The sequence below is a fragment of the Sminthopsis crassicaudata genome, chromosome 6 (assembly GCF_048593235.1).
Source record: "Sminthopsis crassicaudata isolate SCR6 chromosome 6, ASM4859323v1, whole genome shotgun sequence".
Classification (NCBI taxonomy): Eukaryota; Metazoa; Chordata; class Mammalia; order Dasyuromorphia; family Dasyuridae; genus Sminthopsis; species Sminthopsis crassicaudata.
Window position 1 is genome coordinate 16,253,605 of NC_133622.1, and position 60,948 is coordinate 16,314,552.

Consider the following 60,948-nt stretch of genomic DNA (forward strand, 5'->3'; position numbering starts at 1 on the left):
CTTCATTAAAGGCTTTTAAATATAACAAGAATGACAATTTTGAATTCCAGGATAAAGATCACCAGCTCCACTCTCAACCCCTTCTGTACTACCAAACAATAAATTCTATCTCTGTGCTGCCAACTGCCAAGGAGCCCAATCAAAACATCAAGATGAGGGAGTCCTATCTGAAAAGGAAATGGAATAGTGAAAATGTCAGACTTGCTGTACTGGTGAGATACAATTGTTTGTCTAACCCACAAAAGAGCTAAGAGAGGCCTGGGGCCATGAGGTAACTTACCAAAAACACTACAAGGCTCTCTATGAACAGAAAACTTCAGAGTAGCAATGATTCGGTGGAAAAACCACAGGAGTAGAGTAATCTAGTAAAACTTGTGCTTTAGGAAAATCATTTTGGTAGCTGGGAGAATAGATTAAAGAATGGAGATGAACCTGGGGAACAATTAAGAGGCCACTGAAATAGTCAGTGTGTGATAATGAAGGACTCTCTTAAGAGGACACCTGTATTATCACCTCAAACTTATCGGATTAGCCAACCTGACAAAAAAGGAAAATGATAAATGCTGGAGGAGACGCTAATGCACTGTTGGGACAGTTGTGAACTGATCCAACTCTTCTGGGAAAATTTGGACCTATGCTAAAAAGGCTATGAAACCATGCCTACTCTTTGACTCATCAATATCAGTACTAAAGCCGTATTCCAAAGAGATCAAAGAAAAAGAGAAAGAATCCAGATGTGCAAAAATGTTTATAACAACTTTGTGGTGGCAAAAAAAAGAAAAAAGAAAAAAGAAAAGAAAAAGAAAATTGAGGGGATGCCCATCATTTGAGCTAAACAAGTTGTGGTATATGATTGTGTTGGAATACTATTGTGCTATAACAAATGACAAGGAAGATGGTTTTTTAAAAAACCTGGGAAGAGTTAGATGAACTGATGGAAAGTGAAATGAGCAGAACGAGGAGAACACTGTACACAGTAATAGCAATATAGCAGCAGTGATCAACGTAACTATTAGATTGAACTATTCTGATCAAGACAATAATCCAAGACAATTCCAAAGAATCTATGATGAAAAATGCCTCCAGAGAGAAAAGTGATGAACTCCTAGTGCAGACCGATAGTCATTTTTTTCTTGCTTTTTTTTTTGACATGGCTAATGGCTAATTTGGAAATTTTTACATGACTTCATATATGTAATAGATATCACATTACTCAATAGGAGGGGAAGAAACTAGAAAAAGAGATTTAGAACTCAAAAATTTTAAACAAAGTTAAAAAAAATACTAGCTACTTAGCTAGAGCCATATTAAGGAGGCATAAATGTTAAGGTTTGATATGTGAATTAGGGTCAGTAGTTGAAGATAATGCTTGGGTTAGAAATTGAGAGATTGTAGGAATGGTGGTCCTCAAGAGAAATTTCAAAAGGCAGTAAAATGATGGGAGATGAAGGTGGGGATGTTATCATACATCAGACATTCTGAGTTTGAAATCTTGTCCAGGATATCCAGCTCCAAAAGTGCAATAAGTTAGGTGAGACTTTAATGAGAAAATCTTTCTTTAAAATCAGGGTTACCCAGAGTCCAGAAGTTGCTGAATCCAGGCATCCAAGTAGGTTCAAGGTTCCAGAAAGTCCAAGAGACTCTTTGCCTTGGGTTAGGAGACAATGATGAAGAATGTTTAAGAAGCAAAAGTCCTGGGGCCAAACCTAATTCCCTAGTACTGGTTTCGGGAAGGAATTTTTTTCTTCTGGGAAACCAACAAATATCATCAAAGACTTTTAGAGAATAAAAATTTAAATATGGATTTGAATTCCATCAAGGTTCTTCATCTCTCTGTGCCCTGGACCCCTTTGGCAGTGCAGTGAACCTCAGGCAACTCTTTTCTGAATAGTTTTTATTTCTAAAACTTCATAATTGAAGAAAATGCTAAATTTCAGTTATAGTTTAGTGACAATAAAAAGGAATTTTTTCCCATTCAAGTTCACTGACTCCTTGAAACCCTTCTACAGGTTTATTATGGACCCCAGATTAAGAATCTCTCAATTAGATGAAATATATCAGAATAAACATTAAGAATATTTCTATTTTTCTTAATTTTCTTATTTAAATGTCAGATGCTTATTTTTTCTTTTCTTTTTCTTTTTTTTAACCAGAGTTATGAGTATCAGTAGCGAGCCCAGAAAAGGAAATAACTCTGCAAAAGGCAGATCAGCATATTCTCCGCAATTTACAGGTGTGGAGATGTTTATAGTAAATGTTATTTTTGATTTTAGTAAAACTGAGTTTAGCTAAATTTAAGGGCTGAATACCTGCTGACTCCCAGGCTGAGACGAGCTTTGCTCTGTGAGGGAAGCATCATTCTATGAGCATGTCAAGTTGCCATTCTACTGATACTTTAAACTGAAAATTAGCTGATGCCTCCCAGATCTTGATTTTCTATAGGATTTTTCACCAAGGGAACCTCAGGTCTTCTAGAAAGTAGGATCTGGGGGGAAACACGGCCTTCTGTGTGTGTTCTGGGAATGGAAACCATACATCCTGGTCCTCTGCCTTTATCAGTCCATCTTAATTATTAAAGTCCTTTAATCTTCATATTTTTTAAAGCAAAAAGTTTTCATCTTTTTTTCTTCTCAGCAGTCCTTTCAGACTATGAACTATGGTCTACTAGGGAAAGAAGGTGGAAAGTCGCAAAAAATCACCCTGGATAATTCAATCAAATAATGTTTTTGCCTCAAATATCCAGATGAGTAGGCCAATTTGTGCATAATAAAGCATGACTTTCCTCTCTGTCTCGAAGAGTGCTTCTCAAAATGTAGTTCAGAGATGTTTATAATATCACTGTCAATTTTATTTCTGGCATGAATTAATAATTTGTTCATGATATTTAATAAAAACCAGACATTGCCTCACTGGTGTCTCATCAAAGATAGTGCTGTTCATCCATTAATTCGAGTGGCGGTTTTATTCATGGTGGAAACTGGGACAAATGATCTGAAAGATTTTTTACCCCATAGTACTCAGACTTGAAAAGTTCAAAACTGCTCTCTAGATGGCACATGGAACATGCCCATTTAGGAACAGAAAACCTTTCTACAAAATCATCTCTACCTCATATATACAGAAAAACTTGAATCTCTGAAAGCCGGAAGAAATCCGTCTGTTCATATATTCACTCAACAGCTCTTTATTAAACCCAAACATATGCTAAGTGCATGATGGGAATAGAAAAGTACTTATTGCCACCTTGTAGAGTCTTGAGTTGACCCTCCATGCATGGACTTTCACCATAAGTGTTCCTCTCCAAGAGTGCTCCCTATATGGATCCACCCTTCTCACCGATGGATTGTATATTTGTGAGAGTGTGTCCCAGATTTATGGAGGAAGAGAATGTTTTATTACTTTTTTTGGTAAAGAATGCTTTTGTTTTGAACTAATTTTATCCTACTCTTTATTAAAGATAAATACATCGATGGGGGTTCCTAATTTTGGAGAGGAAGCAGACCAACAAAGAAGTTCGAACATGGGACACCTTTATCAGAAGAGCCCACTTTGTGAGTTGGGGAAAAGGAGGCTACCCATAAGTATCACATATATGTCCTTGGGTATAACTTGGTTATAACCATAACTCTAGTACAGACTTTGATAAATGCATAAAGGAGTCGTAAAGGTGAACAAAGAAAGATCACTTCTGATTAGTGAAATAGTTTTATGCCAGAGGTGACATTTGAGCTGGTCCTTGAAAGACAAAGGATTTCAAAAAGCAAAAATGGGACAAAAGAAGATCGATAGGAGGCTTTTTGAAAATGTAAGTCAGGTAAGAGAGAGTTTATTTGGGAATAATCTACAGAGAAGTAACAGTTGAAGCTAAAGAATGAATGAAATTATCAATGGAGGGAATTTGGACAGGGGGAAATAGTGGAGGGAAACAAAGAAAAGGGAAAAGAGGAAAAGAGAAAGAAGAGAAGGATAAAGGAAACAGAAAAAGGCTGAATAGAACTTAGCTGCCAGTCAACTACTTCCTTTCCAGACACAATAAAAAATCCTGTCATAGTTGGGTAACAATACTAGCTTTTACCAAAGCAAAGGATTCTGGTTCTTTTCAAATTGTTGTAAATAGAACTGCTAGGGGCAGGTAATACTACTTTGTAATGGCTCTGGGAAGGAAACGATCTTTTTAAATGCCTAAGCCCCCAAATTTTACCCAAGCCTCCTCTATCTCATGGCTACTGAGCATCATTCCTGTTCTGCAAACAGACACCTACTCAGAGCCATTTCTTGGCTTTCACGTGGGAATTGAAGGTATGTAAACACATAGAAGAGTGAGCCCTGTGGCAACCCATTTTAATAAAATCTGCAAGGTATGAAATAAGGGAGGCATATGAGTTTCTAAACAAAACAAACAGGCAACTATTCAGCTATTTAAGGTGTGAATGTAAGGACTTTTTTGCCACGTGGAAGAAATTGGGCAACAATTTCAGTAAGAGTCAGAAATAACACCCACAGTACTGGTCGGATATCTTGGACTAAGATGCAACAGCTCTCAAATTGTTTGGTCTTAGGGGCCCTTTATTCTTTCAGAAATTATTGAGGCTCTCTCACCCCAAGAGCTCCTCTTTACATAGTCTATCTAGTGATATTCATTTATTAGAAATTAAAATGTCTTAGTATTAGAAAAACTTTTGTCCTTGTAGGCAGGCCCCCTGAAAGACTCCCAAGGTCCCTTAGGAGTCCCCAAAATCACCTTCTGAGAATTGTGGGTCCAACGAATAGAAAGTTGGAATATAAGTGAGGAAAATATAGTTTCAGATTTTCTTTTTTGACAGGAGCTACATGACTCTGGACAAGTCATTTAATGTCACTAAAGTTTTAGTTGTCTCATCAATAAAATGGGTACAACAATACCTGTAGAACAATACCTATAGTAGGTACACCTCACAGGATAGTGGTGGAAGTCAAATGGAAATAATACATATAAAGTGCTAAATAAATGCTGCCCCTTGTTCCTGATGATATCTGGTAAAAGGTGTAGCCACCATCAGACATATTTATGTCCAGAAGAACATGGTTGTGTAGATATTTAATAATGAGGATAGATGAATTTTATGGATTTTTTTTAAAGCTTGTTTTAATTTTTGAGTTTTTTATTTCCTCACAATGTAATTTTTTCTGAAGGAGGAGGCAATCAGGATTAAGTGACTTGCTAAGGGTCACATGGTTAGTAAGTGTCAAGTATCTGAGGGCCAAGGACTCCAGGACTAGCGCTCTATCTACTGCAGCCATTAACAGTCCAGAATGTCACTCCTCTTTTCTCCTTCCTTCCTCTTTCTTCCTGACATTTATTGAAACTGCATAACTTACTTAAGATTTACTTCTCAACTCTCTGTACTGACTAATGGCAAGCTTCTGGGATGATTTTTTAAAATAATTATTGTTTTTTTGAAAAATTCATATAATATAGCCATGTGACAGATCACCCTAGTCATCTATTTTGATTCACAATGACTAGATACAAATATAAGACAGAGAAGACATCATCTATATTACTAATCAGGGAAGAAAAAGACTTCTCTAATCAATGTCTTGCAAAACCATTAACCAAAGTCCTAAATTGTAGCACATATAATTGAAAAATGAAAATGATCCATCTACCCATGACAGGGTGATCGCCATTCCATAAAAATTCTTTTAATGCGTGTGTGGGAGGAAAGGACCAACTGTACTCTCATATAATTGGCTCTATAACGGTCTCTCTAAATAGAAGAAAAGAACAATGTGACCAGGGGCAGGGGCCGGATTGACCTATATCACTGATTTAAAATTTAAAAAAAGTCAGGCTACTGTCCATCCTACCCTAATTTTAATACCTTCTTCATTTCTGATGGTTCTTAGAACTGACATGTTTATAGTTTTTCTATTCATTTTATGTTGTTCTACATATGTGAATAACCCCCCCAAATATTCAAAATACCTTAGAAATATTTAAGATGCTTATACCACCCTAAATTGCTCTCAACCGGGAAATCACAATAACCTAATCCATGGAAAGGGTAACCTTTCTTCCTGCAATTTCCCTAAGTTAAGATAGTTGTTCCCTGGGTTCAAAGCCAGGAAAGAACAGTCTAGTAGAGCCAGATGTGAGTACAGCCGGATGCCCGGCACAGAGGGTTAATCAGGAGGCGTCTGGGAGAGAACAAACCGTTGACAGGATAGGAAAAGATGGAAGTCAGCTATGTCACCGTTACATCTCCCTTGAAGATCCAGCACACAAAAGGCTATAAGATCTAGTGGGGATTACTATCTACCATTTCAATATCCTACCCATGGTCGAGATCTATATAACTTTTATTGCAGTACAGATGTTCTTCTTATTGATGGTTGCCATTGACCTCAGAAAGAGCCACCAATGACCCCATCATTAGCTTCAGTTCCATGGTTTACATGCTCTAATATGATTTTACCCATGGCAAATATGAGGACACTGTTAAGGCTGAGAAGGGAAAGTTAATGACCAATGGAAAATCCATTACCTTATTCTAGGAGCAAGATCCACCAATTCTGAATGGAAAAATATAGAGGCAAGTTTGCCACAGAGAGCAAATGTCTTTAATACCGTGGAAAAGGCCGGGATTCGCTTGAGGATGGGGCGAAAGAGGTCATTTTCTCTGCCCCTTCTGGCGATGCCCTGATGTCTGTATGGGAGTAAAGCTTGGGAAATAGAACACTCTTAGGAGTGTTAGTATTGCCTCCTAAACTCCTAACTCACTGCCAGTGCCCTTGGTCTGGGTTATTTGTGGTAACTTTACTTAGTGGAAGGGTCACGATCCCAGTCCACGCCATTACTGCTGCCCAGAAGCTGGCAGATTGGCAAGCTGTATGTAGCACAATGAGCATGGCACTGACCAAATTCTATCCCTGCTTCCCCTGGGGCTGCCAAGGCTACAGGCAAGGCCGGATCTGAGCTGAAGGGGAAACTCATCTGGATAGCTTTACACGTTCGGATTCCCGATGTATCTGCTGTGGATCTGACCTGCCACACAAACTTGCTAAATATGGTGATATCCAGAAAGTGGTGAAGCAAGAATCAGAGGGATCCTGGAAGGCCCCTTGGGCTACAAAGAAGGCCAGGTCGCGGCCTGTGACTTTAACAGCATCACCTACTTTTTTATCTCTGATGCTAGCACTGGAGCTGCCCTCAAGGATCTAATTTCCTAATACATCCATGAATACAGTTATGGCAACTGTGTGGTACATCTCATAGTCTATGTGGCCTTTAAAACTTAGCATGGAAAAAATAAATAAACAATCAAAAAATAAAAAAATAACAAACCTAATAGATATCCAAAGCCAAAGACCTCCATCCCCAGACCAAAAGAGGAACTCCACCACTGGGGAGCCCACATTTCTAATCTAGTTCCCTACACTGGAGAATCTCCTGTCCCATTCACAGTCCTAGCCTAAAGTATCCCTGAAGGTAGAGAACATCAGGTCCTAGGCTGTGTACCATTAATAAAGTCACCATATTCCACGGGAAAAATAAAAAATAAAACAAAATCAAATAAAGAACATTATGCTTAACAGTAGTCCATATATTTTACCAGGCTGCCAAAGAAATCTGTGAAATACACACACACAAAAAAAGGGAGGAGGGTTAGGAATACCTGCTCTAGGATCAAGACTGATCAGCACAATTATTTCAGTACCTGCTATTAACTATTACACTTTGTTCCATCAAATTACTCCAGCTATACTTCCAAGTACAGAGAAATGAGAATTTTTATGCATATTCTGAAGAGGCCTTGTCTTGGGTAATTATAAACAAGAAGATAAGATGAAGGCTATAAGTTTGTCTTTTTGGCAATCTGATATTAACGGAAATGGCTCGAGATAAATGCACTCTCATTATACTTCATAGCCTTAAGGTGTTAAAACAAAGGTCCAACAACTTTCTTTTGTTTTAAAAGAATTTAACAGGCTGCTACAGTCAGATTCAAAGGAGGTCCAGATATCCAATTGGCTCCTGAGCTGATCTAATGTAAGAAAAGCTTAGGGTAATATTACAAAAAAGTAAAATATTGGATGTTGGCAGGAATATGGGAAAATTGGAACACTAATGCATTGTTGGTGGAGCTGTAAACCGATCCAACCATTCTGGAGAATAATTTGGAACTATGCCCAAAGAGCTATCAAACTGTGCACTCTTTGATTCAATAGTACTATTCCTAGGTCTATGTCGCAAAAGATATCTAAAAAGAGGGAAAAGACCTATTTGTACCAAAAATATTTATACAGCTAAGAATTGGAAATCAAAGGCATGCCCAATAATCGGAGAATGACTAAACAAGCTGTGGCATCCAATTGTAATGGAATATTATTCTTAGAGAGTGACAAGCAGGATGATTACAGAAACACTTGGACAGACTCACATGATCTGATGCATGGTGAAGAGAATGTTGTACCCAGTAACAGCAATACTGCTCATTGAAGTACTAGGAATGCTTTGGCTGTTCTCAAGGATACAATGACGAGAGACAATTCCAGGAGATTAATTATGAAGCATATTATCTGCCTCCAGAGAAAGACATGAGATTGTTTGAATACAGACTAAAGCATGTTATTTTTCACTTTTAAAATTTTTTTTCCTTTATTCATCTTCTTGTCCAAAATGACTAATAAGGAAGTGGTTTATGTTAGGATTCTTATAAGGTGCTAAGTCGGTTGTCTCATTTAGCATGGTACTTAACAGTTCTCTAGTTCAGAGTTCACACCTTTCACACCTTTAAAAGAGCATATAAAAGGACAGGCCCACTCATGGACTTCCCAGAGATTCACAAGCCCACAGACACCCACAATCCCACTCTCAGAGGCAGAGTCTGATTCATTCCAGCTTCCACCTTTGTGCTGGCTGGAGACATTCAGAACAGAGGAGAGAGACAGGCCTCTAAGAAAGCTAACGGGGCCCAGGAAAAGAGAGAAGACTTTGAAGGAGAAAGTAAAGGATCTGGACTTTAACTCCTGGCTGCATTTGGCATTATTGAACTGAACCGAAAGGAAGGCTGCTTCCAGAAGCTCCCCAAGAGATCTGCTCTAAGAGAACGATTATAATTTAGAGAAGAAAACATTACAGGTTTACAAAATTGCAACCAAAAAAGCCTAAAAATTCAATTCCTTTTACTATAAAATATTAGGACCAACTGGAATCTGCTGAGGAGTAGGATCAGACTTAGTAAGTGACCATAGCTTTAGATTGGCCTTGAAGATCCTTTTAAAGCCATCAGTGCAATCCTCTCATTTTACACACAAGGAAGTGAGACCGGAGGATTTTAATAATTTACCCATCTCACAAAGATAGAAGTCAAACCAAGATTTGAATCCAAGCCATTTACCTCCAAATCCAGCATCCTTCCTGGGTACCACACTGTTAAATCTAGATTCTCCCTTGTTTTTTGAAGGTTCTTCTCAAGCATTAACTGTGGAGATTGGAATAGACTATGGAGCAAGACTGGAGTTGTGGGCTCACACTGACCACTTGCTGGGGATTAAAGAATTGGGCACTGTCCTCTGAGGAATTTGCCCTATAGAATTCGGTGCTTTGTTGGACACTGCTGCATTTCTAGCTTCCATATTTCTTTTGTGCTTGCTGGATAGTAAACAAGGATCACTATTAATAATAATTTTCTACTGCATGTCCAGGACAATCCATCCAAAGAAAATTGGAACTTCTTCTTTACTGGAGTCCAGTCCCATCAATTTGATGCTCATTTTATACAAAGGCCATTGAGCAGAATTAATGTACCCAAACAAATAGAGTTTGTCCTTGTAACTGATTCAGGGTATGACAGGAAACAAAAGGGCTGCCTTAATGGCCTCCTCTGGGAAATTTATTTTCAGAACATTGAGTTATTTTCTCCTGGCCTACGAGACTAGATTAAAATCTTGAAAAAAATAAACTTAGTTGTCTGTTCCCATAGAAATCACTTTTCAATGTAGCTCCATTTAAATTCTCTTGTAGTTGTTTAAGTCAAATAGTGTTATGATCTCAGGGCTATTCAGCTTGTTTCGATTTCCTTATACCTAGGAACCCCCTCTTAGCATGTGTTCCCTACTCCCTAAAGGAAAATAGAGTTCAAGAGTTGTAAAGTGCCCAAAAATCAAGGGACCCAAAAGCTTTGTGGAATATCACTACTGCCTCGCTTTGTTATATTTCAGACAATTACGTCTGTATTCTCCTTTCCTATAAAAGATAAAATAAAATAGATCTGGAAGATCCTGGCCTTAGTCTCGCTGTCAGTCTGAAGCCTAGCCCTTGTAGTACAATATATTTCTAGAAGTGCAGATTTATCCCACCTATCTGGTATGGACCGATAGCCCATACATCCAAAGTATGGAAATCTGGAATCTTCAGTATATCAGGAATCTTCTCATAAGGCACCCCTTTACTTGTTAACTGTGGAATACAGAGATCTTTCTAAGAAAGTCTTGTAGTTAGCATCCTTTGGGATACACAGGGGTACTAGTACATCAGAATCCTTATTTACGATGTGACAAATGTTTACTGACAAATAAACTGAGGCAATGAGGAAGAAAGAATGGAAACTAGCATTCAGTGTCAGTCACTATGCTAAGAACTTTACAAATATTATCTCATTTTATCCTTACAACAACCCTGGGAGGTAGGTGCTGCTATTATCCCCATTTTACAGATGAAGAAACTGAGGCAGGCAAATGTTAAATGACCACATCATCTAGGTTTTTAACTTAGACATGAGATTATAATGTAGCTATGGTCTCTTTCTTTGATCCTATTTGACCACTGCTTGCTGTCAGCCATCACTGATTTCATAGATAGGGATATTTCCTCCAATAGTACTACTTGTAACCATTCCTAACAATATACCACTGTTGTTCTGGGTCTGTCCAACTGTCATTCCTTATCTCGCTACCTGAGCAGCCCAACGCTCTATCCAATTCTACGTGTCCTGAATGATACCTTTCATGCTGCTTTTTGGGGTTCAGGCTACTCTTGGTAACACGCCACATTCTGTTTTCACCCACCATTGCCTTGATGATCCCCTATGACTGAGAATCTTCAGACACTTAAATGAAATGGGTACCAACACCGCCTCCTGGATTGTCTCCTAGTAATTTTCCATACCATGTCGGGTTGCCTCCAAATCAAATCAACCAGTTTTCTTGGAGAAATTGATCTGTGCAAAGACTCAGCCTGAAAGATCTTCCAGGACCTAGCTGCAGAGGATTGCATAATTTACATAACTGATTGATAAAGCCAAATATATATAATTTTGAGAGAGTTTAAAGAGATCCTGATTCCACAATATCCTTCTTCTAAAGGTTCACTTGTAAATAGTTCACAGACAAAAGAAGGCTGGCTCCAAGGTAGCTAAGGTTTCAGTCATGATTAGAAAGGAATAACAATACATTTCAAGATTTTTTTTAAAAAGGAACAAAATTTTCTCTGTGGTTAAACCGAAAGGTGTGATTGGGGGGGGATGCCACTAAGAAAGAGAATGATTTTAGTCCATTTGATATATTACTTGAATCAGAATATTTAAGAAAAGTTCTGAGCTTTAAATCTATTAACTTTACTGTCACTCAGCTTTGTGGATTTTGGGGTCATGGAATATTCAATATCCACTTCACTATTTGGGAACTCTGGTATCTGATGGAAATTTGCTTTTCTGCCTCAGTATTTTCTTTAGTTTCAGTTTTGTATGTTTTAAATGTGACTACACTAAGGAAAAGGTAATTACTAATGCAGAGCAAGTGCTATAGAAATTACTTTATTGCAGTGCTAGTGTATCTTTTATTAATATTTCTTCAAAGTTTCACGAAAGTCAAAACCAGTAGCATTTCAAATGGAGGAGGGAAGGATGTTCACCTCTTTGGGTCATTTTCTCTATAAAACAAGAGCTGCATTACATGACTTCTAAAGTCCCTTAAATTCTAATATTCTATGGTGTTTTTTTTAAAGGAACACTAAAAATAATTAGCTTCCATTTACATTCTGTAAATTTTCATATTTATTTACTGATTCAAGAAAAATTTTGTTAAGAGCTTGGAACATTGAAAACAGTTCCAAGGGGCAGCTAGGTGGCGCAGTAGATAGAGCATAGCCCTTAAGTCAGGAGGACCGGAGTTCAAATCCAGTCTCAGACACTTAATTACTTCCCAGCTGTGTGACCCTGGGCAAGTCACTTACCCCCAATTGACTCAGCAAAAAAAAAAAAAAAAAAAGGAAGAAGAAGAAATTAGCTCCTGAAATGTGGGCTATTATCATATTGTTATGTTCAGTGTTCTGCACCACATGTATTGCATAGGACATGCAGTGAAGAAGGCCTGGTCATTATCCACAAGGAGTGATGCAACATTTGCACAGAAAAAGGAGGGATAAGGTCATGGAAGGCTGACCGTTGGCATGGACTTTGTCAATGAAGAGCTTCATCTTTACCTCAGTATCTGCATCTGTAAAATGAGGGAGTCGGATTAGATTACATCCAGAGTTCCTCAGAACTTCCACAACAAGCTGTGGTTTCAGTTTCCTTTTTAAGATCTAGGGGCCCAGGGACACTTCAGCACTCGGGAGCCCTTCTGAGGTCTGGCCCAAGGGCTGTGCTTCAGGTGGGGGCGAGTCCAGGGGAGCATGGGAATGCCTTCTAATGAAAAAGGCCTATACACTTTCCTCCTATTGAACTCCTACTTTGCCCCCAGGTGTGAAAACTTTAGGTTTCTGGTTTCTGTTTAGTTCTCAGAGGAAAGAGTAAAAAAAGGTACTTGGCGTCTACTGTGCATGAAACAGAAATCTTATTCCCCACACACACACGTACACACGTGCACATATACAAATGCTAAACATCAAAGACTCAGGACATAGAAGTAACAGCACAGCACACATTGACATACAACTTAAAACAGGATTCAGTAACCTCACAGAATCACAGACTCCGAGTTGTAAAGGACTCCAGTGCTGTCTAGCCCCACCTGGACCTGACAGATGTTTGTCCAGCTTCTGCTTTAAGTCCTCCAAGGAGAGCTGACCAATCCATCACCTCTCAGGGTGGTCCACTCCTAATACTGGGAAGCTTTGCTGGGAAGTTTTTACTGACATCACACCTCAATTTACTTCTTCGCAATTTCTCCCTATGGGGTTTATTCCTCGTTATTCCGTCAGTTGTACGCATAACCAGCTGCCACTCAATTTACAATCTAAATATTTTACATTTAAAAATCAATTTTATGATTTGCTAATTTTACAAGCTGTTCACAGAGGCCGATGCTTGAACCTCATCAAGCATAAAGCGGTGTACACAACTACCGACTGAGCCTTTTATAATTCACCTCAGCTTTACACTGCCTCCTTCAAAGGTCATGTTTTCTGGGTCTCCTCCTCTTGATGCTGGACATCTTTACCAATGAGGAGATTCAGCAGTCAGCTTCCCACACCGGAACTCCAAAGTCTCTTGAATTCACAAGGTTTCCTTTAATGGAAGGCTTGTCTCCTTTGAGGATGATCCAAGAGCAGAAAAGGAAATACAAAACAGAACAGATATCCACAGGCAGGTTTACCTTGTGGAATCCTCCCTCTCCAGGAGCATCGTGGAAGTGGCAGCCATGAGCCAACATGGGGAAGGCCCAGAGGGACATGATGTCACCTGGAGGGGCTTCAGAAGAGAGCCAACCGCAAGCTGTCTCTGCTACTGATACAATGCGCGCTCTCCTAGCTCTGTCATGAAGGGAGGGAAGGCCCAAGAGACCACCCAGAGTTTCTTCTTCATAGCCACATGTTCATTCTTTCAGCTCTCCCAACTGCCTGGAAATACTTAGGAGGTCTGCAGTCCCCTAAAGCACAAGTGCTGAGACACAGAGACGGGGAGAAACAGAGAGATGGAGATAGTGCTCTGGCTCTGGCCAGCTCCATCCGCCCTTTCAGGATCCTAGCTTATTCAAGAATCCTGGGTTCTTTCTCCACTGTCGTCTGCCAGAACCCTACCATCTGTATTCTCTCATTAGGAACCAATCAGTAGTTCTTGAGCTCCATTTAATCACTTAACACCAATTGGCTTTTACAAAGGGATATTCATTTTGAAATGATAGTGTGAACAAATACATGAGCATTTCCCCCTCAACATCACAGAGGCATGATTGTGAACAGTTCAGTCTTTGGGGATGGTTGGGTTAAAGGTTAGCTCCGTTCCTAGGAGGCCTTGGTTCGTCTCCAAATGAGATGATCACTTCCAGATGAGTCCTCATCTAAGCTTCTGCTCACCTGGGGCCAGATGGGCACTCGGGAAGGGCACTCCTTTCTCAGAGCATTAGTATTGGCTGAGCCTCCCATCCTGGATCCCCATGGCTTATTCTCTTGATGACCTCCAAAGAATCTCCTTCACAAAAAACAACAACAACAAACAAAGAACAGAAAAGAACAAAAGCAGAAGCCAAATAAAGAAGTTTTCAAGAGCCCAAGGCCTCAGAGGGGAGAAGGCTCCAAGTTTCTCCCCAGTGCCATTGCCTCTCCCAAGGTGCTGTGAATAAAGGAGTCACCAGGTGCACTTAAAAGACATGAAAATTGACCAAGGCTTTTTCCCCCCACAGCCAATCAAAGAACCTGCTGTTTACCATTTGGCTAGCAAACTGGAACCAGTAGGATTTCTACCCGTGCTCCACAATTTCTTCAAGGTACTTGGCTCTTTAGCTTTTTTTCAACATGGGGAGCATTGTCCCAGGCACTTTGCATACGTGCCAGACACCCATTACAGATAGACAGAGATGGACAGATAGATGGATGGATAGGGAGGTGGGGGTTGATGGATGGCTAGAAAGATAGGGAGGTAGACAGATATCTAGATAGGAGAGAAAAAAATCTATAAATGATAGATAAATAGGAAGATGGGTAGATACATGGAAAGAGAGATGAGTAGAAAGATGGAGAAAGATACATGGATGGAGAGAGATAGATCCATGAATAGATTGAAAGAAAAGTACAGAAATAGAAAGGTAGAGCAAGTTTACCATGTACTGTGGGATGATTCTGCCTTTGGTATACAACCTTTAAAAACTGGATTTCAGCGGGCAGAAGGTGGGGATGGTATAGAAGGTGAGTGTAACGAACTGTGGGCCAAAGTGTAAAGGTGATAAAACATGGCGTGGATTTGTGGTAGTCCACTTAGACTAAAGCATAGTGTGGAAGGAACAGTAGCATTAAATTGGACTCAAAGTTATGATGAGGGCAGATTAGGGAGAGCCCTGATACAGTTAGCCTTCGGAGTTTGAACTTTTTTGTCTCAGAGTAATAATTTCTGTAGTGCTTTAAGATTTGCAGAGTGTTCTACAACTATTACCTCATTTTGTCCTCACAATCATACTAAGAAGCGGGTGCTTTATAGTTGAAGAAATTAAGGCAGGCAGAGGTTAAGTAATTTGCTAAGGGTCACTCAGCTAGAAAATGTCTGAGGCTGGATTTGAACCCAGCTCTGTGACACCTGACCTTGTGTTCTTGGGGGCAGTGGAAGCTTAATGTGGCAGTGATTGGTTGGATGCATCAGAAGTTTCTAGAGTCTTAGGCTAGGACACTAAAAGAAGACCTACATCATTTAAATCTTCCCATGGATTTTCTTCCTCTTTTTATTTTTTTGCTGAGGCCATTGGGGTTAAGTAACTTGTCCAGGGTCACACAGCCAGGAAGTGTTAAGTGTCCTCCTAATTTTAGGGCTGGTCTCCATCCACTGCGCCACCTAGCTACCTCCATACTGACATTTTCTTCACCTGAGGACGAGTTGCCTGAGTCTGTGTGAGCATCTCTTGCCCATATCTAGGAGCCAGGGACTCCTAGCTGCCATATCTCACTCACTTTGCTTGACCCAAAGTGCTGAGGGCCTTCCTTTCTTAATGTCCCTGTCCCTAATCCTTATATGATACTATCCAGGCGGGATGCAGGCTCCACACCAGTTTATCCATTCTTCTTCCCAGACCAGCCATGTCTCTTTGGAGCCTTGATTTTTTTGTGGACACTTTTTACATTGCTTCTTTCTCCTCTGTGATTCCTTGTTTATTATGTGTTGCGGCATGAAACTTACATTTCTGCTTTATCAGAAACAAATAGCAAGAAAGCAAAGATGAAAATCCTCCCAAAATCAGTGGAAGCTTTCTCCGAGGAACCTCACAAGGTCAGGGGAGTTTGGCAGCCCTAGTCCTGTCTGAGCATCTGTGTCAGATGGCATTTCACTGGAAGGACTGAGCCCTAACCCCTCTTTCATTAGCAAAGTGAAACAAGGGCTTCCTTTTCCCCTGCTTTGCTGACCTGAAATTCCTCTTGATTGATGATCCCCTTCCTAGGGAGCAGCAATGGATTCTGCTAATTAGACAAATTGTTAGGCTGTCTGATATCCCTGCATTCACTCTCCTTCAGAAACAGAAAACAAATTCAAATAAACTGAACCTGATCACCAAATCTGATTTTACCCTCTGGTTCCTTGCTCACTCTGGATTATGTGGAGAATTCTAGCCACGGGCCCACAAGCACTTCTTCCTACCCTGTGAACATAGCCATATCCCATGATGACCCTCCAGGGGGGTTACCTAAGGGAAGGCCTTGGAGCTGCCATATCTCACTCACTTTCTTCACATACCCAAAAGGCACACTCACCACCTCATTGTCTCCTAACACAAAGAGCCTGCTTTTGGTCTTTAACTCTAGCAAAATATTGGAAATAAAGCTGGTGAAGTCATAAAATTGTCCATGGTGATAAAACAAGAAGGTTTTGAACATATATTTTGGAATATTTGAGCTTTCTAGTTCTTTGGATTCTCCAGAACAGAGAATTAACTTCACTTGTATAAAAAACCCAAATGTTAGAAAATGTTTTCCAAAGTCTAAGGGTTGCAATGAGTACACACAGATGGCTTATGTTCTGAATGTGTCACAGAGGATGGGAGTAAGCCCTTAAAAAATAAAATCTTCATCAAGGCAGAAGTTGTACTTTCTTTAGCCAGATTTTCAAAATCACCTGCATCAAGAGAATATGATCTGAAATCCTAGGGGGTAATTCCTTCTGTTAGAAACAACCCAGTGCTTCTTATTCTAAAAGACCAAGTGCCAAGATGGGCGTTTCAGTGCTTTTCAGTTTCAGTTTGACTAAAAGAGGTAGTGAAAGATTTACTCCGAGTATGGATGTGGCAAGAGTTATCACTAACAGGTAAATATGGCCCAGAAAAAATGCCTACAGTGAGTGAAGTCTTGTTTGTAGCTTTCTGCCCCAGAGGCCTCTGGGAAAGCCTTGTCCAGAAACAGAGAATGCTTTCTGGACTCTCTTACTTGGACTCGCCCCAGCTGTCAGAAGGACAGCAAGGAGCCTTGGTGTTGTAAGGAGGCCATCGTCTGACTCAAACGACTGTCACTGGTGCAGCCAGATATAGAACGTGGCCCCAGGTGGAGCCTTTAAGTGGCAGTGCTGTGGGCTGAGTCTGGACTCCTGGATGGTAATGGTGCTAAACTGGCTGATAGACATTGACCTTCTACCCTCCAACTCAGAGTTGAATGACTCTTCTTGGCTAATGGGACCTGGTGCTTAAAGAGGTACATTCACATTTGTTACTTATAGAAAGCACTTCATAAAATATCTGTGTTGAATGAATTGTGTCTAATGCCCTTTCTGGGATTTACTAATTGGAGAAGTTTGTTTACATGTTAGCAGGTAGGTAGTACAGTGGGTAGAATTCTGGCTTGGAATTAATAAGATCCGAGTTCAAACCCACCAGCCTCATGGACTAGCTGTATGAGCCTGTATGAGTGAGTCACATAACCTGTCTGACTCCATTTCCTCAACTGGATAATGAGCTGGAGAAAGAAATGGCCAACTACTCCAATATCCTAGAACGAAAAACCCAAATGGGGACACATAGAGAACATGAATGAGAACACACACAAAAAATCAAAATTTATTATGTTAGCTACTCAAACAAAATCAGTGACCCAGCTCTGAGAGCTGGAGGTCACCACGGCAGTCTCTCAAACAACTTGGAAAGTCATCACAACTTCTGCTGCTCTTTTACCCAAAGAACCTTGAAACCCTGACGGTGAAACAAGAGTATAGTTATTTCAGACTTCTCCGATTTCTTTCTGGATACTAAATTGAAACTTTTAATTCCAAGCTTGAGAGGCCACATCCCTCCAACAACTTGGAAAGCTATCACGATTTCTGTTGTTCTTTTACCCAGAGAACCTTGAAACTCTGACGATAAAACAAGAGTATAGTTATTTCAGAATTCTCGGACTTCTTTCTGGATACTAAATTAAGAACTTTGAATTGCAAGCTTGATAGGCCAGGACTGGAAAAGTGATGTTTTAGCTGTTGCTTAGGGAAGACGCTGTGCCAGGTGGGAGCTCTCAGGTTGAAAGACCCATAACAGAAACAAGTAGACTGCACCCAACCACATGCAATCTGTACCTAACTACAGACGGAATGTATAGGGCAAACTGAGGTCATGCTTATCCTGACTTTGTTACTTCCTTGGTATCAAAGTGCTTACTGCCAATGGCAACTTTGTGTTTAGGCTTTCATGGGCATTTGTATTTATAGAGCAATTTCCACCATAAAATAAATTTGGACTTGTTTTTTTCATAAATATATGAATCACTTTGCCAATTATCATCCAACTAATCCAACCAAAGGCTAATTCAGGAGGGAATGAGGTTCATCACACAGAATCTGAGGCAGCACCAGACGCTCTTGTCAGAGTAGGTCATCCCCTCCTAAATTCTGACACTGAGTTTCTAAAATGACACAACATTTACTTCTTACCTCTCATCATTTCTATCTTCTGTATCTTCATTTATTGCCACTAGAGTAATTCAGACACTCGCCATCCTTGGACTAGATTAACTGGGCCTCTTTCCCGTAGCCAGTATTGCCAAATCCAGTCTTTTCTTAGCATCTCTTTCCAGCCGTTTCCTATGCTTGTCCCTTACCTGTGCTACCCCATTCCTCTTAGCTCCATGATGGCTGATGGTTTCTTATTTCTTGTGGCCTAAATCCTTACTCTTGTGTTTTAAAACATTTCCTCGGGATACCCTGCACTCCACTCAGCTTGTACCTTTGCTTCCTTTCTTCATTTGCCCCAAGTTCATTTATCCAGTGTTTCTTTCCTCCACAGACTTCCCATTTTGCTTCCCTTGACAGAGTATATGCCTAGATGACCATCTCTTCCCATTCTACCACACTTTTTCTAGTTTTATTTAAACCATTCACATTTTAATTCTGTGGTGATTTCACAGTTTGATTAGAAATCAGTTGTTTTTCTTGGCTATTCCTCCTGATCTACACACATATCAAATATGGATTTATCCCCGCCTTTCAATCCTAACCTATATTTACTCTTGCCTCATATGTCATGTCAATACCATTCGGTCCATTCATTTGCGCTTTGAGATTTCTGTTGTGTTATTTCCATATTTCCATGTCTATACATTTGCATATATTTAGATCAGCTCTAGAGGAGAAGTATGAGAAGTATATTAAGGCAGCTAGGTGACATAGTAGATAGAGTATTGGACCTGGAGGTCAGGAAGATGCATCTTCCTGAGTTCAACTCTGGCCTCAGATACTTAACCTTATTTACCTCAGTTTCCTCATCTGTAAAATGAGCTGGAGAAAAAAAAGGCAAATACTTCCAGTATCTTTGCCAAGAAAACTCCAAATGGGGATTACTGAGATATGACTGAAAGAGCTCAACAAGAAGAACAAAAATGAGTAGTGTGTTAATGTCCTAGTATTTTGCTACAATATCAAACCTAATTCCAACCTTCATGAAGATTTCAAAGGATGGTGATGATAGTAAGGGATGAGGAAATGAAACAAAAGCGGGGTACTGGATAGGGCCTGAGGTAGAAATAGCCCCAAACTTAAAGGATCTGTAATTTGGTCACTCTAGGTTCTGGCACAGAAGGAACGCCTTCTCTAAGGTAGAAGGTTATGGATGGTTGCTTTTATTATATTCAAAATATTCATGAATTCATCACTCTTCAGCCAGACTGGTAATGAGTTTGACCAAAACTGAGCTGCACCAAGGGTCAGACAAATCCATCACTAAGTGCAAACTCAACAGCTTGTCCAGATTGGTAGATCTTATATTTTGTGAGCATAGCCTTGGAGAAACCAGAGTCATCTCCATGATCCAATGAGGCATCAAAGGACTTCGGTAGCAGAGGCAGGAATATAGCTTCTAGAAAGGAAGGTTTCAAGAGTTGGGAGACCAGAACTCTCCTTGTCCTTTCTATGACCTTTCTCCTTAATGCACTCCTTTAAAATAAAATAGAAAAACCCACACAATTATTTAAGCATTTCTTTTTTATTATTATAAATTTAACCTTCAATAAACACCACAAAGAACAAAAGACTGTAGAAGAAACTATAAACTTCTATTATGTATCATTTGTTTTAAAATATGTATATATTAAATTTGATAAGTTAGCAACATAATTGTCCTCTTCTGAATTGGTTTCCTCTTCTGCATTTTTATGCTATGTTGATGTTCATTTTCTGTCTTTTTCATCTCTATCATTTTTCACCGGCTCATCATTTCCTCCCACCCACCTCCCACCCCTCCATCCTCTGTTGTAACAAATAAGTTTAGCCAAGCCAAACAAATCAACACATTGACTGTGTCTGAAAATACATGTTTCCTCCTCTCCCTTTCATCTGCCACCTCTGGCAAGAGACGGGAGGCCAATTTCATTGTCGCTCTTGAGTCGTGATTGATCAGGGACTCGCTCCTTAATACCTTCTGCTTCCCCGGCTGAAGCGGGGCCCTGTGCATGATGTCCTCCTGCGCCTCTGACTGCTTCTTGATCAGGCAGCTTCACATGGCTAGTTTCTGAGGCCGGTTTCGAACTCGGGGAGACTCATCTTACTGACTTCGGGTCCAACTCTCTACCCGTGTATCCCCCCTGCCCTAACAGACTTCTCAAGCTTCCCTTGTAGAAGCTGATCTAAGAAGATTCAAGTGTACAGACATGGAAATAGCACCATACACCTCCCCACAGAAGCGATGGAGGCTGGAGGCCCGCCATCCAGTGCAGCACACAGCAGCCCTCACTCCCTGCCCTGAGAACTGTCAGGCCTGGGGACTTTTTAGGGAAAAGTGGCCCATGGCCACTTAGCCACAATTTACTGTTCTTTCAGGATCCAAGGAGCGCTGCTAGTATGGAGGAGATGCACTCCTACTATCCAAGTCCCCAGTGGTTAGCTTTTTAGTTAAATGAAATCAGTCACCATGACATTGTGAACATTGAATACATTTGTTTAACCAGGCAAAAGCAACACTAATATTTACTTATTAGAGAGTGAAAGCAGGAATGATCATGATATCACGTGATAACCTAGAATTCCTCAAAGTACAGAGTGTCAGGGAGGGAGGGTAAGCATCAGTTACTGAAAAACTCGCCCATAGGAGGAGCACGCTGTCTGTTAGGCCCCTCACATTATGGATGCAGGCCGGGATGTTCCAGGCCCCTTTGGGACAATCGGCCCTCCGAAAAGCCGCTTCTCTGCCAGCTGGACCGTATCCACCCGCTTTATGAAACCGATCCACTTTAGGAAACTGATCCGAAGCAGAAACAAGTTCTCCTAGTTCACAGACACCCCTGAGAAAGTGAGCCCTCTTCTAGCAAAACTTAAAACTCAACATTGTGCTTTTTAATGACAAGAAGTTCTCATAAGCCAAAGAATTGCAACACTAGGGTGACCCTTTGGGCAATGCTGATAAATCTAGTCAGCTTTTTACTCGGCAGGATGCTGCTTTTCTCCAGTGAGCTCTGAGCAAAGCAGAGCCCATCCTCTGATAAGAACAGGTCACAGCATGCCCCCGGAACTTGAGTCTTATATTACCAAATACCATAATCCACTTGCACAGCCTACAAATAGATCAAATTCAGCAAGGGCACAGTTGAACTTAACTCTCTTCCTCTCTCTCACAAAACCTGTTCTTCCTCTCAGCTCATCTATTTCTGGTGATGATACTACCACATCCCTATCCACTCTACTTCCATAAGACCTCTTGTATCTGTTCCCTGCTTCCCACTCCCACTGTCGGTGCCCTAGTTCAAGCCTATTCATTACCTGCTGCTGAGAGGCAATGTGCTATAGTTTAAAAAAAAAAAAAAAAAACCATGGGAACTGAAGGTCTAGACCTAGATTGCAGTCCTGATTCCTATGATTACTAGTTGGCTGTCTTATTGGCAAATCAAGGAACCTCTCTGAGCTTGTTTCCTCATCTTAAAAATGGACATCATAATGCTAGTCAGCCTCACCTCACTGGACTATTGGGAGGATCCAAGGAGCTCATTTATACAAAGCAACTTTTATATGTGTGTGTGTTTGTGTATGTATGTATGTATTTGATCATATTAGGGAAATTTCACCTTATAGACAGAAAGTAAATTCTTATATATCAAAAAGGGAATAGACTCAGTCAAATTGTTATTCAACACACATTGTCAAAGCATGTTTTTATGCTTTTATGTAGGGTATCATGCTGGGGACTGAAGAGATAAAGATGAAATGCCTTCAATAAGCTCATTTTACTATGGGAAAGCAACATCCTGGGGACCCTTGAAGCCTCTCAAGTAGGGGGTGACATGGTCAGAACCTGTGCTTTAGGAAAAAAAAATATTAACAGATATTGGAGGATAGATAGGAGAAGGGAGAGAGTGGATACAGGAAGATAAATTAAGAAGTTATTTTAATAATCTAGGAAACGGCGACAGCGAGGTGATGCAGTAGATAGAGCCCTGGCCCTGAAAGCAGAGGGACCGGAGTTAAATCCTGATGCAGACATTTAATACTAGCTATATGACCCTAATCAAGTCACTTAACCCTGATTGCCTGGCCAAAATATGTAACCGCTTTGTATTTGGAACTTAGATTCTTCTTGTTGTTCAGCTATGTCTGTCATTTTCTGACCCTGTGGACCGTGGGGTTTGCTTGACAAAGAACTGGAGTGCTTTGCCTTTTTCTTCTCCAGTGAATTAAGGTACTCAGCAATAAAATGGCTTGCCCAGGGTCACTTAGATAATGTCTGAGACTGAATTTGAATTCAGGTATTCCTAAGTCCAGGTCCAGGGCTCTCTATGTTAAGCCACCCAGCTGCCTCCTGGACAGATGGGGTGAGTGACTTCTCAAGCTCATACATCTAGTTAAGTGTGTGAGGTCCCAGTGTTCTATCCACTAAGCCATCTAGCCACCCCAACTTAGGTTGAACAACTTCTAATAGTAAGTCATCCACAGAAATGAGGTCTAAAGTTCACAGGACAGAAAAGAGATACACAGAGATAGAATATTTATAACATAAGTGAAGGCTGTAACTTCCAGTGAAATATTTCTGAAAAGATATAACCGAGCAGTAAAGATCTTCTACTATATTTGATGCAGTGTATTGGAGTTTCTAGTTACATAGGAAATGGAAGGTATGTTGGGAGACTCAGAAAAAAAAAAAAAAGAGCTGGGGAGAAATTGGGAAGAAAGAGCCATAAATGTTCCCCAAGATCTTCTCAAAGCCATAAAAAAACAGAAAAGGATAAAAATCCCAAACATGTAAAATTATTCTTTCCAAAATAAGCAATAGCAAGAGAGAGAAAGAGAAAGGGGAGAGGGAAGAAGGAGAAGGAGGGAGGCAAGAAGAGGAAGGAAAGAGGGAGGGAAAGTCAGACCCACAGAGACAGTGAGAGAGAGTGTGTAAAAAAAATTTTAAGTTGCAACTTTTCTTTAGGATATATATTTTTCAATCTGAAATATTTATTATCACCAATACACAAAGCACCAAAAAAGGGTCCTAAATGAGAGCTGTAATTAAGTTTAGTTAGAGCTTCCAGTTGTGGCCTTGAAGGACTTGAGAGAAAAGTTCAATTAAGTTGAATCAATATTTATGGGGTACCTACTATGAGCAGAACACTGTGCTAGTTGTTTTTTGTAAGGCAACTGAGCTAAGTCATTTGCCCAAAGTCACACAGAGATAAAATATTTCTAACTTAAGTGAAGGCTGAAACTTACAGTGAAAATATTCTGAAAAGATAGGATCGAGTATATAATAAGTGTCAAATGTCCGAGGCTGAATTTAAACTCAGATCCTATTGATTCCAGGGCCAGTGTTTTATTTAGTACACCACATCTTTTTTTTCCACTTTGCTTTGTTTTGTTGTGCTAGTTATTTAAGAGAAAGACAAAGATTATCTAATGTGGAGTTCCTGTCCTCCTACAGCTAATACCAGAATAAGAATATGGCATATGTAAATAATTTTTTATAAAGTGCCTAAGAACAATGTAAAGTATTTCATGTTCTGTGAGGAAGAAGAGATAATTTCCATCTGAAGATATCACATGAGGAGGGGATGTTTATATTGAATCTGGAAGGTTGGGTAGGACTTTGACAGGAAGATATTGGGAATACCAATTCATAATTAATATTGATTGACTAGGAGGCAGAAGGAGTATTTCAGTCACAGGAAAAAAAATGACAAAGTATTTGTGTTAAAGAACACAATGAATGAATGAATACATATATATATATATATATATATATATATATATATATATATATATATATATATATACACACACACACACACACACACACACACACACACACACACACACACACATAGAGAGAGGGAGAGTGGAGAGTGGAGAGTCCAATTTGGTTCCCCCAGGAGTAAGCTCATCACTTACAACCTCATCATTATGGGAATTGCTTCAGCTTTGCCACTTCCAAACCTTCCTTCATCCCCTCAGTTGCCTCTGGTCTTCTGATTGGAGAACTAGAGGGCCAGGCAAAAAACAAAATAATACAAAACCCAAAGCTTCCCTTTATAGAGAACTCAGAATTCTAGACAACCAAGTGAATAAATAGCACTGGGTCTGGAGTTGGGAAGACTCACCTTGTCGAATTCAAACTCAACCTCAGACACTTAGTAGCTGTGGGACCTTGGGCAAGTCACTTAACTTCAGCTTGGTTTTGACTCCATAAACCTCATCCTCCGATGCTTCTACCCTTATCTTCAGCTTCCTTTTGTATTTTGCCTTCCTTCTTTAGATCGTAAGCTCCTTGAGGACAGGCACTGTCTTTTTTCCCTCTTGTGGGTATCCTCAGTGCTTCACAGATGGCCTAGCACATAGTAGAACCTAATGTTTATTGACTACTACTAGCGACTGAAGTGTGCTGTAACTGAGCTTGGAAGGTGGCTTGATGCCAAATTCTATTGGCTTCGAATGCTAGTATGGACACGAGCTCCATAATGGCTACTCTACATGGTGAATGTGCCTGGTGTATTCATATATACATCAGGGGAGCAGGATAATGGGGGAACATAAGCAGCCACTTAGAAGGATTACAGAGGCTCAGAGCTGTTTGACATTTCAAAATAAACTCTGGATTAAAAGGAGGTGGCCATCTTGGGACAGCTCAAGGCGGCCTTGAGCTGCAGCTGCAGACTCGATTCACTCCCTGGTTTATCATATCTCCAGATGTCTTCTCTCTCAACACTCTCCTCCTCTCCCTCCTCCTTTTAAGATTTCTAGAAAGGATATTATCTCAACTCTTTCCTATTCCACTTTGAGCAAATGAGAACTCTTCTGTCCCTTACAAGTCTTTTTGGATAATGAACACATTTCATTGGTATTTTATTTCAGATTTTTTTTTTTTTTCTGAGACAGTTGGGGTTAGTGACTTGCACAAGGTCACACAGATATTGCAGAATCTTTTATGGGCCTCCAGGTCAATTGTTCACACAAAGCTATATAATTTGAAAAGATTGAGAGAGTAGATACCATGAAAAGTTAAAAATAAAAGAGAGAAAGAGAGAGAAATTCCTATTATTATGCTATATGAAATGATGAGCCAGGAGGATTTCAGAAAAACCTGGAAAGACTTACATGAACTGATGCAGAGTGAAGTAAGCAGAACTAGGTAAACATTGTACACATGAACAGCAAGATTATGTGATGATCAATCATGATTAGCTTAGCTCTTCTCAGCAATGCAATGATCCAAGATAATTCCAGAAGGCTCGTGATAGAAAATGCTGGTTATATTAGAGAAAGAATTGTGTACTCTGAATGCAGATTGAAGCTTTCTGTTTTCAGGATTTTTTGGTTATTTTTTTATTTATTGTTTATTCGGTTATTTTTTGTTTTTGTTGTTTTTTTTTTTCTTGTGGTTTTTCCCTTCTATTCTGATTTTTCTCTCCCAACAAGATTTATAAAGCAATGTGTTTTTTAAAAATCTTACTGCAGAATCAAAAAAAAAAAAAAAGTGAAAAAAGAACCCTAATCATAGAAAGTCACTATGGCAACAGGAAATAAATAAATTTTTAAAAAGTCAGGAAGAAGACTGAAGGGAGGAATGGCAGGAGAGAGCAAGAGGAGGAGGAGAGAGGGTCGAAGAGACCACAAGGCAATGGAAAACCCAATAGATGAAAGGAAGGAAGGGACAGGGCGGGGGAATAGTTTTGTAAGGCTAACAAAGCTCTTTTCTTGCCAGAATCCCATTACATTATTGTCCCCATTATACATTATATTATTGTCCCCATTTTACAAGTAAAGAAACTGAGGCACCAAGAAATAAAGTGACTTGTTCCTGCGCTGTCATTGCCAGGATTTAAAGCCGGATTGCCTGACTTGAGGGCAGCGAGGTGTTCCAATGGATAGAGCGCCAGCCTTGCAATCAGGAGAACATGAGTTCAATTTGGCCTCATACACTTGACTTTGCCTCAGTTCTTCATCTGTAAAATGGGCTGGAGAAGGACATGGCAACCATTCCGAGATCTTTGCCACGAAACCCCTCATGGGGATGGAGGAGAGTTGGGCACAATTAAAATGTCTCAGCATCATCTCCGGATGCCAAGTCTAATGCTTTTTATCCCCCGGGAAAGATAACCCTAGAGGTAAAGGAGAGGTCAGGAGAGCCAAAGATCCCCAAGGAGAGTTGATCGAGTCTTGGCCATCATTTCGTTCCAGATCACTGTTTATGTCACTTTTACCAAGAGACAGTGGATGAATAACCCCACGTTCCGGTTAACCGATTCACCGCTGCTCCCCGGCCACTCTCTAATCCTCATCCTTCCAGAACCTCTATGTCTTCTTCATGTCTGCACAAGAGCACAAATCCAGAACGTCCCGCATTATCAGGGGCTGGTGTGCCCGTCAAATGACTGAATTAGGACAATAGTAGAAAGACTGCCTGGGCTCCAGGGATGTGGCGCTTAGGGTCTAAATCACTGGAGTCCAAAAGTGGTATTCTCCATACCCTCAGGGAGCCATGGGGCGACCCTCAGCAAGGGAGGAGTGATCAACCAACCAAAGGATGGAAGGATGAGGTCCAGCAGCCCACAACTGAGGGGCGGGTCTCTAAAACAAACATCCCACTCGGTTGGCCCACCACCTGGCAGCAACGCCCACTGCTCCCCGCCAGGCCAGCTTCCTGTTACCCTGCCACAGAAATAGGACATACCTCCAGGCCCTGGATTATTTCCCCTCAGTCAAAAGGACAATAGCCAAAAATTTTTCAAAAAGTAACCAAAAAATTGCCAGTGACTAGAAAGAGGTGAACATGTAGTAAACGGAGGTGAACAATGATGATTTAGTAATCGTCGATTCTTTAAAACAAAAAAAAACAAAAACAAAAAAAAACAAAAAAAAAAAAAAAAAAGAAAGAAAGAAAGAAAGAAAAAGAAAAGAAAAGAAAAGCAGGGGCCAGCCCTGAATTCAGGAGGACCCAAGTTCAGATCTGGTCTCAGACACTTAACACCTCCTGGCTGTGTGACCCTGGGCAAGTCACTTAACCCCAACCCCGGGGGGGGGGGGGGGGGGGGGGGAAGTCCAGGCAATAGCCCGACCCTCCCTTGTTATTTTTAGAACAGGGTCCCACTGGAAGGGGTTCCTGCGGCTCGCCTCACGAGCTCATCTCTTCCAGACTTCCCTGGTTCTGCCTAAGACACCTCCATCTCTCAATGACCTCTCATGGCACATTTCACGTTTCATGATCTGCCGGATTTTGTCATTTCTCTCTCCAGACACTCACCGGGCCATCGCCTCACTAACATCACTAACAGATTCCCCGGTCTTGGTTTTTTTCCTCTCTGTTCCAATCTCAACCAACCTCCAAGGGACTTCTCAGCCCAAATCGGGCCGTCTCTTCCTCACTCAGTAACCTCCTGGAGCTCCCCATTGATCCCAGGGCCGAGTTTTATTTTGTCTCTATTTCATCCCTCATTTTTGTGTAGATTTCATTCCACACGTAGTAAGCCCAGCTCCCCGCACGTGGCGGTTCGCGCCGTTCTCAGAAGAGGCCCAGTCTCTGCCAGGGACGGGGTTGCAGTGAGGGAGGAGAAATGGAAGCCGGGACTTTGCTTAGGCCTGAAATCCCGCTCCTTAGCACGCAGTAGGTACTTTGTGGATGTCTGTCCCCACGGAAGCATGTCAGTAACTTAACACACGTGCCGATTGAAGATATTCTTATCCTCAATATTGGGGATAAAATATTCATTTTCTAAACGAGGCTCGCACTCAAAATGTAAGTACTGATTTTTGTATGCAGTCCAAAAAGTTTGCTTATCTCGGGTTTGCTCCAGGTGAAACTGAGCGACGTTCGGAAAAATATATTTGGGGAATGAGATTTGGGGGGGGGGGGGAGGGTGTCCACACTCACTAATTGGTGACAGGGAGGGACAGTGGGAATATTCCGAGTCACAGAGCTCTGACTTGTCATTATTTGCCGGATGCGGCTTCTTGCGGTGCTCCTCGAGCTTTTTAAATAGGGGCCAGTTCACTGTCCCTCCGAGTGGGGGAGGGCCGGACTACAGCAAAACCAAAAGCTCACCCCCTGGCTCCGCGCCTCAGCCCTAAATCAGCGCTCTTATGCACGCTCTGGAGCTCAGTTTCTTCATCTGTAAAATGGGACCGTGGGTTCATGATTTGTACGACCCGCCTTCCACGGCCACGGGTGAACGAAGTGGTTTGGAAAGTTTTAAACTTCAGTTCAGACGAAGTGAGCACAACTTCACCGGCGGCCTTTGCGGAAGTTCCCACCCCGGTTTCGGGACAACGTGGCAGGTGAGCTCCTGGCTCTTTAAATCCCGTGGCTTTCTGAGGGGGCCGCCCTTGGCCCCGCCCCCGGAGTGTCGGTTGACGCCATAGCCCCGCCCATTGTGCGCGGGCGGTCGCCTGTTCCCGCCCTGATCCCGCCCCCGAGCGCCGGCTGTAGCCATGGCCCCGCCCTTGCCCCGCGCTCCCCGAGGTGTCGGCAGGCACTCGCGGGCCCCGCGCCTGCGCGCTGGCGGCGGCGGTGGCGGCGGCGGGGCCGGGCTTGCTACAGGAGGGGGTGGCGCTGCCCAGCGGCCGGAGGAGGGTAGCCACGATGAGCGGCCGCTGCGGGCGCCGACCTCTTATCTGAGCCAGTTCTCCTCCAGGTGTCCGCGCGGGGAGGCGGTGGCGGCGACCATGGCGGAGGCCGGGGAGCCCGGACCAAGGGGAGCCGCCGGTGGCCCCGCCGACGACGAGGATGAGGAGCGGGAGCCGCTGCTGCCGAGGCAGGGCCGGGCCGGGCCGGGCGGCGCAGTGAGGGTCGTCGGGGGCTCCGAGGGGGACGGCTGCGGCGCTGGGGACGAGGAGACGGCGTCCGACGGGGATGAGGAGGACGAGCTGCTGCTGCGGCCGGGCGGGGAGGCCGCGGGCCGCGGGCGCAGGGCTGGGAGCCGGGAGCGCCGCCGACGCTACGGCCCGAGCTCAGGTAACCCCGAGGGCCGCGCGACGGCTGAGTTAGGGGGACAGCGACAGGAGGGGTGGGAGGGAGTCAGGTGTGGGCCGCCCGGGCGCCTTCGGGCTGGGCTGGGACAGAGCTTGCGCTGGTTTCGAGCCCCCGGGGTGAGGGTGGCGGACCGTGCGCGCCTCCCCGAGGGGCTTGAGCCCCGGGACTCTGCTGTGACTGACAGCCGCGTGGGGATGGCTCACTCGGTGCCCGTGTCTGTGACTGAGGGGTCTGTCTGTGGTCCCTGCGGGGAGCCTCAGTCCGCAAAGCTGCGTGCGATGCACGTGGGGGAGGGCCGGTTGTGTGAGCGTTGTCAAGGAGATCGCGCGCTTGGGGGAGGGGGGGACGGGGTAAGTGGATGTGAGTGTGAACAAAAGTAAGCATCCCTCCGCTACCCTAGGGGAATCCGGACTTTGGCGAGAAAGGCGCGAGTGCCTCTCTAGGAAGTTCTCATTCATTTGACAGCTCACTGGGGAATCTCACACTTTGTAAACATTAGCATAAATAAGTCGTGTTCCGTGGGGTTCGGCTGCGTTCGCGGGCCTTCCGCAGCATGTGGGGGATCGAAACCTCTGGGAGCGTTGTCCGGGAGGGTGCGTGTGCGAATCGGGGCTGAGTCGGTGTGATCTTCGTGGAAAACTTCCAACTTTGTGAGAGTTGTTGGCCTGGGAAGGGGGGGGGGGGGTGGGCGTGTACAAAGTTCCAGTTTGGTAAGCTATGGGGAATTTCAGACTTTGTAAGCAGTGTCCACAAAGTGTGTGAGGGTATGTGGGTGGGGGGAGGTGTAACAAGATTTGAATTAGTTTGCCATCCATGTGGAGAATTTCAAACTTTGTAATCGAGCCCCAAAAGTTCGGGCTGCTTTTTGTGTGTGACTTAAGGAGAATGCTGATTGGTGGTTTTTAAGCAAATCGTCAGTCAGGGAGGATAATTGACAGTTGTGCAGCCCTACCCACAAGCCCGACTCCACTTTGCACCTGAATTAATTTTCTTTGATCGTCTGTTCTGTGGGTTAACCGTAACCTCCAGCCTAGCAGCTTTTTCTAAATTAGTCACCACGGTGGATGAGTTGGAGCTTGGTGAGCAAACTGTGGCTCCTAAAGATACTGTTCCTTTCCAGAAAAGTTAATGTGGAAATTGACATACGCCTAAATTTCTTAGATAGGGTCATTTTGGGGCATTGAAGAAAGGCCCCGGGGCCTCTATTTTGCTTCCCACTTTCCCCCGCCAGCTTCTAGAGAGTCATCAGTTTACCCAGGGTGTTTCCTCCTCCTGGATGTAAACAGTGCGCTTTTCTCTGCGCCCTAAGAGCCTCGGGACAGAATTAGCTCGGAGATGCTGTCTAAAGCAGGGTAGGTAACAAACAGGCCACAATGTTGCGGGGAGGAACCTGGCCTGCCTCCGTTGTCTGCTGCAGGTGGAGCCCATAGTAATGGGATAAGCCACCCCAAGTTCTGGAGCTGCGGGAGCAGCTTCACATTCTGGGTCCTTCCACTGGGCCCCACTGAGATCATTGTGCCCCTTCTTTCTCGCAGGAAGGGACCTGGGAGACCATCCAGCCCAGCCCAAAGCCCTTTTAGGCCCAGGGCAGACTTATCTTTGTATACATCTTTCTGGTTTATTTTGAATGGGTGTGTGGGGGTGTTTGTAAGGAAACAAAGTAGCTACAGGGATGAAAGTAAAAATAGATTCAGTGGCTCTCCCACCATTTGTTCAGGCCTTCATTTCCTGGGTTATTTTCATAACCTCCTGGCTGATCTCTTCCCCTGCTAGTCTTTACTGGCTTTGGGAATACTGGAGCGGGTTACAAGGCTCAAGGGGCCACCCAGCCCAGAACCGTAACATCTCCATCACGCACCTTTCCCAGCCTCAGTTTCCTCCTGAGATGAGGGGATTAGACTGACCCCCAAGTCCCTTCTAGTTCTAGATCAACGATCCTGTAAAAATACTAGGGCTGTTTCTGGGGTTAATGGGTTCCTGATGTTGACAGGCGCCAGAACTCCTGCCTGGGTGTACTACTACTGCTACCTCAAATTTAATGTGTGCCAAACTCCACTTTCTTCCTCTCTGATTTTCACCGGTTCCCACCCCCACCTGCTTGTCGTCTTGGTATTACCATTGTCTTCAGTCTCCCACATTGAAAACATAGATTGTTTTTGCTTCTTCCTCTTTCATCCACTCTCCTGCAAAGCCTTATCTAGTCTATCTCAGTGTAGTTTTTGTGCTGCCTGTACCACACTTTCCCCTCCCCCTCCACTCTGCTCAGAGAAGCTAGCGTTTGGGCTATTGTAAAGCTCTCTGACTGTCCCTATCTATAGATTGGCTCACAACTCTAGTTCTAGCAACGGTTTATGAAGTGTTAGCGTGATTGACAGTAAAGAGTGAAAGATAATTTTGGACTATTTGCAGATTTTTTTTATCACTGCCACAATAATCATCCTAATGTACAAATCAGATCATATCACTTCTTTTCTCAAAAGACCTCCCCAGTTTTTGCTGAATAGATTATAAATTCTTTAGCCTTATTAATTAGGGTCATTTTCAGGCCTGGAATAAAACACCTTTTCAGTTCAATTTATTCAATTCCTTTGCTAGGGGGCGCAATGGATAGAGCACCAGCCTTGAATTCAGGAGGACCCGAGTTCAAATCTTGTCTCAAACACTTAACACTTCCTAGCTGTGTGACCCTGGGCAAGTCACTTAACCCCAGTGGGGGGGGGGGGGAAGACCTAATATAGTTGTTCGCTCCTTCAGGAAGATTTCCCAGAATCCCAGTTTAATGTGATCCCTTCCTTATCAAATCTCTCATACTCTCTATTTGGACCTCTTGTATGATAACCTGTTTGTTGTTATTTTTTTCACACATGTCTTATTTCCCCTACTTGATTATAAGTTCTCTGGTGCATCTTTTTTGGAGGGGAGAAATAGGGAGGCATAGTGTTTATTTACCATTTAGTACAGTGAATTGGATCCCTAGGCTTTATTATTAAAAATATGGTCCTCAGAACAAGAGATATCATAAGTTCTATTGTACTCTGCCCTAGTCAGAGCATGTTTATTTAAAGTCTGTTCTATTTGGAGTGTTGTATCTTAAAGACGAACATTGACCGGCCTGTTTAGGAGAAGTTTCTGTAAAAACTTTTTTTCATAGATGGAGTGGACTCCAGTATGGTAGTGAGCACACAAAAATAAGGGTTCCGACGGGATGGAAGCAACCTGTCAGGGAGGTTATAGAAGGAATTTCTAAATTTTGTTAGAATAATAACTATTCCCTGTTCCAGACTGAAAGAGCTAGAAGACTTGGAATGAGACAGTGTAGCCAGTAGTAATAATTAATGGCAAAAGCAAGAGCCCAGCTTTGCTATTGGAGGTACTGCTAGTCTTAGCCAACAGATAGGAGTCAGTTTGATAGATCTTGAATAAGCACCTCTGGATGCCACACACCCAAGAAGTGGAGAGAGAAATAAAGGCCAGAGCCAGTGCTCAGAGGCTTGTGGGCCCAAAATGGACAGAGACTTGCCAGAGTCCAGCCACTGTGGCCAGATGAGTCAAGGGCTTCTTGGCCCTCTGCAGCCGTGGTTGGTGGTGGAAGTGGAGACAGAGCAAAGATCACCAGCTGCCTCCCTTTATCCAGGAGTGTTCGGATAGCCTGGAGAAATCCCTTCTGGTCCTTGTCCCCGGGGCCTGCTGCTCCTGAGACAGCCTCCTTTAGTCCCCGCTCCCAGCGACTCCAGAGAAAGTCCCCCATTAGAACAGTTTCTTCTAGACCCCCTCATGGTGACCTCTCCTGTCGTTCCTCTTCCTTGGGACACTCCTCCGTTCAAATGTGTCAGTGCTCATGAACTTGGGCGAGTCTCAGTTGAGTTTTTGTATGCTCAGTGACGGCATCCAGGTCTGTGTCAGGCAGGTCCTGGGGAAGAAGGGGGGGAAACAGGGTATACGGGAGAGCTGGGTTCTTGTTGTTAGCCCTGAGAACTCAGTCCCTTCAAAAGGGACCTTTGTACTCATTAACCTTCTGTCCTTGAAACTGTGAGATGATTGCATTCTGTTCTTCAGTGAGGCTGATAAGGAGAGAACCTGAAATAGTGGATGTTTGCCAGAGAAAGTCAAGGAGGCAGGCAAGGCCTTGAGTCGGGAGTGGTAGGAAAACCTCCGAATGTTTCTGGACCGGTTATATTATATAGTTAATTATAATTAACTAATACCACAGTTATATTACTTGACATGTACATTAATGATGCTTTAAAGTTTACAGAATAGTTTCCTTTCAATAACCTTGAAATGGTGAACCCTCCATATTGTGTTCAAGTAGATTCTACTAAAGTGGTTGAAAAGTTTATTTTTTAAAGAAGATTAAATTTGCCCCTAGAATCTTTTAATAGAGTTTTCTGAGCACACTTTTTTAATAATCAACAAAACAATATCTAGCTTCTTTCACATACTTTAAAGTAGCAGAGTTAAAATTAATCAAACTTAATTTTATTCTGAATTCTTATAACTCCCACAAGATTGGTATTCAACATGTCTTTCAACAAGAGTTGAAAATCATTTGGGCAATTTATATCTTTTTTTTTATCCATGTCACAGCATCCTTCCATCATTTTGAGAATTGACTGAAAATGGTAAAGGATTGCTAACAATTAAGAAGAGTTTAATCAGAAAGTAAAGTGCCATGGATCATTAATTTAACTTCTCACTGTATGAACTTTAGAAGTAAATATAGAAAAATTTAAAGATTAAAATAGTTATTCTAATATTATACCATCTGTATTGTTTTAAATAAAGTATTACCATTTCATTTGAACTCCATTGCTATCTTGTCTTCATTTTTTTTTTTAATTTAGTAAAATCTCATTGTGTAGTAACATATTTTTAATGCAGTACATTTTGTAGGTATTTCAGAGATGAACGTCTTCTCGGAGGATCCAGAATTTGCCGATATGATCTTGAAAGCAGAACAAGCGATAGACTCTGGAGTTCTCCCAGAAAGAATCTCTCAGGGTTCAAGTGGAAGTTATTTTGTCAAGGAACCCAAAGGGGTGAGAACCTGATTACATACATGTATATTTAGCATCGATTGGAAAGGAAATGTTGCTTTCTTTTCCTGTAAGGATCTTTTTATTTTAAGGTTATGACCAACACAATTCATACAGATTTAGAACTTTTGACTTTACTCAACTTTTAGCTTTTGTTAAACTTGTATTCTTAATTTTACTGCCTTGTATTCTTAACAGAGCTGTAATCAAGATGTGCATGTTATTTTGTTGTTTAGGCTGCCATGATTTTACTCATAAAAGATTTTTAAAGATGACTCTTTTGGATATTAGAAGCTAGCTCATTATCTGATTATTAAAATCTATATAAAATAGCTATCAAATTGTCATGATTCTTTTCTGTTGAGAAAATAAGGTGAACCCTCAATAATTGTAACCCTGAATAAAAAAAGAGAGAAATTCTTAATAAAATGTTTTTATTTAGGAATAGAGTACTTTAGTTGAACTGACTTTAGTGAAAGCCATAAATTTGATGTTTATTGCCTAACATAAATTTTAAAATGTTTTCTTAAATCCCGATATTGCCTGGTTGCTGTTGCCATTTACTCAAACTATTAATTGCCTTCAGCAGTTTAAAATACTGATGAAGTTAAAAGCTGATAAAATTTCCTGAACTTTTGAAGTTTGAAGTTTAGCATAGTTATTTCAAAGAGAAAGTATCTCATTTCAAATATGAGATACTAGCCATTTCAAGTCACAAAATCTAAACACTCTCAGGAAATTCAAAGATTCCTTAAGCTTCTGTTAAGTGCTTTCTATGTTCCAGGTACTAGAGACTCTTAAGACAAAAAAAGAAACATTCCCTTGCCCTCAAGAAGCTTGTGTTCTGCTGGGAAAGGAGGGTGCACAAGTCCATACATAGTGTTTTGATCAATTGTTGAGGCTATTAATAAGACTTCAAGATTCTCCCCAATAAGAAGTCATCCAAGTCCTTGCTTAAAGAACTCATTACCTCCCAAGGCAACACCTTCCACTTTTTGACAGCTTAGTTTAGAAATTTTTCTACTTCTCTCTGGAACAGAGTAGGCCCTTAATTAAGCATGCTGATAATGGTAATATCAATCTGAAAGTTGTTTCTCTACATCTTCCACCCATTTGTTCTAGAAGTTTTCGTGTCTTTTCCTCTTAATAGTAAACTTTTTTCTTCCTCCAACAGAACTTCATGTGGGCATGGTCTCCAGACCTCTAATTGTTCTGCAAGCATACTATGGGTTGTTCTTATTGAGCTATATATCCCAAAAGGGAATGCTATCCTCTAGATGTGGTTTGACTGGGACAAAGTATTATAGGATTATCATTTTACTGGCCATGAAAATCATTTTCCTAAGACTGGGCTAGAACATGGTACAATATCAAAGATGCAATATGCTAAAATATTCTGATCTTTTTTTCCCCAAAACCAGTGTCTTACTCATATGCCCATTGTCTAGATTTCTTATTTGAAGTTAACAAAGCAAAAATGGATCCAAATACAGTTCTAGATCAAGAAATAAAAAATTTTAATCATCTCATCTTTATTCTTGTTTTCCCTTCTTAAGTACATAGCACTTTTTCCAAAACTCCTTGATTAACATAGAGCCAACACTTATTTTCACAAAAAACAACTATAGTTTTAAACTAGCCTAGTTTAAGAAAATTGGGAGCACTAAATCCTTAAAATTTTAAAATATGTATTGTTAGCTTTTTTAAAGCTTGAATAATATATGTGGGTAATTTGATTTTCTTGTTCTTTTTTCTTGATTTCTTATTTTATGCTTTGCATCTTTGTGTTAATATTAGCTATTATATTTCAATGTATTATAATTCTATTGCAAAGTTAATATTTCTTGTCTCAAAAGAAAATAGAGTCTCCAGGTTTCTGAATATATTATTTGTAAGAAACAAATAATGATGATTTATTAAAAGTTTAGAACATTTCAGCACATGAAATCTTTAAGCATAAGAACAGGTTCTGCTTAGGTAGAAGGAAAGGAAAGTATTTATTTCAAATTAGTTTCTATAACAAGAAAAATTAATGTATGGATTGTAATGTTAAGAAAAATTAATATAAAGCTGACATGGTACATAAATCTGAACTCTTAGTATTGTTAAAATAAAAAAATAGCATACTATAGAAGCAAAAAAGAGCACTAGCCTGAAGAGCTGAAGAACACTGAGTCTATCTTTTTTTAACTGTACTGAATAATACTTCAGGAAGTTTGGCATTCAGCTAAGATCTGTCATTAAAAAAAAAAAAGACATATTAAAATATAGAATGCAATTTTGTGAATTTTTGACTAATTGGTAAAGTAATTAAAAATCTAATTTTATTACTTTTCTTCTTTAGAAAATTATTGGTGTCTTTAAACCAAAATCTGAAGAGCCTTATGGACATCTGAATCCCAAATGGACCAAATACTTTCACAAGCTCTGCTGTCCTTGCTGCTTTGGCAGAGGCTGCCTGGTGCCCAATCAGGGATACCTTTCTGAGGCTGGTGCCTATCTTGTGGATGAAAAGCTCAGCCTGGGAGTTGTGCCTAAAACAAAGGTAACATAATTAGCTTCAAGATAATCCTTTCTGTCCTCTGTGGAGTAGGCCTGCCTATTGGAGACTGCATGGCTGCATGGGTGCTTCAAGTTGAGTCACTTACTGAGTCTCAGAGATTTGTGATACCGAGAAAAAGAGCATTGGACTTGTGGTGAAAGGGACTGAGACCAGCACTCTCTCCCATCACTTACACCTGCTCAATGTTGGGCCTAAAGTCCTAACCATTTAACTTCTGTAGACCTTAGGGTCCCCATCTACTAAATTTGAGGTGGGGCAACGTGGAGTGAACCAAAAGGTCTCTCCGTGTTCCTGCATTCTGTTGGTTGGAGATTAATTGGCACTAGTATAGATAGAATTTAGGAACTATTCTTAGAAAAGAAAAAGATGGAGAAATAACTGTAGGATGAAAAAGAAGTTAGGAAGTGAGAGTTTAAAGATTTCATGAAAACAGACACCTTAGTGATCTGATAATTGCTTTTTATTTATTTGTTTTTTTAAAGATCTTTTTTATTTTCAGAATTGCATGAAAACAGTGAAACTTCATAGTCTATTCTATTTGGGGAGAGGTATTTTATTTTTTCACTTTAACCCTTCCTTGGATTTGTTTGCATTTGACTTTTTTTTTTTTTAATTAAACTTCTTCACCCAAGCTGACAAAAATCTTCAATGTGTACATATTCATATTAAATAAATAACTTCTGTTAGGTTGTATGGAGGCTCTATTGTTTGGGTGAATTGCTACCCTGATTTTATTGAATGCTAGGCTCAAGAAGAACCTCAGAAATCTTCTAGTTCAGCTCTTATCCAAACTGGACAATTCTTCTACAACATCCCTTAGAAATAATTATTGAACTTCTGCTTAACTTCTGCTTATTGGTGTCTTTAAACCAAAATCTGAAGAGCCTTATGGACATCTGAATCCCAAATGGACCTAATGCTTTCACAAGCTGTACTGTCCTTGCTGCTTTGGCAGAGGCTGCCTGGTGCCCAATCAAAGATACCTGGTAAAAGTCTGCTTTCTCTATCATGAGGGTAGCCCATTTCATTTTTAAATAACTTTATTTCAAGTTTATGTTTCAAACACAAACCTACCTTTTTCAGTCAAATTTGTTTCAAACGCAAACCTACCTTTTTTTAACTCTCCTATCCATTAACTCTCACTTCTTGAGCTAATAAAATAAATCTATTCATCCTTGATTTGTCCTGCTACTGCCCAAAGCTTCTCTTTCTCAATTTCTCTCTCAGTTCTATATGTGATATAATTTCAAAACAGTTTCCCTTACATATTACATACACTTTGTGCTCATAAAATTTGTTGCCCATGTATATTGGTCCATAAAAGTGGAATTAACAAATCATTACTCTTAAAGTGATTTTTAAAAAAATATTTAATGTAGATGAGATTACCCAGTAAAAGAGATAAGCAAACAAAATAAGGAATACAAATGTACACAAAACCATAAACTCCAAGCTTTTCATAATTCTCTAAAAGAAAAAATATATACATGTACATTTTTCAAGAATTTGTGATTTTCATGTAAAATGTATGGGATTGCCTGTCATCGGGGGGAGGGAGTAGAGGGAGGGAGGGGATAATTTGGAAAAATGAATACAAGGGATAATATTATAAAAAAATATATAATTAAAAAAATTCAAAAAAAAAAAAAGAATTTGTGATTTCATCGTTATGGGTTCTTCCTTTAGTAACTCCAATTGGAACTCCTCTAAAACTTTATAGAACATCTTCAAGAGGTGCTGTGGCTAAACATTTATTCCTACGGGAAGCATGGTGACAAGTCCCTGCAAATGATAGCCAAATGTCCAACAAGAGACATAAATTTCTATCACTGGACCGATGTATAAAGCCTAGCTGTGTAGTTCTTAACTATTACTATACTATACTATAACTATATAATAACTATTACTATTACTATAAAGTTTAATAAAATAATCATATCTTCCTTGTTATTGTGTCTCCTCATCTTTGTGGTTATCAGATTTTCTGTTTTGTTATCATCACCAATGACACATGTATCTTCTGAAGTAAAACTTAAAATGTGTATTTTTAGGTCGTCTGGCTTGTGAGTGAAACTTTTAACTACAGTGCAATAGACCGTGCAAAATCAAGAGGCAAAAAATATGCTCTAGAAAAAGTACCAAAAGTGGGCAAAAAATTCCATCGAATAGGACTACCTCCCAAGGTAAGCTACTTATAAAAATTTTATTTGGGAGAAACCTCAGGATGTCTAGAGTATTTTCTAAACAGCAAAAAACTTATATTTTTACACTTCTACTTAATTTTTTAGTTAAGACATTTTAAAATGTAGTATTCAGATAGAGGAATTCCAACACAAATTCACCTGCAACCATGTTTTCCCTGGACACTGAACTTGAAACTTTTATTTATTTTTTAATTCCCTTTATCAGAAAGGGTAAATATTGCTAAATAGAGAAGTTATGTTTTTGTATCTCTGATTGCCATTATTTAATCTGAAAGTTCTTTACAGAGAGAACTTCGGGAAACCATTGTAATTTGAAGTTAACCACAGAAATATGTTGTTTTAAGATAAAAACAAAGAGGAAATGTCTGTTCTCTTTGAAAACTCTTTAAAAGGTGTTTACATAAAGCATTTGTTTAATGTTACTATGGAGAAATTGGTTGTACTTGAAAATTTGATCTTTTTGTGTTTTATTTACTCCTTCTAACAGTAGTCATTAAAATTACAGGTGGGCTCCTTTCAAATGTTTGTTGATGGTTATAAGGAAGCTGATTATTGGCTTAGGAAATTCGAAGCTGATCCTTTACCTGAAAATATAAGAAAACAATTTCAGTCACAGTTTGAGAGATTAGTTGCTTTGGATTACATCACCAGAAATACAGGTATTGAACTTCTGTCCCCCTTTAGAGCCAGTTTAAGGTGTATAGACCTTGTGTCTTTAAAGCCTTGAACTACAGATCTTGGGCAGCCACGCGTGCTGACTGGGCGGTATGGGGTGTATGATCCCGGGGAAGCGAACACAAAAGTGGGGCTCCCAGCAGACTCCCCTGTAGCTCAGGCTGTAGTGCAGTTCTGCTGGAGGCAGTGGCACTCGGGCTTCCACTTATCAGGACTGAGGGATTCTAGGACAGAGAATTCCAGGTTTGGTGTGGAGAGAGTGAGGAGGCTCATCACTGGCGCGTGTGATTGAGTATATATCACAAAGGGGGCTGCCCAATGAAGCATAAGCCAAAGGAAAGTCGGGGGTCAGTGCCTTCTCTGGAGGTTGTCAGGAATATTTAGAGAAGGCAGTTGGTGCCTTGACAGGTCCTGGGGCTCCTCTGAAAAAAAGGGGGGGAACCACATGGTACAGTCCTGCAGTTGGGGGGGTCAAATGACTAAGGAGATGTGAGCTGCAGGCTTGGGGTCATCCTGCAGAATAGTGAGGTTGTGAAGATCAAGAAATCCAAGGCAGCCAGTGGGAAACAATGCCATCCAGGGCTCTGAAAAGCAGAAGCCTCAGCCTGAGCCAGGAGGCCAGGAGGCCAGGAAGGACTTGGCCAGGAAAGACTTGGCTGGGAAGGCTGTCTTTTTAGGGAGAATCTTGAGCACCTTTGTGTAAATTGTAATTCTATCACCTATTCCCAGTTTCCTAGTCTATGTTTATATAAACATGGATAATTGAAGGTATGTGATATATATGTAATATCTCATTTAAGTGCCTATTAATGCAGCACATGACCATCCATAGATAAACTAGCATAATCTATCAACACATTTATCTATTTATTTAATATGTGAATGAAAGGAAATTATGCCTTGGATTTGGGATGTCATTTTGTTTTCAGTTCGGCTTAGTCTGAGATGGATGCTTCCACACCCATTGAGACTAAGAACAGAGGAGGCTGCAAAGCCAGGGTCAGAGCTGAAATGTGCCCCGAGACTCAGTGAAGTTGGAATGCCACTGGCGGGTAGTTGAGAGCTGATTTGAGAGTTTTCTAAAATAAGTTATAGTTTACACAGAAATGAAATAAGGGGCAGCTAGGTGGCACAGTGGATAGAGCACCAGCATTGAATTCAGGAGGACCCGAGTTCAAATTTGGTCTCAGACACTTAACACTTCCTAGCTGTGTGACCCTGGGCAAGTCACTTAACCCCAGCCTCAGGGGGGGAAAAAAAAAGAAATGAAATAAAATAACATTTCTGTTTCTAAAGACAGGGGAAACGATAATTGGTTAATCCGATATGAAAAGCAGAGTAATGGGATTGAAAGTTCCAGCAAGGTAAGAGAATAAAATAATGTGTCTGATATCGGTCACTGCACTATCCCTGCCTTTGTGACTCCTTGTTTTCTTTTCTTCCTCTTTCCACTTAATGTTTTTATTCTGCTTTAATTTTCCCTTCTTTTCCCTTTGTCTTTCATTATCTTGGTTTTCTGTCCTTTATTCTTTTCCTTACCTTTTTGCTTATTTTTCTTTCCTTTTTGTTGTTTATGATAGGCTAAAATGATGAAACCAGCTCGATTTAATTTGGGGAATTTTGGAAATTGGTTTCTACTGATCTTAAAGATAGAAAAGGGTCCTATGGTTTTGCTGCCACATCTGTTATTTGCTATTTCCTTTCTTTCGTTGCTTTTTCTCTCATTTCCATAGATTAGTGAACAGCATTATACAAATATTAGCATTCACTGCATGGAACTGAATATTTCTTAGAACATGACACAGTATCATTTAATCTTATTTATGAATAATGCTAGTTCCTTTTTTTACTTAAAGGAGTTTTTTCCTTATTATAATAGATTGCACAGAAATTTAACGATTATTATATGTGTATGTATGGTATATGTGCCATTTTTTAAGCATCTACCTTATGCTAGGTAGAAAGGAAAGGCCCCCCAAAAAAGTAGTCTCTGCTTTCAAGGAACTCAGCTAATGATAGAGACAAAATGTAAACAATGATGGACAAATGAGACATATACAGGATAGCTCAGAGGGAAGGTGATATTCAAATTAAGGACTGGGAAAGGTTTCTTGCCAAAGAAAGGATTTTAGCTAAGACTTGAAGGAAGCCAGGAGGCAGAGATAAGGAAGAGAGGGCTTTGCTGGTACGGGGAAGAGCCGGGGAAAATTCTTAAGATTTGGGAATGGAATAGCAAGGAAGCCAATGTCTAAAGAGTAGCTAAAGTGTATGACAAAAATGTAGATATAGATAAGCCCTCAAGGTGTTTTTGTGTTTTGTTTTGTTTTGTTTTTGAGGGAAACCCTTGAACAATTAAAAAAAAAAAAGTTAAATGAAGCATCTTTAAAACTTTTTCTAATCTTCATATATTTCTAATTTTGCACATTCAGACTTTACTTGATCAAAGGATTTTAAGTAGCCACATCTCAAATCATTTTATTGCTCTGTTCCAAATGATTGAGTTTTTAGTGATAATTTGGTTTTTGCATTTTTTTATTCTTGCATTTTAATTGACTTTTATCAAAGTGAGCATTTCATAAAGTAAAGAAGGAACATTACATTTATCTTATTGGTTTTCAATGAGAAAACTAATTTTTTAAAAATTATTGCAAAAGCTACCCTTTTTTTAACCCTTATGTTCCATTTTTATTTTATCTCTCCTGGGAGATACTTCATTACCTTGCCATATTTCATTTGGGTTTTACTTAGTACTCTTCCAGTCAGTCTATTATGATAAGCATATAGGAAATGCTCATATAGTTAAATATACTGGTTCCAGGGGCCCTATTAAACTGTGAGCTGAATTTATATAATTAATTAGTTTCAAGAATGTGTCCTGCAAGTCTAAAGGACTCCTGATAAAAAATGCTGTCCACCTCCAGAGAGAGTACTAATGAATACTGGGTACAGAAGATTGAAGCTTACTTTTTTCAATTTTTTTTTTTTAGGTTTTTTGCATGTTTTCTTTTGTAATATGGCAATATGTTTTACATTGCTTAACATGTATAATGAATATCATATGTCTTGTCTTCTCGAAAAATGGTAAAGGGGTAGGAAGGAGGAAGAAGAAAATTTGGAAAACAAAATTTTAAAATTTTTCTAATATAATTGGAAAATTTAATTTAATGAAATAAAAAATATATTTTTTTAAATAGAATATGTTCTGGCACTCAGTAATAGTGTTTTACTATATTTGGAAAATGCCATTCAAAATTCTGTATGGGAATAATAAGAGAGGTTTTCTTACTGATCAATTTGTTTAGTGCTTTGGGGGCGTACAGATTTTTAAAATATGACTTAAAAAAAATTTTGCTTCCTAAGTTAAAAATATGGTAACCTTAATTTTTTTCCTACTGTATATGCTTTAAATGCGTACCCTTTAAAATGTAATGTTGTTTTGACAATACTATAAATGTGAAAGATATCTCTATAAACTAATCTTGTAAAATTCACTTCTAATTTAATCGTCTGATGGTTTTGATTGTGTTTAAAAACCTTACTAGAAGGAGAAAAAACTGCCGTTATGTTTCTATCTCTAGATTAGCTGAAGATATATTTTCTAAGCCCCTTTTCCCATATTTACTCAATAAAGATGCCAGATGTAAAGTAAAAAATCTAATGCTTCTCAGATTCTTTCTGATTTCATACTGCCTTTTTCCATTCTAGTATGAAGTTGTTAAAATTCACCATATTATTAAAACATTGTCTGACAAGTTTATGATAGAATCTTTACAGTATGTATTTCTCCCAATTTGCTAATTATTTTAAAATAACCCCACACTGTGTGTTTTTATATAAAGCTGCTTACCAATAAAACATTTTTCCCCCTTAGGAAAAAGAGTGGACTACTAATAAAGAATCTCTTATTAAAATTGCTGCAATTGATAATGGTCTGTCATTTCCTTTTAAACATCCTGATGAATGGAGAGCATGTGAGTATTTAATCCATATGACTATTCATATTTATATTATTCCTTTTCTTTAAAAAAAAAAAGTATAGTGCTGGAAACTCTATCTTTCCAGAAATCAGCAGGAGTCAGGACCACTAAATGTCTTTATTCTAGATCTTTACCGTCACCTCCAACGCCAGGTCACGAGTGCAAGTGAGCGTGAGTTCCACCACCCAAGTTTCTCTTACTCCTTCCACACAAGTCACTTCCCCCTCTTTGTCCCACCAATCAAGTCAGCCCAGAACAGCTGGGGAGAGTCAACCTTAAACAAGTTAATAGGGAACCGTCCAATTGGCAATTAGTCTCACGTGCTTCATTATCCAAGTGCATTGCTCAGTTCTAGCCCTTTACAGTATAGGAACAAAGTTTGCCCACATGGCAGTGGAAGAAAGAGATTGTGAGTGGAATATGGTCCTGTCTAGTCTTTCTAGCATGTGTAGAGAAAGGTTTATAAAGAGAAGTGAGGAAGACAGAGCCCATACTCAAGTTTTCATCATATCATAGTACTTCCCAGATGAAAAATGTTCCTGAAGTTTGGCAGCCAGTCTGTATGTAGCCCTTCACCATGGTCTTGACATTCTGCTGCTGCTCCTCCTGTGTGGTGCTGTCCCCGCTCCCATTCGCCATATCCCTATGGCTAGTGCCACTGTTTAAATAGCAAACCAGTAGCAAACTGAGTTAAGTTCACCTCAAGTCAGGGAATTTATCACTTGTTACCCATTTGTCCGAGTAATAGTTTTAAATCTTGGGTCATTATCTGCATAACAATATTAACTTCTGATGACTTGAATTCTTGTTATTCTATTTGATTTGTAGTGATAGAGGTAAGAGGCCCTTTATGGGAAAGAATTCTTCCTTTAACCATTGCTTCCACTGGCACGACTGTTGCCAAACTACTTCATGATTTCTTCTTCCTCACTGTTTTCCTATTTTATGTTGTAAATGTTGGTGTTAGATAGCAGATCTGGGAGAGCAAAATGAAATAAATAGAATAGAAATTTAGTGTTTCACAGTGAGGAACTGAACTAAGCCATGTCTGTCTGGGGATTGAGGTGTAGTGGATGTTGTGGATAACAGACCTTTCTGTAATTCTCCCTACACTTAGCAGTGCTACCCCCTCTCAGCCAACCTGATTCTGTTTCTCAAAGACAATAGTGTACCTTCCCATAACCCAGAGTCAGTTCTGATGTCCAGAGGACATTGCCTAAAAGGCTATTTTATGGAGAACTTACCCACAACAAATGCTCACAGGAAGGTCTAGAATGATCCAAGGACACTGTCCAGGTTTCTCTGAAGACCCTCGGAATCAATTGTGAGATGTTGCATGGCGCTTCCAAGCTTAGCATGCTCATATCAAAGAAGGGGCTGTTTAAACAAAGCAGAATTGGGGTAATTCACAAAGAAACGGGGTGCACAGATTTAGACCTCTCCACTCCAGATGTTCATCTGGGCTACCTATGCCTGACCTGTGAGAGAGCCTTCCAAACTCCTATTGCTCTGATCAGTCACAGTCAGTCACACTGCCCCTAAGCCCCAACAGAGTGATATGATTTTACTCCTCTTCAAGAATAAAGGACAATGACCAACTGGTCAGAATTTATCTCTAAACACAAATTCTCAATGTACAGTTGTTTAAAGTGGTCGTTTTAGGAGGGAAGTGATAAATGGCTTGGCGCTGGGATGACATTGAGACATAAATTTCATGAAGAGTCATGGCTGAGGCTGAAAAACATGTGAATGTTTAAGTTAACAAACCCTTGACCTTTAAAAACTATGCCTAACTTTAATCCAGGATTTCTGGATCCTAGTATTGGATAGTTTCATTTTGAAATACTTCTGTTGAGCTGACATTAAGCACTTTCTGTGTGTCCGGTATTGCCCTCAGCCTTTAGAAATGTACAATAAATGTGTGATGGATTTCCTATCCATGTGTTCAAGCTTATCATCTAGACATTTTGTGAAATGAAAGTTTTCTAAAACTTCCTTCATTGATTGAAAATACTTTTACTCCCCATTAGATCCTTTTCATTGGGCTTGGCTTCCTCAAGCAAAAGTTCCATTTTCTGAAGAAACTAGAGAATTAGTTCTCCCACGTATCTCTGATATGAACTTTGTCCAAGATTTATGTGAAGATCTTTATGAACTCTTTAAGGTAATTAAAATCTTATTTGAATATTTTCAAGTGTGATATAATGGAAAGAACATTGGACTAGCAATCAAAAGATGTGCTTTTAATTTCTCATTACTCCATCCTGCTGGCTGGCTGATCCTGGATAAATTGCTTAACCTCTTTAATCCTCAGTTATCTCATCTGTAAAGTCATAATAATGACATTTGTGCTACCTATCTCACAAGGTTGTTCATGATCAAATGAAGCATTTCTATTTAGTAATAATCCCATTAGAGAAATTATATTTAAAATAACCCCCAAATTATTTACATAAAATTTGGGATTTTACCTACCAAGATACAAATAGCTACTATATTAATACTATTATAGAGCACTCTTTATGGAAGTAGAGGCCTACATATTGGCAAAATGTTAATTGCTCATGGGTAGGCCAACCTAATGTAATAAAAATAATTATATCTAAATTAACATGATTTAATTTAATACAATCAAATTACCAAAGGATTACTTTATTAAATAAGAAAAGATGACAGAATTGATCTGGAAGGACAAAAGAGCAAAAATCTCAAGTAAAATGATTGGGGAAAAAAGTGAAAAGGAAGTGGGCCTAACATTCCTGATCTCAAAACCATATTACAGAAGCAATAGTTAGCAACACCATTTTGTTTTGGTTAAAAAATAAAGCGGTTGGTCTTTTGAACAGATTAAGCACTAGACATACTAGACATACAGAAATAAAAAATCTAGTAGCCAAAGATTCTAGTTACTGAAATAAGAATTCATTCATTGACATATTTCTGGAAAAATTAAACAGCAGTCTGTCAGAAATTAGGTTTAGATCAGTACTCCACATCATATACTAAGATAAGCTCCAAATGAAGGTATGATCTAGATATAAAAAGCCATGTCGTGAACAAATTAGAAGAACAAAGAAGAAACTACTTTTCAGAGCTATGGATTAAAAAAAAAAGCTCATGACAAATAAGGGATAGATCTCATAGAAGATAAAATAGATAACATTTATTACATAAAATTAAAGTGTTTGTTTATTAATTCAATGCATATAAGCTAAGAAAATAAACTATTAATTAGAAAAAAGTTTTTCTGATTAGCATTTCCAAGATATTTAAGATACTGGTTCAAATTTATAAAAATCAGAGACCTTCCTCAATTGATAAGTGGTCAAAAAATGTGAACAAGAAATTCTCAAGGAGTGAATTCCAAGATGCTTATCACTAAAATACCTCACCCTCATTAGGTTGACGAAATTGACCCCCCAAAAAAGTATGACAAATATTAGAAGAGCAATGATTAAGCAGACACATTGGCATATTTGGTCCAGCCATGAATAAATAGCTGTTAAATAGAAATGAAACTACCTAACTCTTACAAATAGGCTGTTGTCTTTTAAAATTAAATTTCAGCAAAATTAACTTTTGCATGTATATAAATATTATTTATCAGTGAATTTATGTTAGAATTAAACTCACGCTGTTTTTTGTGTTGAATTATCAAATCTGATCATTTAAGTTTATGAATTTGAATTAAATTGTAGAATTCATTATTACTAATGGTAAAGCAAATAATTTGTCAAGATCTTGCTGTTAAGAAACATTTACTGGGTCTTTTTTTCTCCCTTCTATCATAAAGACCGATAAAGGATTTGACAAGGCCACTTTTGAAAATCAGATGTCTGTAATGAGAGGTCAGGTATGTCACCCTTTTTGTAATATTTAAATTATTATAGGGAAAAGAAAGTATGACAGATTAATTTTATGCAGCTTCCGTGGGCCCTCACTACTGCATACCAGTTCTTTTGCTATTCCCTGACTGGAAGTAAGGAAAGAAAAGTGAGGCTTCATTTATTTGCTTTTTTTATGGCTATCTTTTTTTATTTTATATTATGCAAATTTCCCCATTTCTTTCTCCCTCTCCTCTTCGAGAGAGCCATCACTTAAAATATTCTTTAAAGAAAAAAGAGGGAGAAGAGAGGAAATCAGCAAAATAAATAAATTGAAAACTGACAAAATATACCTATCCATTTGTTCTTTCCTTACTGCCTTTGAATATTATATCCATATTTCCCCCTCAAAAAAGCTTTACTTGACCTTATCCTTTCAAACTCTCATCAAGCTCCTTTCACATTCAAAGTCCTAGGAAACAGCTCTCTATATGGACTTCCTCCACTTTCTCACTTCCTACTCAACCCCTTGCAGTCTAGCTTCTTACTTCTCTGAGGTCCAGTAATATCTTTTTCTTAATAGGGCCAGTTTTTTAAGTATATGTCTATTCTCCAGGATAAGAATTACATTTCTACATAGTTACAGTGCTGGTAAAATGCGATAGTGATCCCTTCTCTCCCTCTGCACTCATTCACATATTCAGATTGCCTGGGATCCACAGAAGCTTAGCTGTGCTCTCCAGACCGCCCCAACCAACGAGTCCAGCTCCTTCCGTTTTTGAAAAGCTGTGCAGACTGGAGGGCATCTGTCCTTCCCTTATGTGGTGGATCCAGAAGCGAGACTTTTAGGTGGAATCCACCACACATACCTACCGTCATGACTCCCGCTCATAGTGATAGGGTTAAAGACCTTTCCAGTTTTTTTCCTTCTTTAACAGTCTGATTCTGCTTTTTACATTTGTCAAGGATCTTCTGATTACATCATCAGTTTTACCTTGAAGCTTCCTTCACTGTAGCCTTCACAGTCAGTTTGTTCTTGGAAGATCTCTTCTCTCCCTGCTTATCATCTTCCTGGGTGACGCTTTAATGTGTTCTTTTCTCGAGTGCCTTTTGTCATTGCTGACGGCGATCTTATTCTCCTGGTCGTACTTTTATCCGCAGCAGGTACATCGAGAACGTCATTTGTACCAATGTCAGAAATCAGGTTAATCTGAGGAGCACCCCAGAGTAGGGAGGGATTCCTGTGAACTCACATTTGCCAGATAATTTGTAATGCTTTGGCATTTTTGTAGCCTGTGTAGGCTCAGGAAGCCGACTGTTTGAGTAAATGGTGAAGGTGTCTGTCTGTAATGGTGATACTGAGTTTGCTGGGAATTTTCATAAGAATGACATCCAGTGTCAGCAAGTCCAGACGTTGGTCAGATTTCTCCTTAGACAAGAGAGCAGCATGAGCAACAGCTTCAATAGGATCATTGCCATTGATTAGCTCTTCACCCTTCAAGAGGTCTTGCTGAAATTTTGGAGATTTGGGGATAAGAGTAGGATGAATCATGAATCTGCAACTCCTGAGCTTTTTCCTTTGTTTTTTTTGTTCTACAAAGGAGGCTCACATGTAGTTCTTCAAAATGGGTACATCTCCTAAATGGAAGTCTGGAAATCAGTGCCTTCATAAAAGGAGTCATTTCTCCTACAAAGTACAGGCTGCCCTTTGCACATTCACAAGTAACGTTGAGGAGGCACTCAGCCTTCCTGTTCTCTCCCAAACTGCTGACCACAGGGCTGTCCCCTGCTAGGTATCTGGCTTAAGAGATGCTCTCTTCCATGTGGAGGATGGAGAAATCTGGAGTACTCTCTCCAAGGTCAAAGATGGTGGAGCAATCCATTGCCCCGTCTTCAAGGTCAAAGATGGTAGAGAAATCCAAAGCCTTGCCTCCAAAGTCAAAGATGGCGATAAGTTTCTCCAGACTAACCTTCTTGCCCACCAACGTTTGGTTCCCTGGTGATGCAGAGCGCGCTGAGAGGTTCCACTTCCCTCTGTGGCAGTGCCCCAGGAGGGGCTTCACATTCCCCACTGTGACTCTGGAGTTTTGCCTTCCCAGACTTCCTCTCTCTCCAAGTTCTGATGTAGTCCTTGCAGGCTTCTGATCCACTCCTCAACACACTCTGCTAACCCGCTAGACAAGTGAGGTGCTGGCTTTTCTGGGGTTTTGGTCCTGTTCATTTTCTAGCTCTCTTTTGGGAGGGTAGCTTGACTGCACTGCTTCCTGGTGCTCCACCATCTTAGCACCACCTCCTCAGATAAAATGTTGTAACATATACAGAATAGGAAGGGAGTGTAGAATTCATTATGGGGATTAATGTGTAGGAAGTCTGGAAAGAAGGCGGGTACCAGATTTTTAAGGGCTTTCAGTACCAAAGAGAGGAGTTTGTGTTCCCTTAGAGAAAATAGGGAACCACTGAGACTTGCTTGAAGGACGTGGTCAGGATTTCTGGGTCCCATGAAGCAGCAGATTGGAGACCTGGACGTTTTCTTTGATTTTAGTGATCTTTCAGAAGCCTCCAGAACAGAAATTATGTGGCAAGGATAAAGCAGTTCAGCTGTCTGGGTAGTGTAGGACACCAAGAACTCCCCAAAAGTGAAACTGCCACCTGTGCTCATTCGGCTCCTCCTTGCCCACAACCTACCTGCTCTCAGCAGCCAGGCTGTGCCAGTTCCTCAGCCCAAGGCTTTGCGTTAGAATGCCTTCTCACACTCTGGAACCCTCTCCTGGCTTCCCTGTGCCATAGAGATCCAGAACTTTGCTGAGGCCTTGAGGACCAGGGTTGGGGTAGGGTTCTCTGTCCCAACAGAGCTGCTTTGGACAGGGCAGGACAGCTGTCTCGGTTTCCAGAGCTCAGCCACACTCCTCCATGTGCCAGGGGAGCACCCCTGCCTGCACATCGTGCATGTACAATGTGTACCCAACCCAGAGTCCAAATGACTGGAACCTTCAGAGGACACAAGAGCACCAGGATGGAACACGGGAACCCTAGGGAACAGGACAGGGCCCCAAAAGAGAGATGGGGCAGTCTATTAAGTCAGTGGGAAAGAGCCCAGCCCCGGGGCCATTCGGATCCCTCCAGAAAGCCACCTGGGGCAGCAGCCGAGGCCGGTCGTCACCTGTGTGCTACCCAGCAGGGGAGAAACCCGAGACCCTTTTAGATCCAGCCCCTCAGGAAGCCACCATCAGAAGGGAAGGAGTCAGAAAGTGAGCAATAGAAGAAAATAAAGAGGGGAAAACTGAAAATACTAATGGTTTTGGGAAAAAGAAAACTCAAAAGAGACTTTGAGAGCATATAAGCCAGTAGGGAAGACATAAACAGCAGAAGGAAATATGAACTCCAGAGGCCATAAATAAGTTTAGTCACAGGGAATACACCCTTCAGGACAAATGATTCCCCTCCCTATGAAGCAGAGCACCCTGTGGATTTCAAGAAGACTGCAGGACCACAACAAATTTGCTGCATGATTTGAAAGAGAAATGAGAATTGTGAATGCAGAATTGACAGTGTGCACTCCAGAAATAATTGCTAAAACAGAAAAACTTGAAGCCATGATGATAGCTCTCGGGAAACAAAAAGGCTAGCTGATTGTTGTTTGTCCTTTGTTCTTAAAAGGACCAATGACATCAAGAGGATAATTTTAAGTGAATTGAACTTAAGTGAGGCAGGGTTGGGCAAAGGCACCAGCCCCACTCTCTCCTCGAGTCGTCCAATTCCAGTGGCAAGTCCCTAGGTCAGGACAACCGGTGATGGCCCTCAGTTTGCAAATAATACAAAAGTGGAAGAAGGCGGCAAGAAACAGTAACATTAAGTAAAACACTATTAGAAAAGAGCCCAAAACTTTTGAGACTGAAAACTAGTAACAGTTGAAAGAATACATAGAGCATCTTCGGGGGGTGGGGGGGGAGAACCTGTTTGTAAACTTTTAAAAGACACAGTGGTTAGATTTAATAATAATATAGAGAAACAAAAATTCTTCTAGTGACCAGGAATAACATGATCAGACCTTTGCTTCAAGAATATCAGTCTGACACCTGTTTGGAGAATAGGTTAAGGAGAGTGAAAAGGATAAATGAGAGGAGATCTTAAGCTATTAGTTATTTCTACTATGAAGTGAGAGGTGATAGGAAACAATTAGAATGGTGGCAGTGTGAATGGAGTGAGGTGCTGAGGAGGTGACAATTGATAAGATATGACTCCTGAATAAAAACAAAACAAATGAGAATGAGGGTTGAAGCTTCAGACGTGGTTAACTGGAAGAATGATGGTCTCAACAACAAAAGGGAGCCTAGGGAATGAGGTGAGTTTAATGGGGAAATGAGTTGTTCTAATACATGTTCTAACATAAATTTGGAGATAATCTGTAAAACATCTGATAGAGATGTCCAGCAAGTAGTTGAAGTTGTGGGACTGGAACTTGGGAATAGGCTGAAGGCTAGAATATACATTTGGACATGATGTTCACACATGGGAGCTAATGAGATCACCAAACAAGAAAATACACATAAAATAAGGAAGCATATACCCACACAGGGGGAGACATGCATGATGATCCTGCAGAGGATATTAAAAGGTCATGGAAATTGAAGTTGAACTTGGAAAAATAAGTGTTTGAAGAAACAACATGAAATAGAGGGTGTCCCAAAGAGCGAGAATGTGAGCCAGAGATTAAACTGGGTAACTGCCACCAGGATCTGGACAGGTTTAAATATGGATGGAATAAACCTCAAAAGAAAGAAGATGCTGAGAGTGGGGAGGGAAAGCACCTGGAAGTGGCAATGAGGAGAAACATATTCCTTCTCACCTAGAATGCTATTGGCCAAGAGAGAGGGTAACAGCCAATACTAGAGTGAACAAGGACCCTCTCTTATAGCACGTTTTTGCTGAATTCTCGAAAGAAATGTTAAGTTCTCTAGAGTACAGTTAGCTTTGCATTAATGCAATATGGAAAATGTCATAAATTTTTTTCTTTAGTAAATGTATGAAATAAATAGTAAACTCTCAATAATGGATATTCTGGGGTGGCTGATCAATTAGGGTTGAGATGTAGCTATAAGTTAAATTATGAGTAAATATAGGAATACATAAGTGAGTAAAAATAAGAAAACTGATGGTAAATCAGCATTATTTTATGCATGGGGACTGTGGTCCTGCTGGGACTAGTGGTTTTTGCTTAAAATTAAAAAAAATATATATGTATGTATGCATATATACTTATATTTATACAAATATGTGTATTAGCCAAAATGAAAAAAAACAAAAAAAACAAAACTTGAAGCCGTGATGAATAGCCTCGGTGAGGAAACAAAAGAGCTAGCTGATTGTTGTTGTTTCTCCTTTGTTCTTAAATGACATTAGGAGAGTGACGTTTTCACTTTTAAATCAATTAGACTTAAGTAAGGCATGAAGAAATAATATGCAAAATTGTACCTACACTGATTGTAGTTATAGGCAAATTAGATTAGAAATAATTTCTCTTATAGATTATATGGAAGAAGGAGAATAAGCATTTATAGAAAGTCTGCTATGTGCTGGGCGCAATGCGAAATGCTTTACAAATATTATTTCATGTGATTCAACAGCTTTGTGAGATAGGTGCTCTTATCTCTATTTTATAATAATTGGTGAATCGTTTTTTAGGTTTTTTAATTCATGTAGATCTTAATTTGGCTAGAGGAACCTTTTTTATCTAATGCTGGATAAAGTAGAATTCTATATAAATTAATTTTTCACATAAAATTAGTCCTTTTTAAGTACCCACACTTTGATTTTAACATTTGGTGTCTCAGTTTATTAAATAGAATTGACTTATAATTTAATGTTTTCTTGAAGACAGGTTCTTCAATCTGAATATCATCAACACTTATATTGTGAATACAGTCGTGCTATTGGCATCTATGGGAGAGTTCAGATAGTTTTTCTTCTGTGAAAGACCTCCATATAGATAGATAGCTAATATATAGATAGGAGTGTTTGCCCAAGCAATAAAAGATACCAAACTGCTTATTTCTTGTTCTTTTTTTATTTTTCTTTCTCCTAGCTATCAGCTTTCACTTTCTGCTATTAATGTGACTGTTAAGAGAGGCTAAATTTATTCCATCCTTTCTTATTTGCTACTTAGAATCAATCCATTTGTGGGCTGAGAAACCAGATGACCAAAATTTTTAGGACTGATCCTGAAATGAGAATAAATAGTCTCCTGAGGAGGGTTTGAGAAGCTAAATTATAGTGTACTATAGAAATGACTTCTGCCTTGTCCTTTTGGGCTTGTTTGCCTTTAGGGATTGATGAAATTTCAAGGAAGTGGCCCCCAGTTAAGTGAAATTCACTTTTTTTTTTTAATATCTAAAGAATAAAATGCATAGAGCCTGCCTTTCATTGTTAAGCTTTTCCAGCTCTCACTTACCTGTTTTTTTAAGAGACCTTACATTGGACTCATGAAAGCAGACATAATATTTTGGAAAAAACAGGTTAGTGTAATGAAATGACATTAATTCATGGTGATTTATATTCCTACTGCTTATTACATAGGAATATCCTGAACTAAACTGAAGAGGGTAGATTGAACAAACTGGCTTAAACTGGGAAAAGATGATATTTATAGTTTACCCTTTCTAATAATGATAATTTAGATTACCATCAAACTAATGCAGTGGTTTTCTGCTGAACATCTTTCTTTTTTAGATTGATGATTAGGCTCAGGTCTGTAGCGTATGTCACCTTGGATTCTTTGCTCTTCAAAATTCAGTCCATTCCTACCTGAAATTTCTGGTTAGTGCAAAATGCTCTTGTTTTATTTGAAGGTCTTTCTCGTTGTCACTTGCAGAATTTGTTATTTGCCATTGGGATTGCTCAGTTTAATGATTTAATATTTTGAAGTTTGCAGCATAGTTTTTTCTGAAGACAGCCTCGATTCTTTAAATTGACATTTTGAGTTTTTTGTGTGTGTTTAGAAGTTCAAAGAAGTTTTTAAAATTGGTTCTTTCAAAGATCTGTAAACCTTAAGTTAAAGCTGCGTGGAGATTGGTATGTTTTGCTTATATAGAGATCATCTTTTCTTTTAACAGTCTTGCTTTTTGCAGGTCTGTCCACATTATCTTCCCTTCTCAGTATTTGCATTCTTGGTCAATTTTCTTCTCCTTTGTTTCTTTGGTAAGATTTGCCAGTGTGGATTCAGTCAGTTTTTCCTCTTGTGCAGATTATTCTGATTTGAATGCCATAAATTCTGCTTTTAGAATTCTTATTTCTGTTTTGAACCATTTATAATGCCCCTTGAGAATCCACAGAATCCTCTGCTTCATTAGGTGCTGATTCATTTTCCTTTGCTGATGGTATTTATTCAAGAAGTTTGTGTTCATTTAGCTAATCTGGAGGACACAATCTCCTCTATTATTAATACAGCCCTTGTTGATTCATATGTTTGTATTCAAGGACTTTGGCTGTACTTTTTCCTCCTAAGATTTTTGGTAAATTTAGTCATTTTTCCTTCTTTGCCCTTCTCCTTTTCTGAATCCTTCTCCTTCTTCTTCGAATGTGGTACCTCAGGGCTGTTTGATCTCCTGTTTACTTTTTAAAAGTTTCAGTGTCTTTTAAGGGACTTTGGGGCAGGGAAAGGGAAACAGAGCTGGCCTTCGCCAAATGCTGGGTCCAGGGAAGCCCCAAACCCACCCTGACATCCTGGCCAAATTCCCTCCGAACTGAGTATAGCGCTATTGTGCCATGCCTCAGGGGAAGCAGGATTCCCATTTTCCAGGGCACACGGGAAGGGAAGGGGGAAGACGGGACATCTGTCCTGAATTGGTTGGCTGACCCAGTCTTGCCAGACTGGCAGCCAGAGGAGGAGGAGGAAGCACTCAGCTAACAGAAGTTAGCCTTCTTACAGAGCTTTTGGACAGCTGCCTCCTTAGCATTCTTGGTTCCTTCAACTTTGGACAACGCCTCTTGTATGTAACTCCTAGTTGGGATTGTCGCCTTAGGGTTTGCCTGGCAGGACAGTAAGCCCTGCAGATGGACCAAGCCTCAGGGAAAGTGCACAGCACCTGGCCCTCGAAGCATACCTTCCCATGGACGTGGCAGCATTCACGGGTCTCAGGGCAGAGAAGGTAAATCCTGCTGATGAGGAAAGGAGAGACGAGCCTGCAGGCCCAGAGATTGAGCTCAGACCGAGCCTCCGCCACTTTTCTTGCTCACTGTATTTATTTACCTGTCTTAGGTCTCTCTTGATGAGTCTGTAGGAATTTTCTCAACTCTGGTTTTTTCAGAGTGCTTCAGATACCTTCTTTTATCTTAAATCTGTCTCTCAAGGGTGATTCAACTCAACTTTGCAAAATACATTCGTTTGTAGGTACAAGCCCTTCACTTTGTAGACCGTTTTTTCCCATTTCTCATAATCTTAGAGTAGACATATATGGTGGTTCAAATGGTATTTTCTTGTTAACTATGCAATATTTGTTAATTAATAATTTGTTAAGTTACTTAGCTTTTAGAAGTTCCAAGATTGTTAATTTGACTACCTACCTGAGGACTCTTTTTAGCTTTCCTTTGTGATACTGTACAAATTTCCTTGAAATTGAAGTATTCAAACTTCATTATTTCTCCAGAAGAATTATGATTCTTAGTTTGTTTCTATGCTTTGTTTCTTCAAGCTCAGTTACTTTGGCTTGTACAGAGATCTCATTCAAACTTCTTGTTTTTAGACTTTGTTCTGATGACTTTTCTTCCATTGCTGCAGTTTACTGTTGAAACTCTTTTGTATTTTTTCCCCAGAGAATCTGCTACTTTGAAGTTTATCAGTTATTTTCCCAAATTTCCAACTTTCCTATGCATTCATTTCATCCTTCTGATTTTGCACTCATTTTAATTTCTTTATTGTTCCTCTGAAATATTTGGGAAGGGTTTTTTTTTATTGATTTGTTTTTTTAAATATATATTTGTTTTAATTTGACTTCCAAATTTTCTTTCTTTCTCTGACTCCTCCCCCACTCATTGAGAAGGCAAGCAATATGATATGCATTATATAAGTATAAAGTCTTGCAAGCCATTTTTCCTGTATTAGCTACGTTACCCAAAAAAAAAGAAATAATTTTTTTTTAATATTTCAATTTCAATTTGTATTCAGAGTTTTTTAGTTCTCTCTCTGAAAGTGGAAAGTATTTTTCATCATGGGTTCTTTGGAATTGCCTTGAGTGTTTGTCTTACTTGATCAGAATATCCTTGTTAAAATGTTACTTTTACTATGTGCAAAGTTCTGGTTTTGCTCACTTTATTCCCATCCAATGATAAAAGTCTTCTAGTTTTTTTCTGTACCCATTTTATTTATCATTTCTTATAACACAATAGTATTCTATTACAATTATATGCTACAACTCATTTAGCCTTTCTCCAATTGATTCTTCATTTTATTTTGAGATTTGCTTTTAGAGTTGAGGAAATATTCCCTTTTTTCAGAGATTTTTGAGATGTTACGATAACACTCCCCAAAATGTCATTGTCATGAGAGCCTATAGTTTAGAAATTAGTTATCTAAAACTTTTCTACTATTCATTTAAGGTAAAATGAGATTGATTGAACCCAATGATTCCTTTTTTCAAAAGAATGACTGCTTGCCAAAATATTTGGTTAAAAGAAAATGGAAATTATATGTGGTCAAATAATGTAAAATATAAATTGAAAGATTTTATTTTATTGTTGCTGCTGCTTATGTCTTTCTGTAGATTTTAAACCTTACTCAAGCATTGAAAGATGGAAAGAGTCCTCTTCAGCTAGTACAAATGCCTCGTGTGATTGTGGAACGAAGTCAGAGTGGAAGCCAGGGCCGGATTGTCCATCTGAATAATTCATTCACACAGACTGTGCATTGTAGGAAGCCTTTCTTTTCTTCCTGGTAGCCAATGTAAAATGAACAACACTGGACTCTTGCCTTTTGTTAGGAATGTTATATAAAAGATTTTGCAATAATAGAAATCTTCTGTAGACAGCTCCAACTGCCAAAACCTCAGATAACTTAAATCTTTAGAAAGGTTGCATTTTTAATGTAATCAAAAGTTTACAGTTTTTGTGTCCAAAAATTGTGGATTTTACGTCAGGGAATAAGCAAGTGACCCATTGTTTATATTGTATTTTTATATAATAAATGTACTTTATTGTGTTGATACTACTTTAAAAGAAAAATTTTACAGTTTACATATGCTGGAATGACTTTTCACTTTGGAATTCAAAAAAGAAAATTATATGTTTCACTATGAGAACGTGAGTTTGCGAAATTAAGCTTTCTGTTGCCCTTGCAAATGGAGGGAATATTCTTGTTAAATTCTTCAGATTCCAAAATGCCTTAAGTTTGAAAGTGACCCATACAATAGCCTAATAGAAAGATAAATTAGAATAGTTATAGTGCTTTTTTTTTTTTAACTGCTGTTTATAAAACTTGAAAAATGTACCTGAAGAAACCCAGTCTATTTTGTACTAGGGACCAAAAATATCGTTAATTTTACATTAAACTTTTCTTCCATTTGTCTATTTTAAAATAATTTTTGGAGAATTCTTCATGTTATTATTTTCTTTCTCTAACATTAAAGAAGACTTGGTATAATAAAGGTGCAAAACTTAGTCTGAGTGTGAAAATTGAGGGGTTATATTCATTGACTAGTATCAAAATAAATCTCTAGGTACTTAAGTTTTGAAGTATTTATCACTATTCATTTGTATGCCTTGCCTTAGAATCTAAGAAGCTGCTTTAATTAAGAATGAACTTTAAAAATGAAAAGTTTGTACCCGTAAGTATGAGATTGCACTTGGGGCCCCACTGTGTACTGAGCCTTTAAAGCAGCTTATTTAAAAAAATAATAATTTATGCTATTTGATATTTCAGTTTGTATTCAGATTATAATTCATTTATGTGACCAAGTGATAGAGCTAAATAGATGATCCTAAAATCATTTACATTTGTTTTCTGAAATGCTTTTTTTTTTTTTTTTTTTTTACTTAACTGGCAATGTCTGAAAATTTTTTAACACTTAAAGTAAATATTCGCTAAGTTGAATTAAAATAAGCAGTGTTGAAGATCAGACTTCACTAGAAAGAAACTCTGCTTTGACCCCCTCCATCACTTAGCCCATTGACCCCCTTTCTTTGTCACTTCACTTTGGAAATGGCCACATTACCATATCACCAATATTATAATCCTTTCACGTTCTTAAGTTCCCAGACTTGTCAGCTTGCACAGGTGGAAAAAAGACTTTAATTGTTGTAGAAAAGATCTTCCTCAGATGATGAGTCAGAGTAGGAGACTGAAAATTTGGCGGCACTCTTTGCTAGGCTCTAGTTAGGAATCCTGGCTTGTGAGCACATTTTTGAGGCCATTGACATCACATGACAAAAATGAAGTAGAAACCATTGTCGTCTTGACATCTCCTGCAAATAATCTGAAAAGAGAATCATCCGACGAAGGATAATGTACAGTTGATTGTAAACTTGCAAATGTACCCTAATTTGTTTTTTCATAGATAGTAATTAAAATTGTTGTTTTCAAAAGTTGTAACTTACAAGAAAATAAGTACCTATGTTAAGTATTATTTTTGAAAATTACTTTTGTTTTTCAGTATTTCACACTTTTCTGTGTTGTCTTTTTTTAAATAGAAAATACATTTGTTTCAGTGCTACAATTTTGTATATTGTTACGCACATCATTAGGATCTTCTGTTTTAAATGGCCAGGTTATGCCTTAAAACTGCAGAAAATATACATAATAAATATTTCTAAATTCTGAATACAAGTCGGTAGAACAGTGATTTTTTTTTTTTTGTAAGCTTTTCAGGATCTTAGTTCTTATGTAAATATTAAATTAAAACTTTTTTTTAAATCAGCATATTTGCCAAATAAAAAAACTTAAAATAATAAAAATCATTGTCTCAAAGACCAAATTTGTTGTCTGTTGAATAATTAAAATGTATGTTTGCACATCATTGTAGATTACAAAATAAATGGAACACTATTTACCTTTTCTGTATAACAGTATTAAATCCTGAATTACATGGGGGCATATGTTCCTTAGAGACATATAACTGAATGTAAATGAATGAGTCAACTCTGTTAAACAATTTCTGATTCACTTTCCTAAGACATTTAAGTTTTTAGGACTTTATTGTTGCAAAATAGTTGTCACTGAGTTAGTACAGGAAATTTCCTCATAGGAGTTTTCCTACAACATTAATTCTCAGACTTTTTGGTCTCAAGCTCTTCCTCTTAAATTATTGAGGACTCCCCAAAGAGCACAACTTTAACATAGTATTCAAAGTCAAGAAATATACTAGGAAGATGAGCAAACAGAAAAAGGACCTGACCATAAAAAATTTCTATGGTAATGGAAAATCAAGTCATCAGTCCAGAAGTTAATAGTGTCCTAGCCACAAAGGGGGAAAAAAAGCAAATTGGGCACAAGCCCAACAAGAATTTTTGGGAAAGTTTTAAAAAGTATTTTTAAATGAAGAGTGGTAAAAGAAAAATGGAAAAAATGAGAATGCAAGAAAATTAAGCAAAGGCAATAGCTTGATAAAGAGAAAAAAAATACAAAAAAAAAAAAGGCCTTAAAAAACAGAATTTGGCCAAATAGGAGGTAAAAATGATAAAAATAAATTCATTGAAGAAAATATTTAAAAATTAGAATTGGGTAAGTGGAAGTTCATAATGACTCCATCAGACATCAAAAAAATGAGAAAAATTAGAAAAGTAGAAGGGAAAGAAAATAAAGGGGGGGCTAAAAGAAGAGGGTAGTTTAAGGGAGGCAGTGGTCAGAGGTAAAACATAATTGAGGGATATGATAAAATG

General features: G+C 39.5%; 1 protein-coding gene across 1 annotated transcript; it reads left to right on the forward strand.

Moving 5' to 3' along the window:
- The first annotated feature begins 29,290 nt into the window (after positions 1-29,290).
- On the forward strand, positions 29,291-60,024 carry PI4K2B (phosphatidylinositol 4-kinase type 2 beta). The gene is made up of 10 exons (XM_074276559.1): positions 29,291-29,787; positions 34,699-34,844; positions 37,186-37,386; positions 39,456-39,587; positions 40,114-40,267; positions 41,580-41,647; positions 44,155-44,254; positions 46,291-46,424; positions 48,054-48,113; positions 57,840-60,024. Exons 1-10 carry the CDS (start codon positions 29,499-29,501, stop codon positions 58,011-58,013), a joined length of 1,458 nt encoding a protein of 485 aa, XP_074132660.1. The 5' UTR covers positions 29,291-29,498; the 3' UTR covers positions 58,014-60,024.
- Positions 60,025-60,948: the final 924 nt, after the last annotated feature.

Excerpts from the sequence above, each read along its gene's own strand:
- PI4K2B (XM_074276559.1), top strand. The coding sequence starts at position 29,499 with ATGGCGGAGGCCGGGGAGCCCGGACCAAGGGGAGCCGCCGGTGGCCCC. Across the intron at positions 37,387-39,455 it reads GAGTTGTGCCTAAAACAAAG|GTCGTCTGGCTTGTGAGTGA; the intron begins GTAACATAATTA and ends GTGTATTTTTAG. Across the intron at positions 41,648-44,154 it reads GGATTGAAAGTTCCAGCAAG|GAAAAAGAGTGGACTACTAA; the intron begins GTAAGAGAATAA and ends TTTCCCCCTTAG.